The sequence below is a fragment of the Hordeum vulgare genome, chromosome 3H (genome assembly GCF_904849725.1).
Source record: "Hordeum vulgare subsp. vulgare chromosome 3H, MorexV3_pseudomolecules_assembly, whole genome shotgun sequence".
NCBI classification, from domain to species: Eukaryota; Viridiplantae; Streptophyta; class Magnoliopsida; order Poales; family Poaceae; genus Hordeum; species Hordeum vulgare.
In genome coordinates, this window is record NC_058520.1 from 422,724,901 (window position 1) to 422,796,989 (window position 72,089).

The window sequence follows — 72,089 nt, forward strand, 5'->3', positions numbered from 1 at the left end:
ATAATTCCAACCGACTTTTAGCATCGCTACGAGTCAGAAAGTCTCATCATAGCCAAGTCTTTGAACTTGTCGAAAACATATTTGCGACAAGTCAAGCTTTCTTAATGGTGACTTTTCACCATCATCGTATATCTTCATTTTAATGGTCCATCTGTACTTAACAGTTTTAAAACCGTGAAAACGTCCGACAAATAAACCGATGATGGTGCTACTATGGTCGACTTTTCGGGCATCAAACGAACTCCGATTGCGATGAAATTTGGCACACGACCTACCTACACACTATTAAGGCCGCATGCCAACTTTCGACTCAATCCGATAATATTTTATACACACTTTGAAAAGCAATATTTTAACGATGTCGTAGGCGCGTGCATGTGTGGTTGGTCTCAAAACGGTCAACGGCGAACATGGAGATGACCGACGAATAATAACGGATGCAGGTTTTGAAAACTGGCGGCCATGGAGTGCTGATGCAGTGCACATGATGCGCATGATGCGATGGTGAATGCGACAAACAAATAAATAACACGGCGAAAACGGAATAAAAGGGGAATCTTCTAGAGTGTCGGTCTCGGACTGTTACAATAGATCTTGATGCTCAATGTTCAAGTAGCTCAATCCAGGTTTTCCTTTGAAAACTCCTTTCAAACAACTCTTTATGCTTTCCGGAAATTCTACATCATTTCCGATCAACAATATGTCAACCACACATACTTATCTGAAATTCTATAGTGCTCCCACTCACTTTCTTGGAAATACAAATTTTTCATAAACTTTGTATAAACCGAAAATCTTCGATCATCTCATCGCGTATATTCGAACTCTGAGATGCATCCTCCAGTCCATAGAAGGATCGCTGGATCTTGCATAATTGTTAGCATCCTTAGCATCGACAAAACCTTCAGGTTGTATCACATAAAACCTTTCCTCAAGCAAACCGCCGAGGAAACAATGTTTTTACATCCTATTTGCAAGATTTCATAATAAATAATGCAGCAACTGCTAACACAATTCCAATAGACTTTATCATCGCTACAGGTGAGAAAGTCTCATCGTAGTCAACTCCTTGAACTTGTCGGAAACATCTTTGCGACAAGTCGAGCTTTCATAATGGTGACATTTACCATCATCGTCTGAATTCCTTTTAAAGATCCAATTCTACTTAATAGCCTTATGAGCATCAAGTAGTTCTTCCAAAGTCTACACTTTGTTTTCATACATGGATCCTCTCTCAGATTTCATGGCCTCGAGCCATTTTTCAGAATCCGGGCCCACCATCGCTTCTACATAGTTCTTAGGTTCATTGTAGTCCAACAACATGACCTCCAAGACAGGGTTACCGTACCACTCTGGAGCAGTACGTGATCTTGTCAACCTACTAGGTTTGTAGTATCTGTTGGAAATATGCCCTAGAGGCAATAATAAAATGGTTATTATCATATTTCCTTGTTCATGATAATCGTCTATTGTTCATGCTATAATTGTATTGAGAGGAAACAGTAATACATGTGTGGATAAATAGATCACAATGTGTCCCTAGCAAGCCTCTAGTTGGCTAGCTCGTTGATCAATAGATGATCATGGTTTCCTCATCATGGACATTGGATGTCATTGATAACGGGATCACATCATTAGGAGAATGGTGTGATGGACAAGACCCAATCCTAAGCTTAGCACCAGATCGTGTTGTTCGTATGCTAAAGCTTTTCTAATGTCAAGTATCTTTTCCTTCGACCGTGAGATTGTGCAACTCCCGGATACCGTCGGAGTGCTTTGGGTGTATCAAACGTCACAACATAATTGGGTGACTATAAAGGCGCGTTACGGGTATCTCCAAAAGTATGTGTTGGGTTGGTATGAATCGAGATCGGGATTTGTCACTCCGTGTGACAGAGAGGTATCTCTGGGCCCACTCGGTAGAACATCATCATAATGAGCTCAATGTGACTAAGTAGTTAGTCACGGGATGATGTGCTACGGAACAAGTAAAGAGACTTGCCGGCAACAAGATTGAACTAGGTATGGGGATACCGACGATCGAATCTCGGGCAAGTTCTATACCGGTAGACAAAGGGAATTGTATACGGGATTGATTGAATCCTTCACATCGTGGTTCATTCGATGAGATCATCATGGAACATGCAGGAGCCACCATGGGTATCCAGACCCCGCTGATGGTTATTGGCCGGAGAGGTGTCTCGGTCATGTGTGCATGCCTCCCGTACCCGTAGGGTCTACACACTTAAGGTTCGATGACGCTAGGGTTATAGGGAATTGCTATACAAGGTTACCGAAGGTTGTTAGGAGTCACGGATGAGATCCCGGACGTCGTGAGGAGCTCCGGAATATTCCAAAGGTAAAGAATTATCTATAGGAATTGAGGTTTTGGTCGCTGAAATTGTTTTGGGCGACACCGGTAATGTACCGGGACCACCGAAAGGGTTTCGGGGGTTCACCGGGAGGGGCCACCAGCCCCAAAGGCTAACATGGGCCAAAAGGTGGAAGGGAACCAGCCCAGAGTGGGCTGGTGCGCCTCCCACCTAGGCCCAAGGCGCCACAAGAGAGGAAAGGGGGAAACCCTAGTGCAGATGGGCCTAAGGCCCATCTGGGGTGCGCCACCCCCTCTCTCTTGGCCTCGCCGCCACCACAAGCCCTAGATGGGGCTGCCGCACCCTTTGGGGGTGGGAACCCTAAAGGTGGCGCCCCCTCCCTCTTCCCCTATATATAGTGGAGGTTTTGGCTGATTTAAGACACACGAAATCTCTCTCTCGGCGCAGCCCTGCTTCTCCTCTTTCTCCTCTCCCACGGTGCTTGGTGAAGCCCTGTCGGGAGACCTCGTAGCTCCACCGCCACCATGCCGTCATGATGCCGGAGGTCTCCCTCAACCTCTCCCTCCTCCTTGTTGTATCAAGGCGTGGGAGACTTCACCGGGCTGTATGTGTGTTGAACGCGGAGGTGCCTTGATTCGGTACATAGATCGGAACCGACCGCGATCTGAGTCGCTACGAGTACGACTCCATCGACCATGTTCATAGTAACAGTTCCGCTTAGCGATCTTCAAAGGCATGAAGATGCTCTACAACCTCTCTCGTTGCTGGTCTCTCCATAGATAGATCCTTGTATGGCGTAGGAAAATTTTGAATTTACTACGTTTACCGAACAGTGGCATCCGAGCCGAGGTTCTATGCGTAGATTCTATGCACGAGTAGAACACAAAAGTTGTGGGCGCTGATTTTGTAAATTGCTTGCCGTTACTAGTCTTATCTTGATTCGACGGCATCGTGGGATGAAGCGGCCCGTACCGACTTTACACGTACTCTTACGTGAGAATGGTTCCACCGACAGACATGCACTTGTTGCATAAGGTGGCTAGCGGGTGTCTATCTCTCCCACTTTAGTCAGATCGGTTTCAATGAAGAGGGTCCTTATGACGGGTAAATAGCATTGGCATATCAACGTTGTGGTTGTCATGTAGGTAAGGAACGTTCTTGCTAGAAACCCAAATCAGCCACGTAAAACTTGCAACAACAATTAGAGGACGTCTAACTTGTTTTTGCAGGGTATGCTGTGTGATGTGATATGGCCAAAAGGATGTGATGTTGCATATATGATGTATGATATTGATCATTTCTTGTAATAGGATTCACGACTTGCATGTCAATGAGTATGACAACCGGCAAGAGCCATAGGAGTTGTCTTAATTTATTGTATGAGATGCAACGGCATGTTGATTACTTTACTTTGTTGCTAAACGTTAGCTATAGTAGTAGAAGTAATAGATTGGCATGGCGACTTCACGGAGACACAATGATGGAGATCATGATGATGGAGATCATGGTGTCATGCCGGTGACGATGATGATCATGGTGCCCTGAAGATGGCGATCAAAGGAGAAAGATGATAATGGCCATATCATGTCACTATATGATTGCATGTGATGTTTATCATGTTTTACATCTTATTGCTTAGAACGACGGTAGCAAATATAAGATGACCCCTCATTAAAATTTCGAGATATGTATTCCCCTAAGTGTGCACCATTGCGAAGGATCATTGTCTCGAAGCACCACGTGATGATCGGGTGTGATAGATTCTAACGTTCGAATACAACGGGTGTAAGCCAGTTTACACACGCAAAACACTTAGGTTGACTCGATCAGCCTAGCATGTACATACATGGCCTCGAATACGGGAGACCGAAAGGTCGAACATGAGTCGTATAGTTGATGCGATCAGCGTGGATATGCTCGCCATTGATGACTAGTTCGTCTCAAGTGATGATCGGACATAGGCTAGTCGACGTGGATCATGTAACACTTGGATGACTAGAAGGATGTCGATCTAAGTGGGAGTTCATCAGATGAACTTAATTATCATGAACATAGTCAAATAGGTCCTTGCAAATTTGTAACTTACGCTATAGCTCTACGGTATTTGATACGTTCCTAGAGAAAATATGGTTGAAAGATAGAAGTAGCAATTATGCTGACTCGGTCTGTTAACTGAGGATTGTCCTCATTGCTAAGCAGAAGACTTATGTCCTTAATGCACCGCTCGGTGTGCTGAACCCAAGCATGATCTATGGATGTTGTGAACCTCCGACATACATGTTTTTGATAACTACATGATAGTTTAGTGCATATTGCTGGAACGACTTAGAATTAAGGTATTAAAGACATTTCGAATGTCGCATGACATACTTGATGATCCAAGAGATGAAATTGGGATTTCATGCTCGTGCCCTTGTTGAGAGGTATGAGACCTCCGACAAGATTCTTTGTCTGCAAAAGTAAAGGATAAGAGCTCAATAATTGAGCATGTGCTCAGATTGTCTGAGTACTACAATCGCTTTAATCGAGTGGGAGTTGATCTTCCAGATCAGACAGTGGTAGCTCTCCAAAGTCATTGACACCAAGCTACTAGAGCTTCCTGATGAACTATGACATATCAAGGATGGATATGATGATCGTTGAGCTATTCGCGATGTTTGACACCGCAGAAGTAGAAATCGAAAAGGAGCATCAATTGTTGATGGTTTGTGAAACCGCTAGTTTCAAGAAGGGAAAGGACATGAAGGGATACTTCATCAAATGCAAACCAGTTGCTTCTCTAGTGAAGAGACCCAAGGTTGAACCCAAACCCGAGACTAAGTGCTTATGTAATAAGGGGAACAGTCACTAAAGAGGAACTACCCTAGACACTTGGTAGATGAGAAGGCTGGCAAAGTCGACAAAAGTATATTGGATATACATGATATTGAAGTGTACTTTACTAGTACTCCTAGTAGCACGAGGGTATTAGATACCGGTTCGGTTGCTAAGTCTTAGTAACTCGAAATAAAAGCTACAGAATAAACAGAGACTAGCTAAAGGCGAGGTGACGATGTGTCTTGGAAGTGTTTCCAAGGTTGATATGATCACACATCGCGCGCTCCCTCTACCATCGATATTAGTGTTTGTCACATCCCTGAACCCTTAAGCAAGTTAGCTTGTGCTCATGTCTTCTTTGCATTGCATCTAAGTCGTGAAGGAAAAACTCAAACCCTAGCCACTTCTTCAAATAAAGGAAATCTCAAACTAGTTAAAATCAATGAACCCAAAATGGCCTCAAGAAAAGTTCAAACTTTCTAATAAATCATGAAAGTAAATGAGCAATGAAGAAAACCATTTTCTTGACATTTTAAGCATTTTAAATAAATGCAAAAAGCTACTGGTTTCAAGTTTTAAATTTGAAATCAAAAACTTTAAACTTTCAAAAATGTTGAAAACTTTAGGAATGGTTGGAAATATTCCAACGAATATTCTAAGGTGCTTAACATAGTTTTTACAAACTAGTTGGGAGCTGAAATAATTAGCAAGTTATTGAAATGGCCAAAACAGAAACAAATCAGAAAAAATGGAAAAACCCTTACCTGTCGCCTAACCTGGCTCGGCCCATCTCCTTCCTGTCGTCTTCCTCCCCGCCACTGGGCAGCAGGAGGTGGCCGCCGCGTACTCCGGCGCGGCCACGCACCTGTGCGCCTGCCTGGCCGCCGCCTCGCGCTGGCAAGCACGGGGATAAGCTCCCCGAGGCCGACCCTGTCCATTCCCCGCGCTAGTTCCCCCCCTCCTCTCGGATCTCTCCTCCCTCCTTCTGCCGCCATTGGAGCCCGAGCAGAGCTCGAGCTCGCCGTCGTTCTAGCCTCCCCTCCTTCCTTCTGAGCCGCGCATTAGCTCCGCCGCAACTCCCGGAAGCTCCCTAGCCATGAGCCCAACGCCCAGATGCAGTGAAACGACGAGAAGCAGTCGTCTTCTTCCTCGGGTCACCGAAGATCGTCGCCGACGTTCTCCCTCTCCAGGCCGTCCCCGAGCAAACTAGCGCCACCACTGCACTCCCCGTGAGCTTGCGCTTCTTTTCCCCAAGATCTCCCCGTCGATCCCCTCCTCTAGGCCTAGTTCCATCGGAGCTCGACGAGATCCGCCACTGCAGCTCGTCGCCGGTAACCTCTGGTGATCAGCTCGTCCTTCTGAGGGCACCAGCAGCTTCAGGCCGTCGCGTAGATGCCATAGGAGCTAAGTTCCGTGCGCAACTCCCTCTGTATCGATGACCTCTATGACGCATGAACCTTGGCCGCCGCCAAGCTCGTCGTCGGCGTCATCTCCGGCCAGATCAGCCCCGGCTAAGTGCAGAAATGGAACCGCGGGAGAAGTGTCGTTCTTCTGGTGCTCTCCGCGCAGCGTTTGGCCCTCTGTGCGCCGTTTCCGAGCCCCCCCCCCCCCGACGTTCTGGTGCTCGCCGGAGGCTCCCCGCCGGCGAGGACGACCTCGCCGCCGGTGGATCTCAGCTGGCCTGAGCCACTGACGGGTGGGGCCAGCCTCTGGATAGTTTAGAGATAATAAAATTAAATCAGATAAATTAACAAGACACTGACATGTGGGTCCAGAGAGTCTAATTAACTAAATAAGATTAATCCTAATCTAAAATTGACCAGAGACACTGACCAGTGGGTCCCACTGGTCAGGTTTGACTTTCAACGGCCAGTTGGACCTGCTGATGTCATGCTGATGCAGTAAAAGTATTTTCCAGTATAGAAATAATTCCCGAAATGTTTAAAACTTCAAAATTTCATAGAAATTAATCTGTAACTCCAATGAAAATAATTTATATATGAAAAAGTATCAGAAAAATTCAAGGAATCTGAATATGCTATTTTCAATCATGTTTGAAAAAGTTACAGAACCCAAACATGTAGATTAATGAATAAGTCAATTCTTAGAAATACTTTATAAATGGAATATGGAAAGTATTTAAATTTCTTTTGGTTTGACATGATCAAACGTTGTTCTATTAACAAACCAGCAACTTAACATGACATCCCATGCATGTTAACATCAAGTTGATCTGAGCATCAGGTCGAATCAATTAAATCGGTATCCGAGAATACCTCATTTGAGGTGATATTTGAATTTAATCCAAATCAACTTCAAACCTAATACATGTTGATTATAATAGTATATCACCTTGCATTCTCATGCCATGCTCATGCATCATCTTGTTTGCATATGATTGTTATTGATTGTTGTCATTTCCTTCGGTAAGCTCCGCTCCCCCGGATTCCACCGAATATCCGTCTAACGGATATTGTCCCTCCTCTGAGCAACAAGGCAAGCAACCATTTTTGATCATCCCGATAAATCCCATGTTCTTGCTCCTGCACTTGTTTGTTGCATTAGGATCAAATGCTTCAACTGCTTTTGCCACGTTAGTTGAACCCACTTCTTTTGCATGACCTATCCTTGTCACAATAAATAGCCGAACCTTGCGGTAGTTGCTTGAGCCATGATGTGCCTTATCCTGCTATGCATGCTATGCTTAGAGTTGTGTATGGTCTGTCATCTGGGAGATGAACAGAATTGTGAGAATGCGTTCGGTAAGCAAAGGTTGTGTGTTGAATCTGATTTGGTAAAGGTACCGGTGAAAGGCTGTGTAGGAGTACATGGCGGGTTGTTTCATTGGAACCGTCCTTAGGAACTGAGTTCCGTGTATGTAATCCCAGACTAGATACTACCACATGCTGGGCCCTGAAATATGACCCCGCTCGGCCTATTAATCGCTTAGTACTCGGTCCAGGAGTTGCAAGTAGTTTCTGGTGTTTATAGTAATGTTGGAGGCCGTGCATGGTGCTGACCTGAGAGGTGGGCCGTGATGCGGTAGGCAGTGGCACGGTGTACCAAGTGGCACCCGGATGGTGGGCTTGGGAACCCTGCGCACATCGTTTGAGGCCGTGGTGGAAACCTCGGCCGGACTTCCGTACGGGTTACTCTCAGATAGGCGATAAACCTGGACTAGGTACTAGTGTGGTTAACGGTCGTGGCCGACTCCCTCGCTAGGCTTCCGCTTGAAGGTTGCCGAGGTGCATGACGTGCACATGGTGATAAGTGGCGAGAGCGTGTGTGACGAAGTACACCCCTGCAGGGTTATAATCTATTCGAATAGCCGCGTCCGCGGATATGGACTACTTGGAGACATATGTTGTTCATAGATAACTTCAATGGCTACTCATAAAATTGTCAAGATAAGCGTGAGTGTCGTGGACGGCATTTCCGTATGGAGACGGAATGATTCCACGATGGTATATTGTTGTGGTGTTAGTGGACTCGTGTGCGAGAAATCAAGTTGTCAAAATTATCTAAAAATGCAAGTTGTCTAGCCACGAGTCAAATGATGGCTTTCCGCATGAAACCCCACCATACCTTATTGATACATTGCATGAGTAGATAGTTATCCTAAAGTCTTGCTGAGTACCTTCGTACTCATGTTTGCTTAATAAATGTTGCAGAGGCTGCTAATGACCCTAATGGAGGGTTCTTCGTAGACATCGACGACGAAGAGTAGCTGGTGTCCCAGCTACGATCTGGCCCTACATTGGATCTGTAGTATAGACAGGCCATATGCCTTCTAGTTGCCCTGTCTGTACTCAGACAGTTTTAAACTCTTCCGCTGGCTTGTAACTGAATGACTGCTATTATGGGTCGTGAGACCCTTAATGTGTAATATTATGTGTGTGGCTCTTCCGAGCCTCTGAAATAAAGCTTGTACGTTTATGGTTATGTTGTGATGCCATCGATGTATCTATACATATCGGTATGCCATGCGTACGTGTGTCGTACTTGATATGTATGGGGTTCGATTACCTAGTCGTGAACTTTAGTAGCACTCCTTACAAGGAAATGCCCCTTTGTGATCCAACGAGCCTTGGTAGTCCGCTACTGCTCCGGACACATTGGTTGACCGACATGTGTCCTTCTTAGCTGTTGTGTCTATCCCCTTTGGGGAAATGCACGCGATGTAATGGATTCCTTGTAGCTTGCTACGACTCGTCTACACTCGCTGGTGACCGACACCTGCTTTGTTGGGTCATGTATGCCTGTCCTTGTGCGGTACTGCCACTATGGTTTGTAACTAGACTTGTCGATCCGGGTTCTTTGACATTGGAATGCTAGCGACACTATTGCATACGTGAGTCAAAAGACGCAAACGGTCCCGGCTAAGGTAAGGCTACAGCCGTGGAGTTAACCGTGCGTGAGACCGCAAAGAGATGCGATGTGTTACAGGCTGGATTCCTATGACTTAGGATCGGGGTCCCGACAGTGTTAAACCTAAATAATAGTTATTTGGTGTTTGCGTTAAGCATAGACATGATTGGATTGTGTTAATGGCAAATACGATTATTCATCTAAAGAGAATAATGGTTATTCTGTCTACTTGAATGATACCTTAAATGGTCTTGCACCTAGAATGAATGGTTTATTGAATCTCGATCGTAGTGATACACATGTCCATAATATTGTTGCCAAAAGATACAAAGTAGTAATTATAGTACCACTTACTTGTGGCACTGTTGCTTGAGTCATATTGGTATAAAATGCATGAAGAAGCTCCATGTTGATGGATCTTTGTACTCACTCATTTTTGAAACGTTTGAGACATGCAAACCATGCCTGTTGGTATAAAGTCATGAAGAAACACCATGCGGATGGATCATTTGACTCACTTTATTTTTGAATCACTTGAGACATGCAAATCATACCACATGGGCAAGATGACTGAAGACCTATTTTTCCAGTGAGATGGAACAAGAATGTAACTTGTTGGAAGTAATACATTTTGATGTGTGCAGTCCGATGAGTACTAAGGCACGCAATGGATATCATTATGTTCATACTTCACAAATGGTTTGAGTAGATACTAGTGTATTTACTTGATGAAACACATGTCTGAATTATTGAAAAAGGTTCAAGTAATTTCAGAGTGAAGTTGAAGATCATCGTGACAAGGGGATAATATGTCTACGATGTGATCGTGGAGCTAAACATATATATCTGAGTTACGAGTTTGGTAAACGTTTAAGACAAGGTGAAAATTGTTTCACGTGAAAAGTGTTTCACAACTCATTCCACCTAGAACACCATATTATGATGGTGTGTCCGTATGTCATAATCGTGCACTATTAGACATAGTGCATACTATGATATTTCTTATCAAATTACGACTATCGTTTATGGGTTAGGCATTAGAGACAACCGCATTCACTTTAAATAGGCCACCACTCAATTCCGTTGAGATGACACCATATGAACTATGGTTTAGAGAAACCTAAGCTGTCATTTCTTAAGAGTTTGGGGCTGCGATGCTTTTGTGAAAGAGTTTCAGCCGGATAAGCTCGAACCCAAAGCGGATAAATGCATCTTCATAGGACACCCAAAACAGTTGGGTATACCTCCTATCTCAGATCCAGAAGCAAAAGTGTTTGTTTCTAGAAAAGGGTCCTTTCTCGAGTAAAGGTTTCTCTTGAAAGAATTGAGTGGGAGTTTTGGTGGAAACTTGATGAGGTTATGTGAACCATCACTTCAACCAGTGTGTGTGTAGCAGGGCGTAGGAAGTTGTTCCTATGGCGCCTACACCAATTGAAGTGGAAGCTAATGATAGTGATCATGAGACTTCAGATCAAGTTACTAGAAACCTCGTAGGTCGACAAGGTCACGTACTGCTGCTATAGAGTGGTGCAGTAACCCTATCTTGAAAGTCATGTTGTTGGACAACAATGAACCTACGAGCTATGGAGAAGCGATGGTGGGCCCGGATTCCGACAAATGGCTGGAGGCCGTGGAATCCGAGAGAGGATCCATGTATGAAAACAAAGTATAGACTTTGGAAGAACCATTTGATGGTCATAAGACTATTAACTGTGAATGGATCTTTAAAAGGAAGACAGATAGTGATGGTGAAAGGTCACCATTAAGAAATCTTGACTTATCGCGAAGATGTTTTCGACAAAGTTCAAAGAGTTGACTACAATGAGACTTTCTCACTCGTAGCGATGCTGAATGTCTATTGGAATTATGTTAGCAGTTGCTGCATCATTTATGAAATCTTGTAGATAGGATGTCAAAATATTGTTTCCTCGACCGTTTCATTGAGGAAAGGTTGTATGTGATACAACCAGAATATTTTGTCGATCCTAAAGGGTGCTAACAAGTATGCAAAGCTCCAGCGATCCTTCTATGGACTGGAGCAAGCATCTCGGAGTTGGAATATACACTTTGATGAGGTGATCAAAGTTTTTGGTTTTAAAAAGTTTATGAGAAACTTGTATTGCCAAAGAAGTGAGTGGGAGCACTATAGAATTTCTGATAAATATATGTGGTTGACATATTGTTGATCGGAAATAATGTAGAAACTCTGGAAAGCATAAAGGGTTGTTTGAAAGGAGTTTTTCAAAGGAAAACCTGGATTAAGCTACTTGAACATTGAGCATCAAGATCTATGGAGATAGATCAAAGTGCTTAATAGAACTTTCAACAAAATGCATGCCTTGACAAGTTTTTGAAGGAGTTCAAAATAGATCAGCAAAGAAGGAGTTTTTGGCTATGTTGTAAGGTGTAAATTTGAGTAGGCCTCAAAGCCCGACCATGGCAGGAGAAAGAGAAAGGACGAATGTCGTCCCCTATGCATCAACCGTAGGCTCTATAAGTATGCTATGCTATGTACCGCACCTAAAGCGTGCCTTGCCATGAGTCAGTCATGGGGTACAAGAGTGATACAGGAATGGATCACTGGACAGCGGTCAAAGTTATCCTTAGTAACTAATAGACTACGGAATTTTTCTCAATTATGGAGGTGATTAAAGAGTTCGTCGTAAAGGAGTTACGTCGATGCAAGCTTTGTTAGTAATCCGGATGACTATGAGTAGTAAACTGGATTCATATAGTGGAGCAATCATTTGGAATGATTCGAGATGGGGCGTAGTAGCATCTATAGGATTACGTAGAGATTTGTAAAGCACACACGGATCTGAAAGGTTCAGACCCGTTGACTATAAATCTCTCTCACAAGAAAGACATGATCGAACCCCAGAACTGTATGGGTGTTGAATTCATTGCAATCACATAGTGATGTGAACTAGATTATTGACTCTAGTGAAAGTGGGAGACAGTTCGAAATATGCCCTAGAAGCAATAATAAAATGGTTATTATCATATTTCCTTGTTCATGATAATCGTCTATTGCTCATGCTATAATTGTATTAACAGGAAACAGTAATACATGTGTGGATAAATAGATCACAATGTGTCCCTAGCAAGCCTCTAGTTGGCTAGCTAGTTGATCAATAGATGATCATGGTTTCCTGATCATGGACATTGGATGTCATTGATATCGGGATCACATCATTAGGAGAATGGTGTGATGGACAAGACCGAATCCTAAGCATAGCACTAGATCGTGTTGTTCGTATGCTAAAGCTTTTCTAATGTCAAGTATCTTTTCCTTCGACCGTGAGATTGTGCAACTCTCGGATACTGTAGGAGTGCTTTGGGTGTATCAAACGTCACAACGTAACTGGGTGACTATAAAGGTGCACTACGAGTATCTCCAAAAGTATCTGTTGGGTTGGTACGAATCGAGATCGGGATTTGTCACTCCATGTGACGGAGAGGTATCTCTGGGCCCACTCGGTAGAACATCATCATAATGAGCTCAATGTGACTAAGGAGATAGTCACGGGATGATGTGCTACGTAACGAGTAAAGAGACTTGCCAGCAACGAGATTGAACAAGGTATGGGGATACCGACGGTCGAATTTCGGGCAAGTTCTATACCGGTAGACAAAGGGAATTGTATACGAGATTGATTGAATCCTTGACATCGTGGTTCATCCGATGAGATCATCACGGAACACGCGGGAGCCACTATTGGGGAACGTCGCATGGGAAACAAAAAATTTCCTACGCGCACGAAGACCTATCATGGTGATGTCCATCTACGAGAGGGGATGAGTGATCTACGTACCCTTGTAGATCGTAAGCAGAAGCGTTAGTGAACGCGGTTGATGTAGTGGAACGTCCTCACGTCCCTCGATCCGCCCCGCGAACAATCCCGCGATCAGTCCCACGATCTAGTACCGAACGGACGGCACCTCCGCGTTCAGCACACGTACAGCTCGACGATGATCTCGGCCTTCTTGATCCAACAAGAGAGACGGAGAGGTAGAAGATTTCTCCGGCAGCGTGACGGCGCTCCGGAGGTTGGTGATGACCTTGTCTCAGCACGGCTCCGCCCGAGCTCCGCAAAAACGCGATCTAGAGGAAAAACCGTGGAGGTATGTGGTCGGGCTGCCGTGGAAAAGTCGTCTCAAATCAGCCCTAAAACCTCTGTATATATAGGTGGGAGGGAGGGGACCTTGCCTTGGGCCAAGGGGGTCGGCCGAGTCCAAGGGGGGAAGGCTCCCCCCCCCAAACCGAGTTGGACTTGGTTTGGTGGGTGGGAGTCCTTCCCTTCCTTCCCACCTCCCTTTTTTTCTTTCTCTTTGATTTTCCTTTGTATGGCGCATAGGGCCCTTTTGGGCTGTCCCGCCAGCCCACTAAGGGCTGGTGCGCCACCCTTATGGCCTATGGGCTTCCCCGGGGTGGGTTGCCCCTCCGGTGAACTCCCGGAACCCATTCGTCATTCCCGGTAACTCCAAAAACCTTCCGGTAATCAAATGAGGTCATCATATATATCAATCTTCATTTCCGGACTATTCCGTAAACCCTCGTGACGTCCGTGATCTCATCCGGGACTCCGAACAACATTCGGTAACCAACCATATAACTCAAATACGCATAAAACAACGTCGAACCTTAAGTGTGCAGACCCTGCGGGATCAAGAACTATGTAGACATGACCCGAGAGACTTCTCGGTCAATATCCAATAGAGGGACCTGGATGCCCATATTGGATCCTACATATTCTATGAAGATCTTATCGTTTGAACCTCAGTGCCAAGGATTCATATAATCCCGTATGTCATTCCCTTTGTCCTTCGGTATGTTACTTGCCCGAGATTCGATCGTCAGTATCCGTATACCTATTTCAATCTCGTTTACCGACAAGTCTCTTTACTCGTTCCGTAATACAAGATCCCGCAACTTACACTAAGTTACATTGCTTGCAAGGCTTGTGTGTGATGTTGTATTACCGAGTGGGCCCCGAGATACCTCTCCGTCACACGGAGTGACAAATCCCAGTCTTGATCCATACTAACTCAACTAACACCTTCGGAGATACCTGTAGAGGATCTTTATAGTCACCCAGTTACGTTGCGATGTTTGATACACACAAAGCATTCCTCCGGTGTTAGTGAGTTATATGATCTCATGGTCATAGGAATAAATACTTGACACGCAGAAAACAGTAGCAACAAAATGACACGATCAACATGCTACGTCTATTAGTTTGGGTCTAGTCCATCACGTGATTCTCCTAATGACGTGATCCAGTTATCAAGCAACAACACCTTGTTCATAATCAGAAGACACTGACTATCTTTGATCAACTGGCTAGCCAACTAGAGGCTTGCTAGGGACGGTGTTTTGTCTATGCATCCACACATGTAAATGAGTCTTCATTCAATTCAATTATAGCATGGATAATAAACGATTATCTTGATACAGGAATTATAATAATAACTATATTTATTATTGCCTCTAGGGCATAATTCCAACAGTCTCCCACTTGCACTAGAGTCAATAATCTAGCCCTCACATCATCATGTGAATTACATTGTAATAAATCTAACACCCATACAGTTCTGGTGTTGATCATGTTTTGGCCGTGGAAGAGGTTTAGTCAGCGGGTCTGCTACATTCAGATCCGTGTGCACTTTGCATATATTCACGTCTTCTCCCTCTACGTAGTCGCGGATGAGGTTGAAGCGTCGTTTGATGTGTCTGGTCTTCTTGTGAAACCGTGGTTCCTTTGCTAAGGCAATGGCACCCGTGTTGTCACAGAACAAGGTTATTGGATTCAGTGCGCTTGGCACCACTCCAAGATCCGTCATGAATTGCTTCATCCAGACACCCTCCTTAGCCGCCTCCGAGGCAGCCATGTACTCCGCTTCACATGTAGAATCTGCTACGACGCTTTGCTTGGAACAGCACCAGCTTACCGCACCCCCATTAAGAATAAATATGTATCCGGTTTGCGACTTAGAGTCGTCCGGATTTGAGTCAAAGCTTGCATCGACGTAACCTTTTACGGCGAGCTCTTTGTCACCTCCATACACGAGAAACATCTCCTTAGTCCTTTTCAGGTACTTCAGGATATTCTTGACCGCTGTCCAGTGATCCACTCCTGGATTACTCTGGAACCTACCTGCCATACTTATGGCCAGGCTAACATCAGGTCTAGTGCACAGCATTTCATACATGATAGAACCTATGGCTGAAGCATAGGGGACGGAGCGCATATGCTCTCTATCTTCATCAGTTGCTGGGCACTGAGTCTTACTCAATATCGTACCTTGTAAAACTGGCAAGAACCCTTTCTTGGACTGTTCCATTTTGAACCTCTTCAAAACTTTATCAAGGTATGTGCTTTGTGAAAGTCCTATCATGCGTTTTGATCTATCCCTATAGATCTTAATGCCTAGAATGTAAGCAGCTTCTCCTAGGTCCTTCATAGAGAAACTCTTATTCAAGTAATCCTTTATGCTCTCTAAAAACTCCACGTTGTTTCCAATCAGCAATATCTCATCCACATATAATATTAGAAACGCCACAGAGCTCCCACTAACTTTCTTGTAAATACAAGATTCTCCAACCACTTGTATAAACCCAAATGCTTTGATCACCTCATCAAAGCGTTTGTTCCAACTCCGAGATGCTTGCACCAGTCCATAAATGGATCGCTGGAGCTTGCACACCTTGTTAGCATTCTTAGGATCGACAAAACCTTCGGGTTGTATCATATACAACTCTTCCTTAAGGAAACCGTTAAGGAACGCCGTTTTGACATCCATCTGCCAGATCTCATAATCGAAAAATGCAGCTATTGCTAACATGATTCTGACGGACTTAAGCATCGCTACGGGTGAGAATGTCTCATCGTAGTCAACTCCTTGAACTTGTGAAAAACCCTTTGCCACAAGTCGAGCTTTATAAACGGTCACATTGCCGTCAGCGTCCGTCTTCCTCTTAAAGATCCATTTGTTCTGAATAGCCTTGCGGCCCTCAGGTAGTACCTCCAAAGTCCACACTTTGTTCTCATACATGGATCCTATCTCGGATTTCATGGCTTCTAGCCATTTGTTGGAATCTGGGCCCACCATTGCTTCTTCATAATTCGCAGGTTCATTGTTGTCTAACAACATGATTGATAAGATGGGATTACCGTACCACTCTCGAGCAGCACGTGGTCTCGTCGACCTGCGTGGTTCGACAGAAACTTGAACTGGAGTTTCATGATCATCATCATTAACTTCCTCCTCAGCTGGCGTTGCAACGACAGAGGTTTCCCCTTGCCCTGCGCCACCATCCAGAGGGATGAGAGGTTCGACAGCCTCGTGAAGTTCTATCTTCCTCCCACTCAATTCTCTCGAGAGAAACTCCTTCTCGAGAAAAGCTCCGTTTTTAGCAACAAACACTTTGCCCTCGGATTTGAGATAGAAGGTGTACCCAACTGTCTCTTTTGGGTAACCTATGAAGACGCACTTTTCCGCTTTGGGTTCCAGCTTTTCAGGCTGAAGCTTTTTGACATAAGCATCACATCCCCAAACTTTAAGAAACAACAACTTTGGCCTTTTGCCATACCATAGTTCGTATGGTGTCGTCTCAACGGATTTTGATGGTGCCCTATTTAAAGTGAATGCAGCTGTTTCTAATGCATAACCCCAAAATGATAACGGCAAATCAGTAAGAGACATCATATATCGCACCATCTCTAATAGAGTACGATTACGATGTTCGTACACACCATTACGCTGTGGTGTTCCAGGCGGTGTTAACTGTGAAACAATTCCACATTGTCTTAAGTGAGCACCAAACTCGAAACTCAGATATTCACCCCCACGATCAGACAGTAGGAACTTGATCTTCTTGTTACGATGATTTTCCACTTCACTCTGAAATTGCTTGAACTTTTCAAATGTTTCAGACTTGTGCTTCATCAAATAGACATAACCATATCTACTCAAATCGTCAGTGAAGGTGAGAAAATAACGATATCCGCCGTGTGCCTCCACGCTCATCGGACCACACACATCGGTATGTATGATTTCCAACAAGTCACTTGCACGCTCCATTGTTCCGGAGAACGGAGTCTTAGTCATCTTGCCCATGAGGCATGGTTCGCACGTGTCAAGTGAATCAAAGTCAAGTGACTCCAAAAGTCCATCAGCATGGAGTTTCTTCATGCGCTTTACACCAATATGACCTAAGCGGCAGTGCCACAAAAATATGGCGTTATCATTGTTAACTCTAACTCTTTTGGTCTCAATGTTATGTATATGTGTATTATCACTATCAAGATTCAATATGAACAATCCTCTCACATTAGGTGCATGACCATAAAAGATGTTACTCATAGAAATAGAACAACCATTATTCTCTGACTTAAAAGAGTAACCGTCTCGCAATAAACAAGATCCAGATATAATGTTCATGCTCAACGCAGGCACTAAATAACAATGATTTAAGTTCATCACTAATCCTGATGGTAACTGAAGTGAAACTGTGCCGACGGCGATTGCATCAACCTTGGAACCATTTCCTACGCGCATCGTCACTTCATCTTTCGCCAGCCTTCGTCTATTCCGCAGTTCCTGTTTCGAGTTGCAAATATGAGCAACAGAACCGGTATCGAATACCCAGGCACTACTACGAGAGCCGGTTAAGTACACATCAATAACATGTATATCAAATATACCTGATTTTTCTTTGGCCGCCTTCTTATCTGCCAGATACTTGGGGCAATTGCGCTTCCAGTGACCCATACCCTTGCAATAGTAACACTCCGTTTCAGGCTTAGGTCCAGCTTTGGGTTTCTTCGTCGGATTGGCAACAGGCTTGCCGCTCTTCTTCGAATTGCCCCTCTTGCCTTTGCCGTTTCTCTTGAAACTAGTGGTCTTATTCACCATCAACACTTGATGCTCTTTACGGAGTTCAGACTCTGCGACTTTCAGCATCGCAAACAACTCGCCGGGAGACTTGTTCATCCCTTGCATGTTGTAGTTCAACACAAAGCCTTTATAGCTTGGCGGCAGTGATTGAAGGATTCTGTCAGTGATAGCTTCTTGCGGGAGTTCAATTCCCAGCTCAGCTAGACGGTTTGAGTACCCAGACATTTTGAGCACATGTTCACTGACAGACGAGTTTTCCTCCATCTTGCAAGCATAGAATTTATCCGAGGTCTCATACCTCTCGATCCGGGCGTTCTTCTGAAAGATAAACTTCAACTCCTGGAACATCTCAAATGCTCCATGACGCTCAAAGTGACGTTGAAGTCCCGGTTCTAAGCCATACAAGACTGCACATTGAACTATTGAGTAGTCCTTCTTACGTGCTAACCAAGCGTTCTTAACATCCTGATCAGCCGTAGCGGGTGGTTCATCTCCTAGCGTAGCATTAAGGACATAATCCTTCTTCCCAGCTTGTAAGATTAGCTTAAGATTACGAGCCCAGTCTACAAAGTTGCTTCCATCATCTTTGAACTTAGCTTTCTCTAGGAACGTATTAAAATTCAGGATGACTGTAGCGTGAGCCATGATCTACAACACAAATATATTCAAAGTGGACTTAGACTATGTTCAAGATAATTAGAGTTTAACTTAATCAAATTATTCGCTAAACTCCCACTCAAAAAGTACATCTCTCTAGTCATTTGAGTGGTTCATGATCCACTTATACTAGCTCAAGTCCGATCATCACGTGAGTTGAGTGTAGTTTCAGTGGTAAGCATCCCTATGCTAATCATATCATCTATATGATTCATGATCGACCTTTCGGTCTCATGTGTTCCGAGGCCATGTCTGCACATGCTAGGCTCGTCAAGCTTGACCCGAGTGTTCCGCGTGCGCAACTGTTTTGCACCCATTGTATGTGAACGTTGAGTCTATCACACCCGATCATCATGTGGTGTCTCGAAACGACGAACTGTAGCAACGGTGCACAGTCGGGGAGAACACAATTTCGTCTTGAAATTTTAGTGAGAGATCACCTCATAATGCTACCGTCGTTCTAAGCAAAATAAGGTGCATAAAAGGATTAACATCACATGCAATTCATAAGTGACATGATATGGCCATCATCACGTGCTTCTTGATCTCCATCACCAAAGCACCGGCACGATCTTCTTGTCACCGGCGCCACACCATGATCTCCATCAACGTGTTGCCATCGGGGTTGTCGTGCTACTCATGCTATTACTACTAATGCTACATCCTAGCAAAATAGTAAACGCATCTGCAAGCACAAACGTTAGTATAAAGAGAACCCTATGGCTCCTGCCGGTTGTCGTACCATCGACGTGCAAGTCGATATTTTCTATTACAACATGATCATCTCATACATCCAATATATCACATCACATCGTTGGCCATATCACATCACAAGCATAACCTGCAAAAACAAGTTAGACGTCTTCTAATTTTGTTGTTGCATGTTTTACGTGGTGACCAAGGGTATCTAGTAGGATCGCATCTTACTTACGCAAACACCACAACGGAGATATATGAGTTGCTATTTAACCTCATCCAAGGACCTCCTCGGTCAAATCCGATTCAACTAAAGTTGGAGAAACCGACACTTGCCAGTCATCTTTGAGCAACGGGGTTACTCGTAACGATGAAACCAGTCTCTCGTAAGCGTACGAGTAATGTCGGTCCAAGCCGCTTCAATCCAACAATACCGCGAAATCTAGAAAAGACTAAGGAGGGCAGCAAAACGCACATCACCGCCCACAAAAAACTTTTGTGTTCTACTCGAGAAGACATCTACGCATGAACCTAGCTCTGATACCACTGTTGGGGAACGTCGCATGGGAAAAAAATTCCTACACGCACGAAGACCTATCATGGTGATGTCCATCTACGAGAGCGGATGAGTGATCTACGTACCCTTGTAGATCGTACAGTAGAAGCATTAGTGAACGCGGTTGATGTAGTGGAACGTCCTCACGTCCCTCGATCCGCCCCGCGAACAATCCTGCGATCAGTCCCACGATCTAGTACCGAACGGACGGCACCTCCGCGTTCAGCACACGTACAGCTCGACGATGATCTCGGCCTTCTTGATCCAGCAAGAGAGACGGAGAGGTAGAAGAGTTCTCCGGCAGCGTGACGGCGCTCCGGAGGTTGGTGATGACCTTGTCTCAGTAGGGCTCCGCCCGAGCTCCGCAAAAACGCGATCTAGAGGAAAAACCGTGGAGGTATGTGGTCGGGCTGCCGTGGAAAAGTCGTCTCAAATCAGCCCTAAAACCTCCGTATATATAGGTGGGAGGGAGGGGACCTTGCCTTGGGGCTCAAGGAGCCCCAAGGGGGTCGGCCGAGTCCAAGGGGGGAAGGCTCCCCCCCCCCCAAACCGAGTTGGACTTGGTTTGGTGGGTGGGAGTCCTTCCCTTCCTTCCCACCTCCCTTTTTTTTCTTTCTCTTTGATTTTCCTTTGTATGGCGCATAGGGCCCTTTTGGGCTGTCCCACCAGCCCACTAAGGGCTGGTGCGCCACCCTTATGGCCTATGGGCTTCCCCGGGGTGGGTTGCCCCCCCCCCCCCCGGTGAACTCCCGGAACCCATTCGTCATTCCCGGTAACTCCGAAAACCTTACGGTAATCAAATGAGGTCATCCTATATATCAATCTTCGTTTCCGGACTATTTCGTAAACCCTCGTGACGTCTGTGATCTCATCCGGGACTCCGAACAACATTCGGTAACCAACCATATAACTCAAATACGCATAAAACAACGTCGAACCTTAAGTGTGCAGACCCTACGGGTTCGAGAACTATGTAGACATGACCCGAGAGACTCCTCGGTCAATATCCAATAGCGGGACCTGGATGCCCATATTGGATCCTACATATTCTACGAAGATCTTATTGTTTGAACCTCAGTGCCAAGGATTCATATAATCCCGTATGTCATTCCCTTTGTCCTTCGGTATGTTACTTGCCCGAGATTCGATCGTCATTATCCGTATACCTATTTCAATCTCGTTTACCGGCAAGTCTCTTTACTTGTTCCGTAATACAAGATCCCGCAACTTACACTAAGTTACATTGCTTGCAAGGCTTGTGTGTGATGTTGTATTACCGAGTGGGCCCCGAGATACCTCTCCGTCACACGGAGTGACAAATCCCAGTCTTGATCCATACTAACTCAACTAACACCTTCGGAGATACCTGTAGAGCATCTTTATAGTCACCCAGTTACGTTGCGACGTTTGATACACACAAAGCATTCCTCCGGTGTCAGTGAGTTATATGATCTCATGGTCATAGGAATAAATACTTGACACGCAGAAAACAGTAGCAACAAAATGACACGATCAACATGCTACGTCTATTAGTTTGGGTCTAGTCCATCACGTGATTCTCCTAATGACGTGATCCAGTTATCAAGCAACAACACCTTGTTCATAATCAGAAGACAGTGACTATCTTTGATCAACTGGCTAGCCAACTAGAGGCTTGCTAGGGACGGTGTTTTGTCTATGCATCCACACATGTAAATGAGTCTTCATTCAATACAATTATAGCATGGATAATAAACGATTATCTTGATACAGGAATTATAATAATAACTATATTTATTATTGCCTCTAGGGCATAATTCCAATAGCCACCATGGGTATCCAGACCCGTTGATGGTTACTCGCCGGAGAGGTGTCTCGGTCATGTCTGCATGCCTCCCGAACCCGTATGGTCTACACACTTAAGGTTCGATGACGCTAGAGTTATAGGGAATTGTTATACGAGGTTACGGAAGGTTTTTCGGAGTCCCGTATGAGATCCCGGATGTCATGAGGAGCTCCGGAATAGTCCGGAGGTAAAGAATTATATATAGGAAGTGAGGATTTGGTCGCCGGAATTGGTTTGGGCGACACCGGTAATGTACCGGGACCACCAAAAGGGTTTTGGGGGTCCACCGGGAGGGGCCACCAGCCCCAAAGGCTAGCATGGGCCAAAAGGTGGAAGGGAACCAGGCCAGAGTGGGCTGGTGCGCCTCCCACCTAGGCCCAAGTCACCACAAGAGAGGGAAGGGGGAACCCTAGTGCACATGGGCCTAAGGCCCATCTGGGGTGCGCCACCCCCCTCTCTCTTGCCCTGGCCGCCACCACCAGCCCTAGATGGGGCTGCCGCACCCTTTGGGGGTGGGAACCCTAAAGGGGGCGCCCCCTCTCTCCCCCCTATATATTGGAGGTTTTGGCTGATTTGAGACACATGAAATCTCTCTCTCGGCGCAGCCCTACTTCTCCTCTTTCTCCTCTCCCACGGTGCTTGGCGAAGCCCTGACGGGAGACCTCGTAGCTCCACCGCCACCACGTTGTCGTGATGCTGGAGCTCTCCCTCAACCTCCCCCTCCTCCTTGATGGATCAAGGCGCGGGAGACGTCACCGGGCTCTATGTGTGTTGAACGCGGAGGTGCCGTGATTCGGCACATAGATCGAAACCGACCGCGATCTGAATCGCTGCGAGTACGACTCCATCGACGGCGTTCATAGTAACGCTTCCACTTATCAATCTTCAAAGGTATGAAGATGCTCTACAACATCTCTCGTTCCTGGTCTCTCCATAGATAGATCCTTGTATGGCGTAGGAAAATTTTGAATTTACTACGTTTACCCAACAGTAACTTGATTCGAAACTTCATGATCACTATCATCAGTTTCCACTTCAATTGGTGTAGGCACCACAGGAACAACTTCCTGCACCCTGCTACACAGTCGTTGAAGTGACGGTTCAATAACCTCATCAAGTTTCCACCATCCTCCCACTCAATTCTTCCGAGAGAAACTTTTTCTCCAGAAAGGACCCGTTCTACAAACAAACCTTTTTCTTTCGGATCTGAGATAGGAGGTATTCCCAACTGTTCTGGGTATCCTATGAAGATGCATCTATCCGCTTTGGGTTCGAACTTATCAGGCTGAAACTTTTTCACATAAGCGTCGCAACCCCAAACTTTCAAGAAACGACAGCTTAGGTTTCTCCAAGCCATAGTTCATAGGGTGTCATCTCAACGGAATTACGTGGTGCCCTATTTAAAGTGAGTGCAGTTTTCTCTAATGCCTAACCAAAAAACGATAGTGGTAATTTGACAAGAGGCATCATAGTATGCACCATATCCAATAGGGCGCGACTATGATGTTCGGACACACCATGACACCATGGTGTTCTAGGTGGCATTAGTTGTGAAATTTTTTCCACACTATCTTAATTGTGTACCAAACTTGCAACTCAGATATTCATCTCTACGACCATATCATAGACATTTTATCCTCTTGTCATGATGATCTTCACTTTGAAATAGCTTGAACTTTTCAATATTTCAGACTTGTGATTCATCAAGCAAATACTCTTGTATCTACTCAAATCATCAATGAAGTAAGAAATGATATCCACTGCATGCCTCAACACTCATTGGATTGCACACATCAAAATGCATTACTTCCAACAAGTTACTTTTTTGTTCCATCTCACTGGAAAACGAGGCCTTTAGTCATCTTGCCCATGTGGTGTGATTTGCATGTCTGAAGTGATTCCAAACAATCCGCCTGCATGGAGTTTCTTCATGTGTTTATACCAATAGACATGGTTCGCATGTCTCAAACGTGTCAAAAATGAGTGAGTCCAAAGATCCATCAGCATGGAGCTTCTTCATGTGTTTTATACCAATATGACTCAAGTGGCAGTGCCACAAGTAAGTGGTACTATCATTACTACTTTGTATCTTTTGGCATCAATATTATGAACATGTGTATCGCTACGATCGAGATTTAATAAACCATTTATTTTAGGTGCAAGACCATTGAAGGTATTATTCAAATAAACAGAGTAACCATTATTCTCTTTAAATGAATAATCATATTGTGATAAACACAATCTAATCATGTCTATGCTCAATGCCAACACCAAATAACAATTATTTAGGTTTAATACTAATCTCAATGGTAGAGGGAGCATGCGATGTTTGATCACATCAACCTTGGAAACACTCCCAACACATATCGTCACCTCGCCTTTAACTAGTCTCCGTTTATTCCGTAGCTTTTATTTCGAGTTACTGACACTTAGCAACCGAACCTGTATCTAATACCCTCGTGCTACTAGGAGTACTAGTAAAGTACACATCAATATCATGTATAACCAATATACTTTTGTTGACTTTGTGAGCCTTCTCATCTACCAAGTATCTAGGGTAGTTCCTCTTCACTGACTCTTCCCCTCATTACAGAAGCACTTAGTCTCGGGTTTGGGTTCAACCTTGGGTCTCTTCACTAGAGGAACAACTGGTTTGCCGTTTCATGAAGTATCCCTTCTTGAAACTAGTGGTTTTACTAACCATCAACAATTGATGCTCCTTTCCGACTTCTACTTTCGTGGTGTCAAACATCGCGAATAACTCAAGGATCATCATATATATCCCTGATATGTTATAGTTCATCACAAAGCTCTAGTAGCTTGCCGGCAGTGACTTTGGAGAACCATCACTATCTCATCTGGAAGATTAACTCCCACTCGATTCAAGCGATTGTTGCACCCAGACAATGTGAGCACATGCTCAAATATTGAGCTTTTCACCCTTACTTTGTAGACAAAGAATCTTGTCGGAGGTCTCATACCTCTCAACAAGGGCACGAGCCTGAAATCCCAATTTCATCCCTTGGAACATCTCAAATGTCCCGCGACATTTGAAACGTCTTCAGCGCCTCAATTCTAAGCCGTTTAAGCATTATGCACTGAACTATCATGTAGTCATAAAAACGTGTATGTGAGATGTTCACAACATCTACAGACGACGTTCGGGGTTTAGCACGCCGAGTGGTGCATTAAGGACATAAGCCTCATGTGCAGCAACGAGGACAATCCTCAGTTTACGGACCTAGTCCGCATAATTTCTACTATCATCTTTCAACTAAATTTTCTCTACGAACATATTAAAAACAATAGAGCTACAACGCAAGCTACAACATAATTTGCAAAGACCTTTTGACTATGTTCATGATAATGAGTTCAATTAATCACATTACTTAAGAACACCCACTGAAATTGACATACCTCTAGTCATTTGAGTGAGGCATCATCCAAATTCACTAACTCAAGTCCGATCATCACGTGAGTTGAGTTTAGCTTCAATGGTGAACATCTCCAAGTTGATCATATCAACTATATGATTCATGCTCGAACTTTCGAGCTCTTGTATTCTAAGGCCATGTCTGTACATGCTAGGCTCGTCAAGTTTAACCCGAGTGTTCCGCGTGTGCAACTGTTTTGCACCCGTTGTATGTGAACGTTGAGTTCATCACACCCGATCATCACATGGTGTCTCGAAATGACGAATTGTCGCAATGGTGCACAGTCGGGGAGAAGACAATTTTATCTTGAAATTTTAGTGAGAGATCACCTTATAATGCTATCGTCGTCCTAAGAAAAACAAGGTGCATAAAAGGATTAACATCCCATGCAAATCATAAGTGTCATGATATGGCCATGAACTTGTGCTTCTTGATCTCCATCATCAAAGCACCGGCATGATCTCCAACGTCACCGGCGCCACACCATGATCTCCATCATCATGATCTCCAGCATTGTGCTGCCATCGAGGTTGTCGCGCTAACTATGTTGTTACTATTAAAGGTACTACTAGCGATAAAGCAAAGCATCTCCAAGCGCAAAAATAATTAAAGACAACCCTATGGCTCCAGCCGGTTGCCGTAGCATCGACGTGCAAGTCGATATTTATCTATTTAAACATGATCATCTCATACATCCAATATATCATATCATGTCTTCGGCCATATCACATCACATGCATACCCTGCAAAAACAAGTTAGACGTCCTCTAATTTGTTGTTGCAAATTTTACGTGGTTGCTAGGGGTATCTAGTATGATCGCATCTTACTTACGCAAAGCCACAATGGTGATATGCAAGTTGCTATTTAACCTTGTCCAAGGACCGCCTTGGTGAAATATTATTCAACTAAAGTTGAAAAAACAAACACCTGCCAGTCATCTTTATGCAACATGTTGCATGTTAGTCGATGAAACCGGTCTCTCGTAAGCGTACGAGTAATGCTGGTCCAGGCCGTTTCAATCCAACAATACCGCCGAAGAAAGAAAAGACTAAGGAGGGCAGCAAATTGAACATCAACGTCCACAAACTCTTTTGTGTTCTACTCGAGATATCATTTATGCATGAACCTAGCTCATGATGCCACTGTTGGGGAACGTAGCATGGGAAACAAAAAAAATCTCTACGCACACGCAATACCTATCCATGGTGATGATCATCTATGACGGGGGAGAGTGAATCTACATACCCTTGTAGATCGCTAAGAGGAAGAGTAAATAACGCGGTTGATGTAGTGGAACATCTTTGCGATCCAAATCGCAGCCCGTCCCGCGATCTCATCATGATCCGTCCCGCGATCCCATCACGATCCATCCCGATCTAGTACCAAATGGACGACACCTCCACGTTCCGCACACGTACAGCTCGATGACGATCTCCGCCCTTTTGATCCAGCAAGAGGGGCGGAGAGGTAGATGAGTTCTCCAGCACGGCGGCGTGGTGGTGGTGGTGGTGAACTAATTCAGTAGGGTTTCGCCTAAGCACCGCCGAATTAGACTAGAGGAGAAACAGATCTAGAGGGAGAGAGAGGCAGCCGTGGCTGAATTCTGTGTGTCCAAAATCCCTCAATACCTCTAGTATATATAGGAGGAGGGAAGGAGGAGGATGCACCCTAGGGTTTGCCCCTTTGGGTCATCCAAAGTGGGGAGGAGAGGAGGAGTCCTCCTCCAATCCTAGTAGGATTAGGATTCCTTCCTTCCCACTTGGAAACTCTTTCCACCTTTGGCCTTTTTGACTTACTGCTCCACTCCAGCTGCATGGGCCCTTAGGGGAGGCTTAGTCCAGCCCACTAGGGGCTGGTCCACCTCCTTTCACAGCCCATGAAGCCTTTGCGTCATCACACCCCTCCCGGTGGTCCCCCGGTACCCTCCCGACACTCCCGGTACACTACCGATGAGCCCGAAACTTTTCCGGTGACCAAAACAGGACTTCCTATATATCAGTCTTTACCTCCGGACCATTCCGGAGCTCCTCGTGACATCCATGATCTCATCTGAGACACCAAACAACCTTCGGTCACCAACACCTATAACTCAACTATACAGAAACGTCACCGAACCTTAAGTGTGCAGACCTTGCGTGTTCGAGAACTATGTAGACTTGACCTAAGACATTCTCCGGTCAATAACCAATAGCGGGACCTCGATGCCCATATTGTCTCCTACATATTCTATGAAGGTCTCTATCGGTTGAACCACTATGTCAAGGATTCAGATAATCTCGTATGTTGTTCCCTTTGTCCTTCGGTATGTTACTTGGCCAAGATTCAATCGTCGGTATCTCCATACCTAGTTCAATCTCGCTACCGGCAAGTCTCTTTACTCATTCCATAATACAAGATCCCATGACTAACTACTTAGTGACATTGCTTGCAGGGCTTGTTGTGATGCTGTATTACCGAGTGGGCCCCGAGATACCTCTCCATCACATGGAGTAAAAAATCCCAGTCTTGATCCATGCCAACCCAACATACACCTTCGAATATACCTGTAGAGCACATTTATAGTCACCCAGTTACGTTGCGACGTTTGATACACACAAGGTATTCCTCCGGTGTCCGGGAGTTGCATGATCTCATGGTCATAGGAACAGATACATTGACATGCAGAAAACAGTAGCACTAAACTGACACGATCATATGCTACGTTCATAGCTTGGGTCTTGTCCATCACATCATTCTCCTAATGATGTGATCCCGTTATCAAGAGACAACGCTTGTCTATGGCCGTGAAACCTTGACCATCTTTGATCAACGAGCTAGTCAACTAGAGGCTCACTAGGGACAGTGTGTTGTATATGTATCCACACATGTATTTGAGTTTCCAATCAATACAATTCTAGCATGGATAATAAACGATTATCATGAACAAGGAAATGTAACAATAACCAATTTACTATTGCCTCTAGGGCATACTTCCAACAAGATATTCCACCCAAATCATTTGAAACTTGATCTCTAGCCTCCCCAAACTGCTTTCCACCAAATCAATCTCTCCTACCCATGCTTATTCTTTGATAGAGTGATTTTGTGTTGAGGAGATTATCTTTACGAGCACAAGAGCAAGGAGTTCATAGTTATACCACATATATTACCTTTTGGAGGGTGGTGCCTCCTAGATTGGTTAGTGTCGCTTGGGAGCCTCCTACTTCGTGTTGTGGAGTTGAACCAAGATGTTTGTAAGGGTAAGGAGATCGCCTACTTCGCGAAGATCTACCATGAGTAAGGCTAGTCCTCCGTGGACGGAAGTTGTGGTGGAATAGACAAGGTAGCTTCTTTGTGTACTCTTCATTGGTGGAGCCCACCGTGGACTCTCGTAAACGTTACCCTGCGTGGTTGAAGTCTCCACTAACATGGACATACTATAGCGCCACCTATCGGAACCATGCCAAAAATCGCCGTGTCAACCTCATGTGTTTGATCTCCCTACCTTACTCCTTTACTTTACACTTGCATGTTTTACTTTCCGCTGCTACACTCTTAGAACTTCATGTGTAGGGTCTATTTGACTTGCCTTAACTGCCAAAGCTGCCCCTCAACTAAAATTGGGAAAATGCTAAATTGTTATCTTGTCAAATAGTCTAATCACCCCCCCCCCCCTCTAGACATACTTTTGATCCTACAACAGCTTAAACTATGTTCAATGAGTTCAATTAATCATATTACTTAAGAACTCCCGCTCAACTCAACATCCCTCGGGCTGTTTGAGTGTGACATGATCCAAATCCACCAACCCAAGTCTGATCATCACGTGAGATGAGGTGGTTTCAATGGTGAACATCTGCATGTTGATCATATCTATTATATGACTCATGTTCGACCTTTTGGTCTCCTGTGTTCTGAGCCCATGTCTGTACATGCTAGGCTCGTCAAGTTTAACCCAAGTGTTCTGCCTGTGCAAAACTGGCTTACACTTGTTGTATGCGAACGTAGAGTTTATCGCACTCGATCATCACGTGATGCCTCGAAACGATGAACCTTCTCAACGGCGCACACTTGGGGAGAACACAGTGTTATATTGAAATTTTAGTGAGGGATCATCTTATAATGCTACCGTCGTCCTAAGCAAAATAAGAATCATAAAAGGATTAACATCACATGCAAATCATAATAGTGACATGATATGGCCATCATCATCTTGTGCTTTTGATCTCCATCTCCAAAGCACCGGCATGATCACCATCATCACCGGTATGACACCATGATATCCATCATCATAATCCCCATCATTGCGTCGTCATTGGGGTTGTTGCACCAACTATGCCTCTACCACTATTGCTAACTCATAACGATCAAGTAAAGCAAAAAAGGTATAAACAATTAAAGACAACCCTATGGCTCCTGCCGATTTCCGTACTCATCGACATGCAAGTCATGATAATTCTGTATGAAACATGATCATCTCATACATCACATATATCTCATCATGTCATTGGCCATATCATATCACAACATACCCTTCCGAAAACAAGTTAGACGTCCTCTACTTGTTGTTGCATGTTTTACGTGGCTGCTATGGGTAACTAGCAATAATCGTTCTTACCTACGCAAAGCCACAACGAGGATATTCAAGTTGCTATTTAACCTTCTACAAGGACTTCCTTTGTCGAATACGATTCAACTAAAGTGGGAGAGAGAGACACCCGCCGGCCATCTTTAAGCAACAAGTTGCATGTCAGTTGATGGAACTGGTCTCTCGTACGTGGACGAGTAAGGTTGGTCCGGGCCGCTTCATCCCATAATATCGCCGAATAAAAATAAGATTAAGGAAGTAAGAAATCTGAATATCAACGCCCACAAACTCTTTTGTGTTCTACTCGTGCATGTTATCTACATATAGACCTTGCTCATGATGCCACTGTTGGAGAATGTCGCATGGGAAACAAAAAACTTCCTATGATCACGAATATCAATCTATGGAGATAAAAATCTACGAGAGGGGAGTGCATCTACATACCCTTGTAGATCGCTAAACAGAAGCGTTGACAAACGTGGTTGATATAGTCTAACATATTCGTGATCGAATCATGATCCGTCCCGCGATCCAATCACGAATATCCCGATCAAGTGCCGAACGAATGGCACCTCCGCGTTCAGCACACGTACAACCTGATAACGCCTTCACCAACTCGATCCAGTGAGCATGGTTGAAGTGGTAGATAAGTTCTCTGGCAGCACAACATCGATGGCGGTGGTGGTGGTGTGATCTCAGCAGGGCTTTGCCAAGCGATGTCGCAAGCGCGTTTCGGAGGAGAAATCGATCCAGGGAGAGTGGCAGGGCTTCACCTATGCCTTGGGGTGGTGCTTCCCTCTCTCTCCCTCCCTATATATAGGAGGAGGGGGTAGGTATTGTGCAGCCATGGCCCCTCCTCCAAATAGGGCTGGCCGGCCAAAGAGAGTCCACCTAAAACAAGGGAGGTGGACACATAGGGAGGACTCCTCCTCCACCCTTGGGCGCATGGGACCTATAGGGGTCGTCTTCCTAGCCCACCAGGGGCTCGTGCGCTACCTCTTAGGCCCATGTGCCCCCCCGGGGTGGGTGGGCCCCTCCCGGTGGACCCCTCGAACCCTTTCAGCACTCCCGGTACAATACAGAAAACACCCGAAACTTTTCCGGAACCCGAATACCACTTTCCTATATAAAAATCTTTATCTCCGAACATTCCGGAGCTCCTCGTGACGTCCGGGATCTCATCCAGGACTCCGAAAAACTTCCGGTCACCAACATATATAAATCAACAATACAAATCGTCACCGAACGTTAAGTGTGCAGGCCATGCGGGTTTGAGAATTATGCAGACATGACCGAGACACCTCTATAGTCAATAACCAATAGTGGGACATGGATGGCCATATTGGTTCCCACATATTCTAAGAATATCTATATCGGTTGAACCAACGATGTGAAGGATTCAACTAATCCCATATGCAGTTCCCTTTGTCCATCGGTATATTACTTGCCCGAGATTCGATCATCGGTATCTCCATACCTAGTTCAATCTCGTTACCGGCAAGTCTATTTACTCGTTTCGTAATACAAGATCTCTTGACTAACTCGTTAGTCGCATTGCTTGCAAGCTTGTTGTGATGTTGTATTACCAACTGGGCCCCGAGATACCTCTCCGTCATACGGATTGACAAATCCGAGTCTTGATCCATGCCAACTCCATAGACACCCTCAGAGATACCTGTAGAGCATCTTTATAGTCACCCAGTTACGTAGAGGTGCTTGATACACACAAGGCATTCCTCCAGTGTAAGTGAGTTGCATGATCTCATGGTCATAGGAACAGATACATTGACATGCAGAAAGCAATAGCAGTAAACTGGATACGATCAAACACTATGCTTAAGGTTTGGGTCTTGTCCATCATATCATTCTCCTAATGATGTGATCCCATTACCAAATGACAACTCATGTCTATGGCCAGGAAATCTTAGCCATCTTTGATCAACAAGCTAGTCCAACAGAGGCATACTAGAGACACTTTGTTGTCTATGTACCCACACATTTATTTGAGTTTCCTATCAATACAATTATAGCACGGATAATAAACGATTATCATGAAGAAGGAAATATGATAATAACTAATTTATTATTACCTCTAGGTCATATTTCCAACACCAAACTACAAGCTCCTCGCCCCAAGTGAACCTACAAAATCTGCATCATATAACAAACACTAAGGACATCTTTAACGCCGTTCTACAAAGCCCACATAACTGGTCGGACAGCGCTGTCCGCACCACGGAAGCCATCCAATGCGGTCCTGTATCGGTCCGCGGAGCAGTTCAGACACAATTTATCCCACAAACCAAAGACAAACGTGTGTGAGGTTTCCGGGAGTCCAGACAGCTACTTCGCCTAATTCTGACTGCTCTGGCCCACCAAAAACCTCTCTGTCCGCACTCATGTCGTTGTAGAGCAGCCACTCCCCATTGAACAGCGGACGCGCCCTCTCACTGGCGTCGACATTGAAGCGGCTCGCAGGCGGAGGGCGCCGCCCGCGACGCGTCTCTAGTGTTCGAGCCTATTCAATGCTGGGAACGCAGGACAAGACGAGACATACGAATATCTACCACGCTTGTTCAATGCCCCGTCGTCCGTATGCCGCCATTAAGCAGGCTCACTGGCCAAGAAACCCACTCTGTCGTCCCACATTAACTCCTGGCCTCACCTGAATCCGCTATTTAAGGGCGGCCACACCCAGCTATCTCCACACAAAAAACGTCTGTTCCACATCCTCCTCCCGTGAGATGAAGCATGAGGTGGCCGCTCTTGCCGCTACCTGGCAGAGCCATCATGTTAGGCGGATCAAGGCCGGCTTGTCGGCCACCTCGCCCGAGGTGTCTGACACGGGATCCGATGACACTGCCCCGGCTCTAGCGCCTCTTGTGCACTTCGGCTACACCATGGCGCAGGCGCATGTGCGCTACAACACCGCCATGGTGGAGGGGCAGCCTATGTCGGTACCTATATCGGCGTTAGAGAGGGCCCTCGAGCAATATCGGCTCGAGTTGGGTCGGATCGACGGCAGCGTGGGAGCTAGGAGGCCCTGGCGGCCATGGCCGGGATGAATCGTAACTTCAACGTGGAGCTGCGTGCTATCTACGATGTCATCCGCACTCAAGCTGCCGCTTGCCAGCAAGCGGCCGCTGCAGAAGAACGGTTGTAGACGATCGTGTAGGAGAACAATGCCAGGTGCGCCTCCTACATGCTGTCGACAAACCATCAAGTGCCCGGTGGGATGAGGACAACCAAGACGCCACCAGTTCCCTCGTGGACCTCACGTCCACCGGCGACGGGCAGGGCATGGACTCCTCCGAGGATGAGTAGGACACGGGAGGCGGCAGGGCCTGGTGTCCCATGTGGTCCAGTCTATCTTCCGTGTTCTAACCATCCTCGCCGGAGACTGCACCTCCACTTCATCGGTCTTATAGCTGGTGCTCATGGAGATGACTTGGACGCTGGGCGCCGCCGCCGTATGATAGGTTTACGGGTGGGTCTTTTTTTGTTCTAGATCTTCGAACTGTAATGAAATCCGTCGTGTTTGTATGAAATCCATCATGTTTGCACGATTTTCGACCGTGTTTGCACGAATTTCATTCGGTTGGTTCGAGTTGTTGTTAAAATATACGCGGATAGCCTTGGATGTCGTCCTCCCGTATCCGTGTCTGCGAACTGGCCCCCTTCTATCCACGGACGGACGCGGAAGTAAATTTGTGAGTTGCCGATGGAGATGCCCTAACAAGAAAGGCAACAATGTATGATTAGTTTTGGACAATATATAATCATTGATCATGGATGATTGTGATGGTGCAATAGCTTCAAGGAAAACAACAAATGTTCAAACACTAAAGGAAAACCGAAACCCTGGCTGCAATGGGGTGTATAATGTATACATCAATATATGCCAGGCATATATGCCGGCCTGAGGAACCTAGAATGACGCTTGCTTTACACGGCAGAATTACAAAAAGTCAACAACGTTGTTGACTTTTATCCTAGAATGATAATGACAGGAACTACAAAAAGAGGATAATGATAGGAACCTAGAATGATCTTCTAACATGCGCTCCAACTTCAATCTCTCGTTTTCACTTCCGCAGTTTATCTGTTCTTCACGAATGACCTGACGAAGATCATCATCAGACTCATCAACAATGTCCTCAAGTTCAGGCTCGTCTTCCCCCATTTCAGTATCACCGTGTTCACCGAACATAGGACAGTTATCATTATCCTCTTCTTCTTCATTGTCTTCCATTACAACCCCTCTTTCTCCGTGCTTGGTCCAACAAAAATAACCGGGCATGAAGCCTTCTTGCAACAGGTGGGTGTGTATGGTTCTTGAGTTAGGGAAATTCCTCTTATTCTAGCATTTTTTACATGGACAAAAAATAAATCCATTCTGCCTGTTTTTCTCAGCCACATTGAGAAAACTATGCATGCCATTAAGGAATTCGGGATGACGTCGACCACTGTACATCCATTGCCGGTTCATCTGCATTATATAAATTTATCAAAAACCATTATGCTAAATCATCATGACTAAATTAATTAATTAATACAAAAAGTTCATCACACGTTAAAACCAAAGTAGCGTAGTGACCATACATATATAGTTCTCATAAAAATACACACTGAAACCAACCATAAAAACTCTCTCTAATTAATGCATTTAAAAACAACAACAAATGCGATCAAAATCGCAACAAAGGTAACAATTGACCCGACGGCATAATGATACCAAGCCTCTTTACTAATTGCATATTTTCTAATCTTCAGGCGCATTGCGTCCATCTCGCTCTTGTGACCATCGACGACACCGGCAAGAACCTTCTCCAAGGTCATCTTCTCTCTTTCAATTTTTTCCAACCTTTCTTCAGGTTTTTTCAATCTTTCTTTCAGGCCAACATTTTCTTGTTTAACTAAGTGTAACTTCTCAACAATAGGGTCGATTGGCATTTCCGGTTCCACTACCTCCTAGATAAAAATATCTATGTCAAGTTGGTCGGCGTAATTAATTGTCATATAATCAGTAAATAAAAATATGTAGTTATAAAAGATAATATACCACATCCGAATCATAGACTGGACGAGGGCCAACGGGGACGGATATCAAAACCATGACGCTATACATATAAAAAAAATCTTACACAATAAGAAAATTATATACAAGTAAATATGTAAATCATACAAATCAAAATTTGTTTTGGTAAATAAAAACAATAGGCTCACCAAGGTTGTGTCGGTGACGGGGCGATCGACGGCGGTGAGGAAGGGACAAGGCGCGCGACACTAAAAAAAACCACAAATCATAATTAAATTTGAGCTCAAATTGCATATGTATACATAACAAATGATGAACTCTCTCTAGCTTAGGCATTTCATCAAACACATACCTAGCACAACAAAAATGAAATGAGCAAGAAAACGAGCAAAACTTGCAATGCCGGAAGAGGGAATGTTGATGCTAACCGTAGGACCGATGGGTGCCAACAATCTTGACAAATGGTGGAGAAAAATGGGGATGGATTAGAGCTCCCAAGAGGAAGGAGAGAGCAAAAATGGAGTTGAGCTCAAGCTGGAAAAAATGGAGCTGAGCTCGGAGTGGAATATAGGGTAGGGCTTTAGGACCGGTTTGTGTTAAAAACCGGTGCTAAAGGGTCTGACAGCGGGGCCCCGCAGTTGCTGCAAAACTGAGAAAAACTTTAGCACCGGTTTGTGATACAAACCGGTTCTAAAGGGTCTGTCCACTGGGCCCCCCTCCCTGCAGCAAACCGTCCAAAACCCTTTAGGACCGGTTTGTGTTATAAACCGGTCCTAAAGGCCTTGCGGCCATTTGCTGCAGGGAGGGGGCCCAGCGGACAGACTCTTTAGAACCGGTTTATATCCAATCCGGGTCCAATGTGGTTGACTCAATGCCTTGTTTTCTACTAGTGAACGATATAGTATCAAGAAATGAAACTTCCAGGTTCCAGACAGAGCAACCTGATGATGATGTTACATACATTATATCCCTGAAAGAAAGCGTAGCAGCTTTGTCGTCGTTAACGGAAGATAAACATGCATCGCTGTCACCATATATGACGATGAGGGCATCAGGCAGGCGGCTAATTAGCCAACAGTTGACCTGTGTAACTTGCAAACCAACATACTTCTTCCATTTCAAAATTATTATTTTAAATTTTCATAGATATGGATGCATCTAGATACTAAAACGTGACTAGATAAATTTATATCTAGACAAATCCAAGATACTAATTTTAGGACGGAGAAAATACGTACGTCCAGGATGTTCATATGTGGACCCATTGGAAGATCACAATAATAACGACTAAAGCTTGCCAAATAATTCTACCTCGTCACTCGATGTCCTTGAATAAGAGCTTACCGTATATTGGTTGGCAGCTTGTCACCAACAACCTTCTGTTGCTGCCGGCCGATCGATTCAATAATGCATTGGCATCTCTTAATATTCTAGTTCAATCAGTGACACTAGCATGGCCAAAACCCGGTGGCCAGTGGGTCAACCCCTCGAAAATCCTCCAAACACGCTGTATTTTGATGGAAACATGAACATACACAACAAGATTTGCAGAAACTAGAGGGGTCAACGGAGTTTTTTTTTTTTTTTTGCCCAGAAAACACATGATAATATTTGCGTCTCAACGCTGTATTTGGGTCAATGCCGTCAGGTAACTAGTGTGGGTCTAGTAGAGTTAGAAGAACACCCGTGACCTGACGTAACAACGACGTAAGTAGTACAACGTATCTCTAGTCCTAAGGGGCAGTTGGTAACCGAATCTCACCGTTTTTTTTGTCTCGGTTTTTTTCGTCACCCCTCCCATTGGGTTTTTTTTTGTCTCGGTTTTTTCCGTGCCCACAGCCCCTTCCTCCCAAGTCGCTCGCAAGGGCGGCTTCGGAGGAGCCAAACCCTAGCCAACAACTCCTAACCCGAGTCCCTGCCTCCCTCCTTCGTGCCCACAGCCGGCCGCTGCCACTCTAGCTCGTCGGCCGCATCCGTCCCTCGCGCTTCCCGTCTCCCTCTAGCGACGTCGATTGTCACGCCCCCACGAAGGCGAGCCGGCCGCCGGCATCTTCCTTCGCGCTGGTCGTCGCCGTCGTCTCTGCCGCATCCACACCCCGCCCATGCCCCCTCCTCCTCCATCTCTTCCTCCCGAGCACGAACCTGGGCTAGGGTTCCATAGGCCGCCGCCGGTGTCTCGCCCCAACCATTCCTCCCGTGCTCCCCTCCACCCCACCCAAGCGCCCGAGCCGAACCCTACAACGCGCGCTAGGGGCCGCCCCAATCTGCGAGATGTGGCGCAACTGCGTGTCGTGGGGCCTCCGGGAGGCCAAGGCCGTCGTCGCCGCCGCATTCAGGCGTTTCTCCACCACCTCGGTACCCCCCCCCCCCCCCCCCGGCCTCCTCCCCCCGCATCAAGGTCCTTGAGTGTTTCTTCTTCTTCTTCGCTTCTCCACCACCTCAGTAGATTTGCTTGTTCCGAATTTCCCAAGCATGTGTGTGTTGTATTGATCTTGGTCTTGTTTTGTTTGCAGAGACACCTGGTGATTTCTCAAAATCTTTCGTGCAAAATAAAGGAGCACCGAGGATGATGTCTTTGATGTTATCTTGTATGTTGCTGCTTCGGTTGTGGCCTCTAATATGTCAGATAAGATCTTGGGGTATCATATTCGCTGATTCTTCATTAGATTCCTGTGTTCATTGCAAGATTTTTCATGTTCTGTTGGGTTAGTTGTGATGCGTGTCGCCTATAGGGATACGCTGTGGACGTGAGTTGTGTGTGTGCCTGTGACAAGTATGCTAGGTAATATTTACGTTCATGCATCCGTCCACGTCGATCTCCACCCGGATGGATCCGTCCACGTCGATCTCCACCCGGATGGATCCGTCCACGTCGCTGGATCAAGGGAGGCGGACCTCCATCGTTGTCGTTCTTCTTCCTCCTCGACCTCCCGTCGCCGGGCTCCACGGATATGGCCATGGCCATAACCGACACAGCTTCCCTAACCACCGACGACGACGCCAGTGAGGTGGCCACGGTGGTCACTACCGGGTCCATGGAGGAGCTCAACCCGGCCTTCTCCTCGTTTTCCCCCATGGCTGGGTCTCCTGATCTCTGTAAGTGCTTTGCCATATGTAGAGACAAACAACTAACTAGCTAATTATCATGTCTCAGTTCTGTAGGAACGATACGTCATGTGTGGCAAAAATACTTCACGTATTGTTTCTAATTGACCACGAAATGCCCCGGTACATGATGTGCGGTGAAAAAACTTCAGGTATTGATTCTAACCGAGTCCTCTATATATTACATATCGCTACTGATAGCTTTGTACCAGGGAGTGAGTATATGCACATATAACAATTATGCTACAGGTTTTGTCTTTTAGCTAGATGCATACACATAGGCCTTTATTCAGTGCATTTGAAATAAACCTGGACATTTAATGGTTTAGTGATTTATGTGTGCAAGATACAAGAAGAATACTAATGATCTTCATATAAAAATAGATGCAAAATATCCGAGGATAGTTTCGATGACGGTATCGTTGAGTTCGACGACTGGAGCAGGATTTAGCGTGATGTCGGTGGGTCGAATCGCAGCACAAGCCCCCAGATCAGACGCTGCTTGAATTGCTGGAAATCGGATGTCTTTACCCTTTTAAAGTTCTGAAAGAAAAATAAATAAATTCTTTGTCTACATTAACTAATGCCCCTCGACAATATAGAACAAGTTGTAGTCACCAATTTCTACTCATACTTATAGTCACACTCATGTTTTAAAATGGGTGAATTGATGAAGCTGGTTGTGTTACACGGGGGGTTGAAGTTCTTTTATTCTAACATACCAAGCTTCATGTTCTTGTGGTGAATTTACTTGACAGCTATAAATCTGATATAAGATAATTTTTGTTTCTAGCACAATATCATATTAGCATACCATGATCGTACTCATACTTGAAGTTCTTTTTTATTGTTGTACGCTTAAATTTATAAATTAGATTGACCATGTTGTTCATTTTCTGCAGAAACCAGATGATACTTGTAAATATTGTACCAGGAATAGATGATCATTGTATTTCTGCAACACAAAACTTATTGTTCTGATTGTTTGATACCTTACTTGAGGGGTTGATCAGTTGATGGACCGAAGGTAACATATGCCTTGTCACAAGTTTTCCAGATGGTTTTAAAGATATTACATTGCAATTTCTAACTTTCTATAGCATTTACTTGGGTTTGACATTTCTTGTCACGGGTTAGACTTTGGTAAGGTTTAACTCTTTTTTTTGGCTCTGTGATGCAGCTGGAAGGAGCTGGAAGACTGACAATTATCCAGAGTTAGTATTGTACATAATTTTCTTTATAAGAGGCATTGCCACTGCTGAGAAAAATTCCGTGTTACAATTCGTGAAGGCTGCTATTGTGGGAAAATACAATATTTCGAAGGGCATCTGTGAGAGGATACACATACTTCCGGATGCAATAGTTTCTGATGTAGCACACCTGAAGAAAGATGATACAGAATACCCCATCAATATGTACCGTCCTAGCCATATAATCAGAAGAATAATACTTTATTGTCCTACATTTGCTACTACCCTCCGGAAAAAAATCTTTGGAAGGGAGTTTTAATAGAAAAAGAAAGAAGCATGATATACTCCATTTTTCGTAGCTATTTGTCCTAATGTATTTGGATTCTACTTCAGTGTTGCTGATAAATATGGCACAATCCTATTTTTGTGTACCAAATCTCAAATTCTTTTGGTGTCCTTGCAGGTTGAAAGATGCTTTCTTTGTGCATTAGACTTGATGAGCACACAACTTCAGATATATCAAGGACATAACTGAAATTCCTCCCAACTGAAACTTCAGATATATAGCGCGCTTGCCCTTTTATGTTGTATTCTTAAAAATACTAATTATAGTTGCAATGTACTCTTTTTAATGGTTTGTGTTCTCTCTATTTAATCAACATAGTAAATTTGGGTTCCTACCTCTCGACATGTTTTCGTTGTAGTGGATACACTTTGTAAATTTTGTTTCTCTTTGTAAATTCTGTTTTTAGGTTCCTACCTCTTGACATATAGCTTTTAGGTTTAATTTGGTTTCTCTTTCTAAATTTAGTTTTTTGTTTGATCACCTTGTTATCAACTCTTTGATGGTCTAGAAATCAGTCTAGGCACCTCGAAATGAATTCAGTTTAACTCTGCAATTAGCCCTTATAATATAACTGTTCTAGCTGCACTCATCCATAATTCATATGTGAAGAAGTATGTCTCTATTATATAGGTAGCAGGTTCAATCTCCTCATCTTGAACAAAACCCAAATATGCATTGCAAGCTTCTCTTTCTTGTTTAATTTCCTATTTGTTCTCTGCAGAATTTGGCTAACATCACTTTCTGCATTTGTTCTCTGCAGAGTACAGTTTCAAGAGACAGGCAAACTTACAAACGCACAAAATTGTTCTCTCGAGACTACAGGTATAACAGAATACAACATTACCAGATGCACAAATTTCTTTTAGCAAAATATTTAACCCTGTCTTATCTTTTAGCGGCGCCCGAGCGGGCAAAGAAAGAGTAGAGCAGGAGCAGCAAGGAGTGTGACGCCTCCGCCACTGGCGTCGCCGTGTTTGGGAAGGGGATCTCCATCTAAGGGGGGTCACAAGGTATGGATTGATTCCGCTCATGCGTGTATTCTCTACCCCGCCTCAGCCCCGTCCCGAAGGCGCCATTCAATACCCCACGAATCCATCTCTCCTCATCCTCGCCGGCGACGAGTGATGGTGGTGCTCGGGCGGCCCAAGAGCGGGCGCGGCGCGGGCGGGGATCCGCCTCTCCTCATCCTCACCGGCGTCGAGTGTTGGTGGTGCTCGGGCGGCCCAAGAAGCGGGCGGGGCACGCGGCGGGGATTTGCCTCTCCTCATCCTCGCCGGCGTCGAGCGATGGAGGTGCTCGGGCGGCCCAAGAAGAGGGCGCGGCGAGGGCAGGGGTCCGTCTCTCCTCTTTGTAACAAGGATATCTTGCTATAGTAATTCATCGTGTTAGAGCAGAGGGGATCCATATGACTGTAGATGGGAAACATGTCACTTCCTTTGCATTTCGAGAGGTGAGTCGTGTATGAGACATTCGTTTTGCTATTGCATTTTTTAACAGTGTCCAGGCAAACTGATTTTGCCAGGGTAACAATTTTTTTGTTGCGTCTTACTAAGGTTTGTAGAAGTTATTATTCCATACTCTCATTATCAAACTATTTTATGTAACTGTTTCAAAGTATGTTCTTATTACTAATCTACCACGTTTGTACCAGGATTTGGAGCCTGGGTTTTTTGGTGAAGTAAGGATTGAAGGAGATATTAAATTGTTGTCTGTGCTAGCAAGTGGCTTGGCTACAACAGAGGACTTTGAGCATGTCACTGACTTGGAAATATTGAAGGCTCCACCTGTCCCTACGGATAAATCCGTTGATCTTTTTATTGGGAAATTCTCTACAACAAATAATTTTAAAAGCAGAACGGCGGTTCAAAGAACCTGGATGCAGTACGATGCTGTCCGCTGAGGAAAAGTCGCAGTTCGGTTCTTTGTTGGTCTGGTAAGGATGAAAGACATAGGATATTATATCTTACAGTAATTTGTATACCATATAGTTGTTGTACCTACATATATGCAATATGTGTACATTTGTCAAGTAATAGGTGTAGAGCTGCATATGGATAGCAGCATAACACAGGGCTTTATTCATACTTTTCCTCACAAACAAACATGCTTAGTCCTTACTTTGTGCGTGGGTTGGGGTGGGGGTATCATGCTTGTGCAGTGACCACCTTATTGAAGATCTTTCTCCTCTTTTCATTGCATTTGCGTTCACTGTGTACTTGCTTACCCTTCATCAGAAGACAACAATTTTTGAAGTTTTGTGATAACTCTTCTTGTGTTCTGTTATATACTAGAATTACCGTTCTTCACTTCATGGTCAATACTCATGTACCCCTTTGGCTTCTTTGATAAAAGCATAAAAATGAGGTGGTGAATGAGGAGCTCTGGAACGAAGCACGGACATATGGAGACATCCAATTGATGCCATTTGTTGATTATTACAGCTTGATTCTTTGGAAGACCATTGCTATTTGCATATATAGGGTATGTATCTACTTTTTTGGTAGAATTTATTTAATTTCTTTGCGGATATTTCTTTATTTAGGAGTACAGTGGAACCCTGGGAATTCTGCCTGCAACCTGCATTTTCTGACATCACTTTTCTCATGCAGACAAATGTGCTTTCAGCCAAGTATGTTATGAAAACTGATGATGATGCTTTTGTTCGTGTAGATGAGATACTTTTGTCCCTACGTCAAGTAAATATCAGCCATGGGCTGCTGTATGGCCGCATCAAAATTGTGATTCTCAGCCTCATCGAGATCCGTACAGGAAGTGGTACATAACTTCAGAGGTAACGTGTTAAACTTTTTTTCCCCTGTTGCACAATTATGCAAATCGTGTTCTTTTTTTGAGGGATTATGCAAACGTGTTTTTAGCACATGGAATCTCTTTGTTTGTGTGATTGAACCTTAATTTTTATTACTCCCTCTGTTCCAAAATAAGTGTTCTCGTTTTAGTTCGGATTGAACTAAAACCACGACATATATTTTGGAACGGAGGGAGTATTAAACAATTGATGGAAACTTATCACTACCTTTGTTTTAGACTGCCATGTGTATTAGTATCATTTATCATGTAGCAGATGCTTAGCAAATGCTTCTGATGCTACCTGTTCTTAATCATCTGATTTGTTACTTCTGTCCTTTATGTAGGAATGGCCTGAAGAGAGCTATCCCCCATGGGCACATGGACGAGGATACATTGTATCTCAGGATATAGCAAAAGAAATTTACAAAAAACACAAAAGCGGGGAGCTAAAGGTACGCGCCCTTCTAAAATTTGTACAAGGTTGCCCTCTTTTCGAGCGGAGATAATGAATTCTCTTCAGTTGCTTCAGTCTGAAATGATACTGAAGGCAGTCTAGAGAAAACACCACGTTCTCCAGCTGTTTGTCCCTGCTGTGGCGTGGAATATTAACCGGGGATTTTGACTTGCAGATGTTCAAGCTAGAGGATGTGGCGATGGGAATATGGATCAATGAGATGAACAAGGAAGACTTCGATGTCACGTACCAGAACGATGGAAGGATCTTGGTGGAAGGCTGTGAGGATGAGTATGTGGTTGCCCACTACCAGGAGCCTAGGCAGATGATGTGCCTCCGCGACAAATTCCAGAAAACAAAGCGAGGAACCTGTTGCAACGAGTAAGAGTAAATGAACTTCTGTATTTTTCTCATGGCCACCACTTGCTGACACCTACGAGCTCGAGAACATCCATGAAAGAGGAGCCACAGAGCTTCTCGCTGATGGTTTCTAATCACAATTGACAGGCCATAGTATTTTTTCTAACATCGGCCATTCTTTTGTGTCCGCATTCTGGAGTACCTCCGAGGCTTACAACCATATATTTTTGTAGGAGATATGTAGTAGTTCCCTACGGGTTTTGGCCATAGGTAGGATGGTGTGGCTGCTTGTAACATATCATACGAGAACGTAGGGCTACATTTTTAGGATAGTTGGAGGGCCAGCTTTATCCAAGAAAAATCAGTGAATGCATTTTGCATCCGTTATAAAGCTATTCGAGAACCATTTCATGGTTACAAGGTGGTGTTTAGTTTATGTGTTTAATACACGTCCAATGCATTGAAATTTATTTCTTCTTTCCACGCCCGCATGATCACATTCAGAAAGGACTCTAGCGACAATATATTATATTATCCTTTTGTGTAGGATTTTTTAGGACTTAATTTTTACCAGCTGTATTTTAAATATTGTACTGTATAATTGAAGCACCATCATATTTTAGTGTGTGGAATGTGCCCGTGTGACAATCTTTATAGAAGTTATAAAAAATTTCTTGAAATTTGATTGTATAGTATTAGATATCATTGTAAATTTTAATCTCTCACGAGACACAAGGATTGGACAAGACACTTAGTAGTAGAGATTGTGCAAGGCGAAGTATGAGGAAGATAACACGGAAAATAAAGGATCGTGGAAGGAGGTTTCCTCTCGAGAAGAGGGAGGGGAGAGGATGACGATGAGATGTATTTATCTTTCATTTTAGGACCATGAGATATCATATGTGGATAGTCTATTTTTCATGGCATATTACATTTTTTATAGACATGTTTTGTTATCCCGTGGCAACGCACGGATACTATACTAGTATGGATAATCTGGCATGTCCCTCACTCACTCTGTGTCTTTCTCGACATAAATAAATGAAACAAATTGACCCCGCAAAAAAATATAGCTCTCATGAATTGGGTGAAGGTCATTCCATCCAGTTATTACTTCTAGCCGATTCCCTTCTAGCCCTTTCTCCTGGCCAAGACTTAACAGAGACACCACGCAGTGGCGTACGCCACCACTTCTCCGGCCCCTCCCCGGTGACTGGCGCCTGCTCATCCACCCGTGTGGCCGGGGTCGATCGCCGGTAGGAATCTCCCCTTCGACATCACATGAAACGTAGGTAAAAGGCACGGCAGTGGAGTATACATCGGATTGAACCTGTGTGTAGACTGTGGAGTGGACGACGATGGACGGGCCCCACCTGTCGCTCGCCGGGGCACCCTGCCACAGAAATGCGCATCGCGCCGTCGCATCGGATCATACAAACCTACAATAATACTACACCTATGTAATTTTCTTACAAACTCTTACGCAACTTTCCTTCACCACATTCTCCCCCCCCCCTTGATTTCTAGGTGGGTGGGCCCCTCATCCCCTCAATTCTCAATCCAAATTTGCCACCTGGAATTTATGTAAAACTCATTCGTAAGTCTACGCGAAGACCACACATTTCACGCCGAGCCCCTTCCTTCCGGGACGCCAGCCACTCTCCTCCATCCTCGGGCTCGGGTGATCAGGTCGACTCAGCATTTTTCGCCGACGGCGCCATGGACGGATAGGCCCGCGCATACCCACGTCGGTGGTTTTTTTTTCTTTTCTTTTTCAGGGATGCTCTAGGAGTTCTCACTCGCAAAAAAAGTATGCTCTGGCATGCGATTGATACTTCACGACATGCCATCGCCTCTAGAATCGTTGGATCAACATTATTTATCTTCAGTGACAACTGCCAAAGGATGAAAGAGCCTTTTTGAAAAAGAAAAGGAATCGTTGGATCAACATTATTTATCTTCAATGACAACTGCCAAAGGATGAAAGAGCCTTTTGGAAAAAGAAAAGGAAAAATGCTGAGGACCCAATGTACTTGCCCATGCCAACCTTACGTACTACTTCCTCTATTTTTAAATATAAATCTTTATAGATTTTACTAGAGGCTACATACATAATAAAATGAATGAATCTATACTCTAAAATATGTTGTATGTAATCCTCTAGTAAATTCTAATAGCAGGCTTGATTGCTTCCCTTGTCGATCAACTAGAAGATCTCCTCATACCGCTATCTTCGCTCATGCTCATCTGCTGTCGAAGCGGAACTTGCTGCTTGTATGGAGGGGATTGCCATTGCGAGAGCTTGGAGCTCGTTACCTATGATCATTGAGACGGATTGTTCGTTAGCCGCGCAGATGATTGTTCAAGATGAGACCAACAGATTACCATGTGCGGCTCTGGTGATGCAGATCAAGCGTGCCCTAAAGGAGGTGGGGGAACATATGATCTCGCATGTAGTCAGGAGCAGGAATAAAACTGCAGATGCTCTTGCTCGCATTGGTCGTGTTGATCAGCGTATGGCCGTGTGGCTTCATTGTACGTGGTAGAGATTGATTCCCTACGTAAGAAGGACTCTCTTGATCCCAGTTAATCAATTAAATTTTTCATTGAAAAAAAAAGAACACCCGTGACCTGACCTAACAAAGACCTAAGAGGGTGTTTGTTTTCAGGGACTTATTGGTTTTGGGACTTAAAAAAGTCCTTATAAGTCCCACCTAAACCAAACACAAGGGACTTATTGGGACTTATTATGGTGATTTGAGACTTATCAAATAAGACTCTTTAGTAGGAGCTTATTGGGACTTATTGCTGGTTAGGCCCGCGGAAAAAGTCTCCCGCATCGATCCAGTGGCCGCCGCCCTACCCCTCGTCGCTCGCACCGCCCTACCCCTCGCCGGTCGCCGCCCCAATCGCCGCCGGCCCACCGGCCCGTCGCCGCCCGGTCCGTCGCCGCCCCGCCCCGTCGCCGCCCGGTCGAACAAGTGTTATGAACAATTGTTATTTCGGTTGTCACTATTCTGCAATTCATTTGTATGAACAAGGGTTATGTGAACAAGTGTATTTTATTAGGTGCAACATGGACTTATAAGTCCCTGTAAACAAACAGGTAGAGATTCGGGACTTATAAATCCCTGTAAACAAACATGTATGGACTTATGACTTATAAGTTGGGACTTTAAAAAATCCTAGGACTTATGAAACAAACAGGCCTAAGTAGTACAGCGTATAAATTCTAATAGCATGCTTGATTGCTTCCCTTGTCGATCAACTAGAAGATCTCTCACATTCATGATGGCGAGATTCGCCAGTCTAGCCTTCCTTTCCCTGATCTCTCATCTACTGCTGCGCTCCTGTGCATCCGCTGCAGCACCGTCGGCACACACGCTGGGCACCGGGTCATCCCTGTCGGTGGAAGACCACGAGCGGCCGTTCCTGGTGTCACCGGACGCCACCTTCTCCTGCGGCTTCCTCCAGGCCGGCGACAACGCCTTCTACTTCTCCGTCTGGTTCACCGCCGCCAAGAACCGGACCGCCGTCTGGACGGCCAACCCTGGCACCCCGGTGAACGGCCGGCTTTCCAGTATATCCTTCAGCCCCGAAGGCCGACTGGCCCTCGCCGACGCCAACGGGACAAGTGTGTGGAACAGCAAGACTGGCGGCAACAAGCACCTCACCGTCTCCCTCCGCGACACCGGAAATCTTCTCATCGCCGACCCGTCCACCGGCCGCGCCGTCTGGGAGAGCTTTGACTGGCCGACGGACACTCTGCTCCCGTCGCAGACGCTGTCCAAGGACAAGAAGCTCGTCGCCGGCTACTACGCCCTCTACTACGACAACGACAACGTGCTGCGGCTCCTGTACGACGGCCCGGAGATCGCCAGCATCTACTGGCCGAACCCGGACCATAACGTGTTCGACAACGGCCGGACAAACTACAACAGCTCTCGGGCCGGCGTCCTCGACGACACCGGCGTGTTCCTCTCCAGCGACAACCTGCGAGTCGAGGCCTCTGACCTGGGCGCCGCCGGCGTCAAGAGACGGTTAACTATCGAGCAAGACGGAAACGTGAGGATCTACAGCCTGAACGCGGCCGGGGGCTGGACGGTCACGTGGACGGCGGTAAAGCAGCCGTGCTCCGTGCACGGGCTGTGCGGCAAGAACGCCCTCTGCGAGTACCAACCGTCCCTCCGATGCTCGTGCGCGCCGGGGTACGAGATGGCCAACCGCCGCGACTGGAGAAATGGCTGCAAGCCGGCGTTCAGCCTCCCCGCCGGCACCACAAACTGCAGCGAAGCTGCGGCGTCGGAGCGGTACACGTTCGTCCAGGTGGCAGCGACCGACTTCTATGGCTACGACCTCGGCTTCAACCAGTCCGTCACCTTCGAATACTGCAAGAGCATGTGCTTGAAGATGTGCTCCTGCGCCGCCTTCGCCTACAGGTTGGATGGCCGGGGCAATTGCTTCCCGAAAGGCGTCCTGTTCAACGGTTACACGTCGCCGGCGTTCCCCGGAAGCATATATCTCAAGGTGCGCAGCGATCTCAACCTCAACGCCTCGGCGCCGCGGCTGTCGGTACACGCCACGGGCCTCGCCTGCAATCGTAACGGTTCTCGTACCGCCATCATCCCGCGATACGCGGACACGTACGGGACACCTAGCGGCGGCACAAAATGGTCCTACCTTTTTGGGTTCGCCGCGGTGCTTGGATTTCTCGAGCTCCTCTTCGTCGCCACGGCGTGGTGGTTCCTGTCCAGCCAGGAGAGCATACCCAGCCCGATGCAGGCAGGCTACAGGCTGGTCATGGCGACCCAATTCAGGAGGTTCACGTACCGGGAGCTCAAGAACGCCACTGGGAACTTCAACGAGGAGCTCGGCCGCGGAGGCTCCGGCGTGGTGTACCGTGGCGTGCTTGATAAGACCACCGTGGTGGCCGTCAAGAGGCTGACAAATGTGGTGCAGGGCGAGGAGGAGTTCTGGGCGGAGATGACGGTGTTCGGGAGGATCAACCACATAAACCTGGTGAGAATCTGGGGGTTCTGCTCCGAGGGACAGCACAAGCTCCTGGTCTACGAGTACGTGGAGAATGAGTCGCTGGACAGGCACCTGTTTGGCAAGGACATGGGCAAGTCACTCGCGTGGAGCGAGCGGTTTAAGATCGCGCTGGGCGTGGCCAGGGGCCTAGCTTACCTTCACCATGAGTGCCTCGAGTGGGTCATCCACTGTGACGTCAAGCCGGAGAATATCCTGCTCACGCGTGACCTCGACGCAAAGATCGCCGACTTTGGGCTGGCCAAGCTGTCCGGGAGAAACGCTGCCGGCAATGGCGACAACGTCGGCACCGGCGTGCAGCTCTCCCACATGAGGGGGACGGCGGGGTACATGGCACCGGAATGGGCGTTGGGCCTGCCGGTAGACGCCAAGGTCGACGTGTACAGTTACGGCATAGTGCTTCTAGAGATTGTGATTGGGAGCAGGATTTCTGACCAGACGACCACGGATGGCGGGGAGCGACTGGAGATGTGGCAGATCGCGCAGGCGCTGAAGCAGGTGGTGGCGAGTGGAGACATCATGTCATTAGTGGATAGCAGGCTGAACGGGCAGTTCAACCCTCGGCAGGCCATGGAAATGGTGAAGATCTCCTTGTCGTGCATGGAGGAGAGGAACAACAGGCCGACCATGGATGACATCTCCAAAGCTCTTACAGCGTGCGATGACGAGGACGAGCACCCTGCGTACTTGTCGTGACTGCGGTTTCATGCTTGATTGTCGATTCCCACGGCTCTATTGTTGTCGTGATGTTCTCGCTATATTGTTGTACCGTGTAAACTAAAGAGTCAACTACACGGTAGTGCTAAAACTTGGTGCAAACTGTCATTCTAGTGCTAGAACTTGCGACATACATTAGAGTATCTTCAACAGCCACCGAACGCGCGGCGTATTAAAAATCAGTTTGCAGCATGTCGAGAGCCTGCTTTGACACGACAGGAGGCTCCAGCGGCCGCGGAAATTTAGGGAGCGCGTAGCTTCAACAGGTGCTAAAATGCAGCGTGCGCACTCTCGCACAATACATAGATATTTCTTACAACACATACATAGATAGATTAAACGATACATAGATCGCACTGGCGTTGATGAGATCGCACTGCGATATGGCCAGTGCCTTGCGCCGACGCCTGTCCGCCCGCTCCGCGCTGCGCCTTGCCGTCCTCTCCATCCAGAAGGCGTTCTCGGCGGCGACGTCCTCCGGGTGGCGTCAGCGCCACTCCGCCATGGCTCGCTCATCCTCCTCGGCGATGAGAAGGCGGCGCTGCCGCCGACGGTAATCCTCACGGTCCTGGTCTGTTATCAGACGAGGCGGAGGGGCGACGACCTACGTCTGCTCGCGCGTGTAGATGTCGTGGAAGTTCATCTGCGCGCGAGGCCTTCCTAGGCGTCACGCCGCCGCGTCGTCCGCGCGGGCGGCCTCGTGCGAGATCTCGAATGTACCGAGGCCGAGGCGGACGTCGCCGGACCGGATCTCGACATAGTAGGCGTCGAAGGGGCGCTCACGGCCGCCGCGGTAGCCCGAAGATCCACGGCGGCGTGGTGGCATGGTAGCTCGGTGAGGGCGCGTCAGTGGCGGGGCGGGGAAGCGGCAGAGGAAGCGGCAGAGGCGCGTGGCAGTGTGGAGGGCGATGGGTAGCCGCATGGCGAGCACCACAATTTATAGGCGCGCTGGAAACGGTGCGCCAAATCTAGCGCGCGGTTGCCCACTTTCTCCCACGAATGCGCAATCGTTTACAGCGCGCGCTACTTTCCCGCCTTCGTTGGAGCGCGCGTTTTAGTCCCGCGCACGCTAAAAAGCTAGTTTACCGTGCATGTTGAAAAGCTAGTTTTCGTTTGGCTTCGCTGTTGAAGATGCTTCTAAAGTGGTTTAAAAACTTCGCTTGGACATGAAAATACGATGCAAATCCCGTTTGTATACAGCCATAATGCTGACGAAGCATTAAAGCTAGGCCTATGACATGCTTTTTTTGCAAAAATATCCTAAAATTTATATTTTTTATGGAAAAGACCCCTTTCAGGTTCATGACATCCGGTGGGTTACATTTCTGTTAAACTTCACAAATTTTATTAGAATGAAAAATATACGACGGAGGGACTCATACCCGTAACCACGGTCTAACCGGCGTAAGTGGTTAGCCACACATCCCGAGCTCACTTCGCCATGTACTCCCTCTGTTCCTAAATATAAGTTTTTAAAGATGTTTCATTAGTGGACTACATACAGATGTATATAGACATATTTTAGAATGTAGATTCACTAATTTTGCTCCGTATGTAGACTTCTAGTGAAATATCTTAAAAGACTTATATTTAGAAACGGAGGGAGTACATGCATACCACATGTTTTATATCTCAAATTAAGTAACATAATTAGGAATCTTAATCAGTAAAAATGTTTTGCCGTGGGGTTTCGAACAAGCGAAACATGTAAAACAAGTGGGAGGGTGTTCCACTCCAACTATGTATTCTCATGTGTAAATTTAATTGTTACATAACAGGCTCCTGGGCTACAATTTATGTTATTGTTTTCCACTTTCAAAGTTATAAAAATATGTAAAATGTAAATAAGCATATAAATAAAATATATTAGACTAAAAAATGCTCACATATGAATTTTCAAAATCCATCATATTAAATCATGAATTTTTTTTATACATTTTAAAAAATCATATTAAATAAAAAATCAAGGTAATTAAAAAATATGTGTATTTAAATAAAATTATCATATAAGTTCAAAAAGTACATTCCTTTTATAAAATATTTATGTTGTATATAGAAATCTCCAAGATTTAATTTTTAATGTTGTTTTAGAAGTGTTCATCTGTTTTAATAAATTTTGTGTGTTTTTTATAAATTATATTTGTATTTTTGATTTTTTTTCTTTTTTGCCATAAAAATGTAAACTATAATTTTACATATAATTGTAAATATGTATTCATTTGAGAATCTGCAGCCCGAGGCACACTAGGCTAATTGTTTTTTCATACATATATTAAGGTTAACAATCCTATTAAAGCACGAAATGAAATGCCCTTGGTTGTATTGCTAGGTCCTCCTAGTGGTAATTGTCATGTAGCTGGTACAAAACCCCATTGTGGTATCCTTTTTTTGAATTAAAATTCATATTTTACGTTAACATAATTGTTATCTGGTACACACGCACAGGGGCATTTATGTGAAATAAACGATAAATAAAAATTCAAGTTTTCTTTTCCAAAAAGAGCACGCCACGCGTGTCACTGACAGCGGGCCCTACGACCTTCTGTCATGCCTTGTCAGCGTCGTCGGCGTATACAAATAAGACTTGCACCGTATTTGCACGTTTGAGCCAAGATTTTACACCATTTCAATGTATGTCGCAAGTTCTAGCACTACAGTGACCATTTGCGCCGAGTTCTAGCACTGCCGGTGTAATTGACTCTAAATTAAACTTCAGTTGTTCCATTTCAAAAAGAAAAAATGTAACCCTGGTTACCTTCAAATCAGGTACTATCGTACTAGACTGGGATTTGGGCCTCCTTGGAACGCCATACCTCAAGATTCTGTAAACAAAATAAAATATAGCATTTGTGATGCCAAACCTTGTCGAATCCTGTAGGAGAACCCCCAAGATTTTGCTAAAAATCTGTGTACAAGCTACCCCCCTAGCAATGGCCAGTGGAGGAGCTTCGGCCAAATTCTTGGAGGGGTGAATGGTTAGGGGAGGGGGGCATGACAAGATTTAGGCAGGTTTTCACTTGTTACGTGGGCTATATATTGGTACTCAAAGGAAATGTCCTCGGCTAGGGAGTGGTGTCGAAGGCACACATTGGCCCGCACTAAGCCCTTCCACTGTCAAGGATGATCATTTTTCTTTTGAATTAACCACATATATTTCCTTAGACAATCTGGTTACAAAGAGTCAGGGACGGAGCCAGGATTTAGATATAGAGAAGGCGAGACGACATTGAAGACCAGAAAAAAGAATATGTCTCAAAACTATAGAAGAGTTTTATATTCGTATATGCCACTAGCAGCCTAGGCATGTCTAGCTATATCTTGTAGTCAACTCGATATATGAACTTGGTAATCCAACTACTCCAAAATACGACAAAAAGTACTTCCTTGCGAAACATTATCATATATATATATTTGATCAACTATTGTATAACTAGATAGCTGGATTCAGCTTGAATTCATATATTTTTGAGTGAAAAATAAATCACTACTTATTGCTTCGGACTTGCATTTACTAGATATCTAGTTATCTACCAAAACAAACATAGTTAAGAATATATATATAATCAATATGTGTTGTACTAGGAAAAAGTTACCGACGTCGAAAGACTACATACCCAGCTAGAGTACCAAATCCAATCCCCGCCTCGTCCTATCTGCTCATAACAGATGATGATGTGTCCGCATACCACAGGCATGTGGCAACCATCGCTGGTCCATGTTGCTCGATGAAGCATGGGATGATGCGCGCTTCTTGACAGATTGCATGCCCCACTGCACTAAAGTGCCGATGACGATCAATGGTAATGCCTTATTTAGCCCTATCCTGGTGTGGGCGGCGCCATCAAGAGATCAGTTCAAGGTTGATTAGGTCAAAAGACATGGAAAGGAAACGAACGGTTGTACAGAACTACAGATGCGTCTATTACAGATGGTCTTTGATCGATCGGTGATTGGATTGATGCGTCCAATTCCCTAAACTACTGCTTTGGGCTTGGGCCAACCAACTATATTTGGACGCATAGAATAAAGGCATATATACATTTGCAAATGGCTGGTACTAAGTACTAACAATTAGACAGATTAGTATTAGCCCCCCTAACGGACCCGGCGTAGGCGCTAAGCCATTCCTGACGGCGGGTTTTTTCGGCTGGGGGGAGGGGGCTCACCTTTCGAGTCACACCCACCGAGTTTTGGCTCCCAGACGCACATAAAATTCAAAGTTTTCTTTCCTGCTACAAAAAACGCATGTTCGGCGACATCTCACCAATAGTTCGGCGATCAAAAAGGTGGGCTCCGAAGACATGGAACTCAAATGAAAAGCTCCTCATCACCTCCTGCAAGGGCGCGAGAGGCCGGCGGGGTGGCAGTGCTCGGCTTGTGGCCGGCGGCGCGACGCTCTGCCGGCTGGACAAGCGACGCTTTTCTCGCTTCTCTATGCGACGGGACGTTGTGCTAGCTTCTGTGCGCCTTCTGAAAACGGGCCCGCCTGTTGAGGGGGAAAGATCGGTGCTCCTGCTCCGCCACCGCAACCTTGTCTCTCTTCATGATGAGCCTGTTCCGCCGATCGGCGGTCACCGCCTCCCGCCGATCAACGCCAGCCTTCCACTACACGTTCATCCAGACCGCGGGCCTTAGCTTCGACGCCCTCGGCTTCATCGCCTTTGGTGCGGCCGGTTCGGTGGCCTGACGAGGGGCGGTGTTACTCTTTGGCGGCATGGCAGGGGAGACATGATGGGAAGAATGGCGGGAACAATGGGAGAATGTGGATGATAGGGGAGGAAAAGGAGGGAAAAGGCAGAAAAACGACAGGAAAAATGACTAGTGTCGCCGACAGCGTGGCCCCACGCGACTTCTTATTCCATCCGGTATCCCTAGGCAACCCAAGCGTGATGGGTTCGACCTCGGTCCGCCGACGCCAAGTTTGCCCCAAACCGGCGGAAAACGAGGTCCTGGAGGCGCGAATGGGACATTTTTTTAGCGTTGGTGATAAAAGAAGGGGCGAGAAGGCTGTTGGGGCGCGGCTGGAGATGCCCTAAGACCCTGCAAATAGTAAAACTAGAATTTTACTACACTAGAATTTTGTGCCATGCTGAAATGTCGTCCATCATTGTCCTCTGCCGTCGCTAAGGCAACGCTTAAAAAATAGGGGAATTGCCATCATACAAAGATCTAGAGGAGCACATTTGCATAGAAAGATGATTTTCAAGCCGATTAAACGGACTGTCGCAAGCGATGATATCGAGGGTTTGTGGCACATCGGTCGGGGTTCTTTCTCGTGTCCGCTAGATCTCAATGTCGTCAACTTCATCTGATGTAGTCGAAGAAGAGGAACACCGCCGCCTGCCGCCATCCACTCATCCCAGTGCAAGACACCAAACATAACCCGATAATCGACACCAACACCATCCATGAGGGTGTCATGGGCCGACCACTTGACACAAATGTCACAATATCTGAAGACCGGCAAGATGACCAATCCACATGCTCCCGACGTCGGTCATTAGAGCCCCACCGAGATGGAGGAAGAGGAGAAGCCGATTATTCCAACACGGCGACATCCCCTTCATTGATGCAACACTCGCGAAAGCAAACTATGCTTATTCTCTTTCCTTACCGAAGAGATTCTGCCGGGGTCCCCGCCCACTCCCACCACTGGAGCAGCACACAAGAGGATGAGGGCCTAGCAGCATCGCCGACATTGAGAGAAGGCAAGAAATCGCCTCTCAATTGCCTGTGTGAAGCAGTTTCACGAGCGAATGAAGCGGTTTTCTACCCGTGCAAGAAATCGATTGGATTTGGGTTTGGGTTTGTACCAAATAGTCATTCCACTATTTCAAGTAACCACACACAGGAAAATCCATTAGTATTTATTTATAGGGAAATTCTTGTAGTCTGTAGTGTGATCAGAGGTAATGCATCAGACCAATTGACTACCACCGATTCCGTCCGAATCTCATTGTGAGGATAGTTCTTATCCCATCTCTTGTTTTTGGAAAAAACAAATCACGTCAATCAGTTGCTAATCACCCGCATCTGCCGCGTAATCTCCTCCCCTGATCAATGGCCCGAGGATGCTCTTCCAAAACTCATTCTTCTCTCTTTCCTTACACGTACCTCCACCCAGCTCACATCAACCGCACCGCTCCCATCATCTGTATCACCATGCTTCATCTTTCTTAGCATGCTGCCTCGCCGACGACCATCCATGGCGCTCCTTATCAGCGGTGAAGATCACTTCACACGGAGCCCCTAAATCTCAAAGACATCTCCCCTTCTCTGTTGGCCGCCGTTTCCACGCTCTGCCGCCTAGACGACGGCCAACGGCCTGTATGTTTAATCATGGGTCGTGCCAATGGATGCTTCTATTGTCCGTCTGGCATGTCCCCCTCTCGCATGCGCCATCGCGGTAGCATTGTGTCGGGACGAAGCTAACCCTGAGACAATTCTTGTATACAGAAGCAAATGCTAATATCAGATGAAGGAAATAGTATTACTTTTGTTGGAAGCAAAAAAGGAACAATGTTTTCTTCGATATTGAATGATACTGTGGTTTGGACGCAATGTAGATCTAAGCAAATAGCTTTCGTAACTTGGGAAGCAAACACAATTATCTTTGAAAGCTGATTATTTTCTCTCTAAGCAAATATATTTCTTCCTCTATGTTGGAAACGAGATAAAGATATCTTGAAGCAATCTAGTTAGCCAAGGGAAACAAAATATTTTAGGCAGGAAGCAAAATTAAATTGCAACAATTGAAAACAATTTTTATCATATGGAATCGAACTGCATGGCTCATAATTAGATGTAGCCAAGTATTGGAAGCAATTATCACAGGTTATTTCCTAAAAAATGGTGTTTCTATGGGTAAAACACTCCATCCATGATTGCAAGAATATTCTTATTTTTGTGTGAAGCAATTTTTTTTGCGGGTAATTGCTTCCAACACGTGGCTACATTTCAAAGCAACAACTCCATTAGAAGCAAAACTTAATAACATTGGAAACAAAAAATGTTGCTTCCTTCAGTTTATAAATGGGAAGCATTAGGCATCAGGCGTCTGATGCCTTGCCATCCATCAGACCAGCTGTTTGCCATTGGATTAGTGAGTACCGGTGCATTTGATGCATGAATATAACGGCTTGTGGTAAGGTGGACCTAGGTAGTTATATTTGCCATGTAAGGTTTTCCTTCTTTAATTTGTAATAACTGCCTCCGTGAATTAAGTGGGATCACTCTTCGTGTTTTTTTTCCATTAGGATAAATTGGGTTGGAGAATACTTTTTTTAACTGTTCGTTTATGTTTCTAATGTAGCAGATTTTGCTTCCAACTCGACTGGAGTTTGCTTCGATTTAATTTTATGAATCTATAGAAAAAATTTCAACACGAGAAAACAATGTTTCCATAGTATAAGAATTTGCTTCAACTATGACTGAAATTTGCTTCAGTTTGACATCACCTTTTGCCTTGTAGTATAATGACATATTTTGTTTCCATAACATCAAATTATTGTTTTCGGCCAGTAATGAATTGCTTGGAATGAAATACAATTTTGTTTCCAACAATTAATATATATTTTTTTCACTTTTACGATTACATATGCTTAGACAAAATAGGGATCCATTTCTAAAAGAACATTGTTTCCAACTGCTTTGAGTGCAACTTATTTGTATTTCCTATCCAAAAATATTCCACGTCAGGCTGCTAGTAACATTGCTTCCACTACAAATTATTTTGATCAGTAAAAATCCACATCTAGTATTACCATTGTGCTCCGAACAGCTATAGGACGGTCTTCGTGTAATATTGAACTGCTTCAAAATATATTTAAATTGCTTCCAAAAATGTTAGAATTTGCTTCAACAAAGATACAATTTGCTTCCAATGGAATTGCATTTTGCTTGTGCACAACAAGAATAACATGTCTTATGTGCCGTGTGGCCAAAATTGACGACGTGGTTCACCTGAATGACGATGGATGGCAGGTTCATTAGTGTTGCTTCAAAAATTGCTACCGGATGCGTCCTGACACTATCAGAGAAGTGAGCGTGAATTGAGTCGCTGGTGCAGGAGGCCGGGCCACCCAGTCCTGGCAGGCCACGCCATCATCCAGAGGAAGGACCATCAACGTCATTGGCGGGGGAGGAAGTTGCTACCCTGGGTGCACAAGAAACACGGCCGCATGGCAAGTCCTATTCATCACCTTTGAAATGTTCATGCTCCCAGACCCCAGATGTGCGCTCACTCTTCTGCTTCCATTGACCCATCATGGAGAAAAAAAATACTCACCACTGTTAGTACTCCGGCCACCGTATGAGGCAATAAACTCGCTAGTGCTAGTGGTGGTCATGCCATGGCGCATCGATGAGGTGGAACTGGGGTTGCACGCACTGTCGGATAGCTGTGGTCAGTTGAGAGGTGAGGTACATGACGATTAATGAGGCGAGACAGAAACGGGCGAGTGATTATGGGAATGTGCGTGCGTCTAATTTGGAAGGTTTAAACAGAATTTCTCTGGCAAAACACATGGGTGGATGAAACACAAACCAACAACACACGACTGTTCTGAAGAGTTTCTTGCTTCAGACGCATGATGGGAAGTGTTTCCCTTTATAAATTTGCCTTCAACCGTAAACTGTCAGCCTTATAAACCTAGACGTTGGATGTGGCACAATTAAGCTTGGGACAGGACGGAAGCATGGAAAGACCCAACGTGATTTAAGGTAGTTGTTATGACTCAAGGCTTAATTACTGCAAATCTGAACAGAAAAAATTCCACAACGTGGGTGCACACCTGGTACACAATCGAACGGCCCACATATTAGTAATCCAACGGCAGTAGACTAGTATGATAGAAAGCTAGCTATCAGTAGTCTGATTGCTAGTGGTTCTATATCCACAAAAGGTAGAGCTCTAATATTATAATCTAAAGAAATAGTCAATGTACACGACATCACCCGCGCAAGCCGCAATGGCAGAGTTTGACAAAGATTATTAAGCGTAAGGTAGAGTTGAGGAGGCTAAGAAGACAAATCATGTTTAAAATTTGAGTAATCTTTGAAAGTTCGGCCTAACAATTAAGGCTATTGTAAATAATTTTCTACCGGGGAGTGGGGAGGGCACAACACACTTTGGCCCTAGCCGACAACTGAAAGTAATGTTGGGACTTGGGTGCATGATGCGGCAAAATCGATAAAATTGGCCTTGGACGAAACAAATTCACAAACTATACTGTGTTTAAAAAAATTCATTCAGCTGACTTTTTGTGTGATGTCCGACAGCCGGGTGTCACACTGCACTATGTAACGCTTAGCATATGGGCGTTACACTTCTTGCCAGCGTGGCATCCAGGATCACACTCCTGATTGTGTGGCGCTTAAGAGAAAGGAATCACACTACATTGTGTGGTGCCTAACTGAAAGGAGCCACGCTACCTTATATTAAAACTGATGTAACTTTTAATTCGTACATCCGATGAAAACGTGTCTTACATGAATATTGTGTATTTTTCTGTATTCTACGCAATGGTGTCATTTTCAACTATATTAGGATGATTTTTTGATGAAAATTCTATTACAAAATGCATCATAGTATAACTGCCGAATTTGTTAAGACGTACAAACTTGCCATGATGATAGCCATTGACCTATAACTCTTATGGATTTGCATATTGCATGAGTTTTGCGCTACATAATATATATATATCCACGCCATGTCAATGTTTTCATGTTAATCATCTTTAACATTTTCATGTCTTGCATCTAAGTGACTAACATGATATAAATGAAATTATGTTATGGAAAGCCGCGTTTTGTAGAATCCATAATAAAAGTGACTAACATGATATAAATAAAATTTTCTTACATAAAATTACATAACATGATATGAAGAATGGTTGATTTACTATGCATTTTACAAAATGCAAAGTTCTGTTGACATCCAGGAACTTGGTAAATTTAATGAGTGTCAATCTCGCAGAACATTGCCTTTGATACTTTAATGTCTCAAAACATAGTGACACAGATATTTAGTGGGTATGACAATGACATGAATTGAAAGTAGACATAACATTTTCCAACTTTCATAGTTATATCATAATCATATGATGCCATGATTATTTACTATGGATCTTATAAAATGCAGCTTTCTGTAACGGAAATTCATTTATATCATGTTAGTCACTTAGATGCAAGACATGAACATGTTAAAGATGACTAACATGGAAAGCATATGCATGACCTGAATGTAAAAATTATGTAGTGCAAAACTCATGTAGGATTCAAATACATAAGAGGTATAGGTCAATGGATATCATCATGCCAAGTTTATAAGTCTTAACAAACACTACAGGAATCAGACTCTTTGCCGTCTATAACAGACGGCAAAGGGGTGTTCCACAGACGGCAAAGGCTTTGCCGTCAGCCACCTGTCGGCAAAATTTCTGCGATAAGTTTTGATGACAAAGTACCTTCTTTGCCATGTGCTACCACAAAGCGGATAAAAAAGACCTTTGTCGTCAGCCACCTGCCGAAGCAGACGACAAAGACCTATACACGACAGCCGACAGGCAACTACTCCGTTAGGTGGCTAACGGAGTATTTGCAGTCTGCCTCTCTCAGCCTCTTTGCCGCCTGCCTCTCTCGGGCTCTTTGTCGTTTGCCTCTCTCAGGCTCCTTGTCATCTCACTTTTTGCAAGTGTTTGTCGTCTGCCTCTCTTAGGCTCTTTGTCGTCTGCCTCTCTCACACTCTTTGTCGTCTGCTTTGAGAGGCAGCAGACGGCAAAGTAACCATATGGGCTAGCCCCCTGTTCCCCAGGTTGCACAGCTCCATGTGGCCTCTTTGCCGTATGCTACCTAATGGCTGACGACAAAGAGTCCATATAGTCACTGTTTTATTTGTTTTATGTTATTTCACAACACACACACACACACACACATACACACACACACACACACACACACATATATATATATATATTTCACAACACATATATGATATAGTTCACGACACACATATATAGTTCAAAACACGTATATAATATACATATAATGTTCATCAATGCCGTTTGTTCATCAATCACAACCCATATATCGAAAGAACCAACATACAATGTTTTACACTGTTCATCCATATATACATCTACATATAGTTCCCCATTATCATCAACTCAAATGAAAACAAAAACTAAAGCACTCCATCAATGCCAGCTTCCTTGTAGTACATCTAATCTGCAAAAATGGGAATAAGAAAGCTAGAAGAAGAAGAAGAACAATATATGACATTTTTGAGCTTATTATGTCATTTTGGAGGAAAATAAGCTAAGTATATGACCTTTTTGAGCTAACAAAGGTTATGATGCCTTTTTTGACCTAACTAAGCTAATTATGTCATTTTAGAGGAAAACAAGCTAAGTATATAATATTTATGAGATAACCATGGTTTTTATGCCATTTTGAGCTTATTATGTCATTTAGGAGGAAGATACTCTAAGCTATGAGCTAACCAAGGTTCTTGTGATGTCTTTTTACCTAACTAAGCTAATTATGTCATTTTGGAGCTAAAGTAGCTAATTATGTCATTTTGAAGCTAAATTAGCTAATTATGTCTTTGTTGGGGAAAAGAAGATAAGTAGAAGATGAAAGAGGAGAAGAAAGAAGGGAAGAAGAAGGAGAAGAAAAAGAAGAAGAAGAAGAAGAAGAAGAAGGAGGAGGAGGAGGAGGAAAAAGAGGAGGAGGAGAAGAAGAAGAAGAAGAAGAAGAAGAATAAAAGATTAATAGAAGAAGGATAATAAAAAGGAGAAGAAGAAGAAGAAGGATAAGGAGGAGAAGGAGGAGAAGTAGTCCTCCTTCTCCCCCTTCTCCTCCTTCTACTTCTTCTTCTCCTTCTTCTTTTTTCTTCTCTTCTTCTTCTTCTCCTTCTTATTCCTTCTTTTCATTTTCCTCTTTCTTCTCCTCCTCTTCTCCTCTTCTTGGAGCTAAATTAGCTAAGTATGTATTTTTAGAGCTAAATTAGCTAATTATGTCATTTTGGAGCTAAAATGGCTAAGTATGTCTTCTTGGAGCTAAACTAGCTAATTATGTCATTTTGGAGCTAAATTAGATAATTATGTCATTGTTGGGGAAATATAAGCTAAGGAGAATATGAAAGAGGAGAAGAAAGAGGAGGAGAAGGAGAATAAGAAGAAGAAGGAGGAGGAGGAAGAGGAGGAGGAGGAGAAGGAGAAGGAGAGGAAAAGGATATGTCATTTAGGAGGAAAATCTTATTATGCCATTTAGGAGGAGGATACGCCAAGTTATGAGCTAACAAAGGTTCTTGTGATGTTTTTTTTACCTAAATAAGCTAGTTATGTCATTTTGGAGCTAAAGTAGCTAATTATGTCATTTTGGAGCTAAATTAGCTAATTATGTCTTTGTTGGGAAAAATAAGCTAAGTAGAAGATGAAAGAGGAGAAGAAAGAAGAGAAGAAGGAGAAGAAAAAGGAGAAGAAGAAGAAGGAGGAGGAGGAGGAGAAGGAGAAGTATGAGGAGGAGGAGGATAAGAAGAAAAGAAGAAAATAAGAAGAGAAGAAGAATGAGAAGAAGAAGGAGAAGGAGAAGGATGAGAAGAAGAAGGAGAAGAAGGAGAAGGACCTCCTTCTCCTCCTCCTTCTCCTTCTCCTTCTTCTTCTTTTTTCTTCCCTTCATCTTCTTCTTCTTCTTCTTCCTGCTTTTCATTTTTCCTATTTATTATTCTCTTCTCCTCTTCTTGGAGCTAAATTAGCTAAGTATGTCTTCTTAGAGCTAAATTAGCTAATTATGTCATTTTGGAGCTAAATTAGCTAAGTATGTCTTCTTGTAGCTGAACTAGCTAATTATGTCATTTTGGAGCTAAATTAGCTAATTATGTCATTGTTGGGGAAAATAAGCTAATGAGAAGAAAGAGGAGGAGAAGGAGAAGAAGAAGAAGGAGGAGGAGGAGGAGGAGGAGGAGGAGGAAGAGAAGCAGGACAAGAAGAAGAAGAAGGAGAGGAAAAGGATATGTCATTTAGGAGAAAAGCTTATTATGTCATTTATGAGGAAGATACGCTAAGTTATGAGCTAACAAAGGTTCTTGTGATGTTTTTTATCTAACTAAGCTAATTATGTCATTTTGGAGCTAAAGTAGCTAATTATGTCATTTTGGAACTAAATTAGCTAATTATGTCATTTTGGAGGATAATTAGCTAAGTATGTCTTTGTTGGGAAAATAAGCTAAGGAGAAGAAGAAAGATGAGAAATAAGCTAATTACGTCATTTTGGAGCTAAATTAGCTAATTACGTCATTTTGGAGCTAAATTAGCTAATTATGTCATAAATGAACTAGAGAAAACTTACCATCGTGGTCATCTAGGAGAAGGACCAAGGTTGCTCGGTCCGGTTGTGTTTGGAGACGGTTGCCCTGGAGAAGGGTCGTGCGATGCCGCTGGGGAGTTATTCTGCAGAAAAGATATTTTACAATGTCTCGTTAGCATGGTGACACTCAAATGTTAATTCTAGTTTATAATGACCATTGAAATGAAACTCACCGTGCCAATCGCAGAAAAGACAAGCATTGACTGAGGGGGCTGACCGATCTTCTCGCACATAGACTGCACATTTGGTTTTGAAGAGTCGGACGTATTAGTTACTAATGAAACCGATATTACACGCATGATTTGGCTAATGTGAAAAAGGAACTTACCACAAGAAGCTCGTAAATGGCGAGGTGACCCGCATCATTCCAGGCCCTCTCCTCCTCCAACAACCGAGTCGTGTTCCAGTCGCTCTCCTCAAGAGCATCCTGAAGAGCTGCCTGGTTTGCAACTCTCTCTTTCTCAAGAGCAGTCTGGTTTGCCGCTCTCTCTTTCTGAAGAGCAGCCTGCAACACCATTCCTCGTTACCACTGTAATGATCGATGGCCACGCACACACACAATGAAATGGATTAAAGTTCTCTGATTCCGTAAAACTAACCTCGAAGGCGAGATCGACTGGCCGTGGACGACGTGTTATCTCAGGACAGGAGCTCGAGTGGCGCACCTTGATCTCTGGGAGAGTGAGTGGACAACATATTATCCCATCTCCAATGGCTATCAAGCCATGGGGCCTCCCGCGGCCAGATATCATCCGGCTATGGATCCTAAGGTTCCTGGCTCGGGTTAAAGTCCTCCCCTTTCCTAGCCTTCCCCACGTCTATGTATTTCATGAGCTTGTGGTGGGAGGAGATGTTGGTGAACATCTGTGGATGATCCAGGTCAGACTCATATAATGCCTTGGCCTTCTTGTACGAGGTAGTATGGGCCATGCCATAAAGGTCGTACAACTCTGGCACCTCCGCCTTATTTTGATGCGCCTAAAAGAGAGGAAGAAAGTATTAGTAAAGGGCTCAAGCTAGCATGAAGAATTAATTGCATGAATAAGGAAGCAAACCACGTACCCAGTTCTGTCCGAACTGAATTAAGTTGGTGCCGCCTTGATGGTGTGGCACACCAACCATTTGGGCACGCCGCTCCTGCGGATTGTCGTGGACGGCTCGCTAGTTGCCTGTGCACCACTCATCCACCAACGCCTCCCAACAATCCATCTTATCCGCACAACATCTCGTGGGCACCTATAAGTTAGTAAAAGGAATTTTAAGCGCTATATGACTCAAATCAAGAAAACTACGTACAAGGCCTTAAGAATAGGTAATTACCTTCATGTACTGCTCCTTCTTCAGATACTTTCTGCGGCAGTCCTTCTTCTCCTTCTTAACACCACACGTGGTGTAGTAGTCTCGAATAGCCTGTGGACGAGCCTCATGCCGCAAGTTCTGCAATAGCCGCCTGTACTCGGCCTCGAGAACATTGACCGTCGCCTCCTCATATCCCGCCTCACACCTGTAGAAGGTCTGATATCAAACGAGACAACACCGATTAGTACAATAATTAGCTATATTGTTAATTTTAGATTGTATAAAAGGAGAATTTACCCAGAAGGTGTTTATCACCATCTCGGCCCTTGTGTGGCACAAGAAACCATCTACAATCTCCTCCGGCGGGGCCTGCGCAGCCTGGTAGTGCTCCCAAGTAAATCCTAGTGTAGGAACCTGACCCTCGCCGGGCAATGTGAAAAACCCCGGGAAATTTGTCCAACAAAGCATACCAAGGACAATGTTCGGCTTGCGGACTCCAATGGGGTGTATCCAGCCCCTACGGTATGACAAGGTCAATGCATTACATATTTGAAGAAACTTGAAGGCAAAAGGTAAAAAATAGTAAATGCACTTACCTCTCCCCTTCAGGCTTAATCACCAGCCTCTGCTCGCGGATCGCCGGTACGACCAGGAGACGTGTACTACCACGCTTGTACACAGTGTCCCCGTCCACCACATCGCCCTCACTATCCGTCGACTCATCCCCGCCACCAACAGAATGGCCACCCGACTAATACGTCTCCATCGTATCTACTTTTCCAAACTCTTTTGCCCTTGTTTTGGACTCTAATTTGCATGATTTGAATGGAACTAACTTGGACTGATGCTGTTTTCACCAGAATTACCTTGGTGTTGTTTTTGTGCAGAAATCAAAGTTCTCCAAACGTCCTAAAAATTTACGAGGAACATTTTTGGAAAATATGAAAAATAGTTGCGTGAAGATCCACCTGAGGGGGTGGGCCAGTGGGCCAAAAGCCCTGCCTCCGCCACCCCCCTGGTGGCGGTGGGCAAGCTTGTGGGGCCCACACGGCTCTGCCGCCCCCAACCTCAGCTCTATAAGTTCACTTTCGTCCCAGAAAAAATAAAAAGAGAAGATTTTGTCGCGTTTGCGATACGGAGGCGCCGCCAGAACCTGTTCTTCATCTGGAGGGCAGATCTGGAGTCCGTTTTGGGATCCGGAGAGGGGAAATCGTCGCCATCGTCATCATCAACCTTCTTCCCTCTCCAATTCCATGAAGCTCTTCGTCGTTCGTGAGTAATCTATTCGTAGGCTCGCTGGGCGGTGATGAGTAGGATGAGATCTATCATGTAATCGAGTTAGTTTTGATGGGGATTGAGCCCTAGTATCCACTATGTTCTCAGATTGATGTTGCTACTACTTTGCCATGCTTAATGTTTGTCACTAGGGCCTGAGTGCCATGATTTCAGATATGAAATTATTATGTTGCCACCAATATATGTGTGTTTTAGATCCGATCTTGCAAGTTGTAGTTACCTACTATGTGTTATGATCCGACAACCCTGGAGTGACAATAACCGGAACCACTCCCGGTGATGACCATAGTTTGAGGAGTTCATGTGTTCACCAAGTGCTAATGCGTTGGTCTGGTTCTTTATTAAAAGGAGAACCTTAATATCTCGTAGTTTCCTTTTGGACCCCGCTGCCACGGGAGGGATGGACAATAGATGTCATGCAAGTTATTTTCCCTAAGCATGTATGACGACACACGGAATGCGTGCCTACATCACATTGACGAACGGGAGCTAGCCACATATCTCTCCGTGTTATAACTGTTGCATGATGAATATCATCCAAACAAATCACCGACCCATTGCCTACGAGTTTGTCCTACTGCTGCTGTTACTTGTCTTGCTCTGCTACTGTTACTTGTCTTGCTCTGCTGCTGTTACTTGTCTTGCGCTGCTGCTGTTACTTGTCTTGCTCTGCTGCTAGTGTTGCTACTACTGTCGCTTGCTACTGTTGCTACTTGCTACTGCTATCACTACTGCTGTTCCTTGCCACTACCGTTACTCGCTACTCTGCTGTTACTACTTTGCTTGCAGATACTAATCTTTCAGGTGTGGTTGAATCTGAAACATTCAGCTGCTAATACTCGAGAGTATTCTCTCACCTCCTGCCTGGCGAATCAACAAATTTGGGTCGAATACTCTACCCTCGAAAACTGCTGCGAACCCATGCGCTGGTGGGCCATCAACAACATTCTTCTAGTTTCGTTGCCGGGGAGTGCTAGCAGCATTCTTCTGGTGTCGTTGCAAGGGAAGGGTGGTTGTCACAGAATCAGCATTCATCTAGCTATTGCCAGAGAGTGTCAGTCAGCATTTTTCTGGCGCCGTTGCCGGGGAGTGCTAGCAGCATTCTTCTGGTGCCGTTGCAAGGGAAGGTTTGTTGTCACAGAATCAACATTCATCTAGCTATTGCCAGAGAGTGCGAGTCAGCATTTTTCTAGCGCCGTTGCCGGGGAGGTATTGCTATATTTTCTGAGTCACTTGGGATTTATATCTGCTGATCACTATGAAGAATCTGAAGGATCCGAAAACCAAAGTCTTGCCCTCAACTACGAGGGGAGGTAAGGAATTGCCATCTAGCTCTGCACTTGATTCACCTTGAGTTATGAGTAAGTTTGCGACATCACCTCCTGCTAGAAATCTTGATATGTCGCCTGTGCTTGATGATGCTTATGATGCTACTGCTAGAGATGCTATGCTTGATACTATGCCTGATACTGCTAGAGATGCTATGCCTGATGATGCTAGAGATACTATGCTTGATACTATGCCTGATGATACTATGCTTGATACTATGCCTGATGATGCTATGCTTGATATTGCTAGAGATACTATGCCTGATACTGCTTTGCCTGATGATGCTAGAGATGCTATTTTGCCTGATGATGCTATGCTTGATACTGCTAGAGATACTACTTTGCCTGATGTTCCACTAGGGGTATTCCTTGATGCTCATATTGCTAGAGTTACTGCCAATGCTCGTGATGCTTCTGAAACTGCCGATACTATTGAGATAGAACCTGCTTTTGCTCCTGTTAGATCTAGCTCTCCTAGATATGAATTGCCTGATATACCTGAGGGTTACGTTATGGAGGGAGAGATAGCTGAGGATTTTCTTGCGTGTAAGGATGCCTATGATGCTGAGAAATTACTTCTCAAGTGGAAGGAAAAATCTCTGAAAGCTAGGATGAAATACGACCCGAAGTTTGCCACTTCACCTATCTTTATCACCGGTAAGGATTATGAATTCTCTGTCGATCCTGAGATAATCTCTCTAGTTGAATCTGATTCTTTCCATTGTTATGAGTCTGAGATGGTCGTAGCCCATCTTGCCAAACTACACGATATAGCCACCCTTTTCACTAATGAGGAGAAGATCCGCCAGTACTATATCCTTAAGCTGTTTCCTTTCTCTCTAAAGGATGACACTAAAGCCCGGTTCACCTCTCTTGCTCCTGGATGTGTGAGTAGTCCCCAGGATATGGTCTATTACTTCTGTGAGAAATATTTCCCTGACCATAAGAAGCAAGCTGCCTTGCAGGAAATATACAACTTTGCTCAACTCCAAGAAGAGAGTCTCCCACAAGCTTGGGGGAGGCTCGTCCAGCTACAGAATGCTTTGCCTGATCACCCTCTTAAGAAGAACGAGATACTTGATATCCTCTATAACGGACTTACCGATGCCTCTAGAGACCACCTAGATAGTTGTGCCGGTTGTGTTTTTAGGGAACGAACTGTAGAACAAGCTGAGACCCTACTGAATAACATCTTGATCAACGATAATGCTTGGACTATTCCCGAACCACCTCCTAAGCCAACTCTGAAGAAAAGAGGTATTCTATTCCTCAGTCCCGAAGGTATGCAAGAAGCCAAGAAATCTATGCAAGAGAAAGGCATTAGATCTGAAGATGTCAAAAATCTACCACCTATCAAAGAGATCCATGTTCTCGATAACCCGATACAAGTAGTAGAAGTGAATTCTCTACGTAGGTTTGATGAGAGTGATATTCCTTTTGACAAACCTACTAGCCTATGCTTTGATGAATTTGACAACTTTGTTGCCAAACAACAGAGTTTCAATGATTATGTTAGCAGACATTTGGAACAAAGTACTCGTATGCTTAGCCATTTAAGTGCTTGTGTAGACAGAAATGTCAATGATCTGAAGCTTCTGAGTAAACATGCCTCTACGATTACTACTCAGGTAGAACAACTACTTAAAGCTCAGAATGACCTGCTCAATGAATTAAATGACAACTCTGTCAGAGTCATCACTAGAGGAGGCAAAATGACTCAGGAACCTTTGTATCCTGAAGGTCATCCTAAGAGAATTGATCAAGATTCTCAAGGAATCAATGCTGATACACCCAGTCATCCTAAGGAGAAGAAGAAGGATGATAGAAACCTACATGCCAGTTCACCAAATACTGTCACACCTGAAGAACCTAATGATATTTCTGCGTCTGATGCAGAAACACAATCTGGTGATGAACATGAACCTGGTGACAATATGGACAGTGATGTTCATAATAATGCTCAACCTAGCAATGATGAGGATGTGGAGATTGAACCTTCGGTTAATCCTGATAACCCACAACCTTAGAAATACGATAAGAATGACTTCACTGCTAGGAAGCATGGTAAAGAAAGGGAGCCATGGGTTCAGAGATCTATGCCCTTTCCTCCTAAGCCATCCAAGAAAAAGGATGATGAGGACTTTGAGCACTTCGTTGAGATGAGAAGACCCTTCTTTCTACAGATGCGGTTAACTGATATGCTCAAGATGTCTCCGTATGCCAAGTACATGAAAGATATCGTGACTAATAAACGGAAGATACCAGATATGGAGATCTCCGCCATGCTTGCCAATTACACTTTCAAAGGTGGAACTCCTAAGAAACTTGGTGATCCCGGAGTGCCCACTATACCTTGGAGCCGGTGTTAGTGTTATGTCGCTCTCTCTTTATCGTAGACTTGAGTTGGATAAGTTGACACCCACTGAAATTTCTCTGCAAATGGCCGACAAATCAACTGCTTTCCCTATCGGCATTTTCGAGGATGTGCCTGTTGTGGTTGCTAACACCACTATCTTAACAGACTTTGTTATCTTGGATATTCCCGAGGACGGTGCCATGGCTGTCATCCTCGGAAGACCCTTTTTAAACACTGCAGGGGCTGTTATAGATGGCAACAAAGGCAATGTTGTTGGAAATATGCCCTAGAGGCAATAATAAAATGGTTATTATCATATTTCCTTGTTCATGATAATCGTCTATTGTTCATGCTATAATTGTATTAACAGGAAACAGTAATACATGTGTGAATAAATAGATCACAATGTGTCCCTAGCAAGCCTCTAGTTGGCTAGCTCGTTAGTCAATAGATGATCATGGTTTCCTGGTCATGGGCATTAGATGTCATTGATAACGGGATGACATCATTGGGAGAATGATGTGATGGACAAGACCCAATCCTATGCGTAGCACTAGATCGTATTGTTCGTATGCTAAAGCATTTCTAATGTCAAGTGTCTTTTCCTTCGACCGTGAGATTGTGCAACTCCCAGATACCATAGGAGTGCTTTGGGTGTATCAAACGTCACAATGTAACTGGGTGACTATAAAGGTGCACTACGGGTACCTCCGAAAGTATCTGTTGGGTTGGCACGAATCGAGATCGGGATTTGTCACTCCGTGTGACGGAGAGGTATCTCTGGGCCCACTCGGTAGAACATCATCATGAGCTCAATGTGACTAAGGAGTTAGTCACACAATGACGTGCTACGGAACGAGTACAGGGACTTACCGGTAACGAGATTGAACAGGGTATAGGTATACCGACGATCGAATCTCGGGCAAGTTCTATACCGACAGACAAAGGGAATTGTATGCGGGATTGATTGAATCCTTGACATCGTGGTTCATCCGATGAGATCATCGTGGAGAAAGTGGGAGCCAACATGGGTATCCAGACCCCGCTGATGCTTATTGGCCGGAGAGGTGTCTCGGTTATGTCTGCCTATCTCCCGAACCCGTAGGGTCTACACACTTAAGGTTCGATGACGCTAGGGTTATAGGGACTTGTTATACGAGGTTACCAAAATTTGTTCGGAGTCCCGGATGAGATCCCAAACGTCACGAGGAGCTCCGGAATGGTCCGGAGGTAAAGATTGATATATAGAATGAATGGGTTTGGACGCCGGAAATGTTTCGGGCACCACCGGCAAAGTGCCGGGACCACCGGAAGGGTTCCGGAGGACCACCGGGAGGGGCCACCAGCCCCGAGAGGCTAGATGGGCCAAGTGCGGGAGGGAACCAGCCCCTAGGTGGGATGGTGCGCCTCCCACACCCAGCCCAAGGCGCGGGTGGTGGGGAGAGGGGGCAACCCTAGGCGCAGGTGGGCCTTAGGCCCACCAGGTGGTGCGCCACACCTCTCCCACCCTGGCCGCCACCCCCCCTCTCCCATCTGGTGGCCGCCGGCCCCTAGGGAGGGAACCCTAGGGGTGGCGCAGCCCTCCCCCCTCCTTCTATAAATAGAGAGGGGTTTTGGCCATTGGTGGACACACTTTTCCCTCTCCCTCGGCGCAACCCTGCCCTTCTTTCTCCTCCTCTCTACTGGTGCTTGGCGAAGCCCTGCCGGGAGACCTCGTCTCTCCATCGACACCACGCTGTCGTGCTGCTGGAGTTCTTCCCCAACTTCTCCCTCCTCCTTGCTGGATCAAGGTGCGGGAGACGTCACCGGGCTGCTGAACGCGGAGGTGCCGTAGTTCGGCACTAGATCGGAATCACACCGCGATCTGAATCGCCGCGAGTATGACTCCATCAACCGCGTTCTAGTAACGCTTCCGCTTAGCGATCTTCAAAGGTATGAAGATGCACTCACCCCTCTCTCGTTGCTGGTATCTCCATAGGAAGATCTGAATATGGGTAGGAATTTTTTTGAATTTATGCTACGTTACCCAACAGTGGCATCCGAGCCAGGTTTCTATGCGTAGATTCTATGCACGAGTAGAACACAAAAGGTTGTGGGCGATGATTTGTCAATTGCTTGCCGCTACTAGTCTTATTCTTTTCCAGCGGTATTGTGGGATGAAGCAGCCGGGACCGACATTACATGTACGCTTACGTGAGACTGGTTCCACCGACAGACATGCACACCGTGCATAAAGGTGGCTAGCGGGTGTCTGTCTCTCCTACTCTAGTCGGATTGGATCTGATGAAAAGGGTCCTTATGAAGGGTAAATAGCTTTGGCATATCATCGTTGTGGCTGTCACGTAGGTAAGAAAGCGTTCTTGCTAGAAACCCAAATCAGCCACGTAAAACTTGCAACAGCAATTAGAGGACGTCTAACTTGTTTTTGCAGGGTTTGATATGTGATGTGATATGGCCAAAGTTGTGATGTTGCATGTATGATGTATGAGATGATCATGTTATTGTAATAGGTTTCATGACTTGCATGTCGATGAGTATGACAACCGGAAGGAGCCTTAGGAGTTGTCTTAATTTATTGTATGAGATGCAATGCCATGTGCTTACTACTTTTACTTCATTGCTAACGGTTAGCTATAGTAGTAGTGATAGTAGTAGTTGGCATGACGACTTCGCGGAGACACGATGATGGAGATTATGGTGTCACGCCAGTGACGATGATGATCATGCGATGCCTGAAGATGGAGATCGAAAGAGCAAAGATGACAATGGCCATATCATGTCACTATATGATTGCATTGTGATGTTTATCATGTTTTTCATAGTATTGCTTAGAACGACGGTAGCATAATAAGATGATCCCTCTTAAAATTTTGAGAACGTATTGTGCACCGTTGTGAAGGATCGTTGTCTCGAAGCACCACGTGATAATCGGGTGTGATAGATTCTAACGTTCGCATACAACGGGTGTAAGCCAGATTTACACACGCGAAACACTTAGGTTGACTCGACGAGCTTAGCATGTACAGACATGACCTCGAATACAAGAGACCGAAAGGTCGAACATGAGTCATATTGTTGAATACGATCAGCATGAAGTTGCTCACCATGGTGACTAGTCCGTCTCACGTGATGATCGGACACGGGTTAGTTGACATGGATCATGTATCACTTAAATGACTAGAGGGATGTCGATTTAAGTGGGAGTTCATACTTAATTAGA

General features: G+C 45.0%; 1 protein-coding gene and 1 pseudogene across 1 annotated transcript; both read left to right on the plus strand.

Moving 5' to 3' along the window:
• Positions 1 to 38,144: 38,144 nt before the first annotated feature.
• On the plus strand, positions 38,145 to 43,484 carry LOC123441819 (annotated as a pseudogene).
• Positions 43,485 to 46,449: 2,965 nt separating this feature from the next.
• On the plus strand, positions 46,450 to 49,370 carry LOC123440085 (putative receptor protein kinase ZmPK1). The gene has a single exon (XM_045116666.1). It carries the CDS (start codon positions 46,697 to 46,699, stop codon positions 49,199 to 49,201), a length of 2,505 nt encoding a protein of 834 aa, XP_044972601.1. The 5' UTR covers positions 46,450 to 46,696; the 3' UTR covers positions 49,202 to 49,370.
• Positions 49,371 to 72,089: the final 22,719 nt, after the last annotated feature.

What these genes read in the sequence shown, in the direction of transcription:
- LOC123440085 (XM_045116666.1), top strand. Translation starts at nt 46,697, where the DNA reads ATGCTTGATTGCTTCCCTTGTCGATCAACTAGAAGATCTCTCACATTC.